The sequence below is a fragment of the Pelodiscus sinensis genome, chromosome 25, assembly GCF_052426305.1.
Source record: "Pelodiscus sinensis isolate ZL-2025 chromosome 25, ASM5242630v1, whole genome shotgun sequence".
Classification (NCBI taxonomy): domain Eukaryota; kingdom Metazoa; phylum Chordata; order Testudines; family Trionychidae; genus Pelodiscus; species Pelodiscus sinensis.
This window is the reverse complement of record NC_143076.1, coordinates 8,333,387-8,394,334: the sequence shown is the minus strand read 5'-3', so window position 1 is coordinate 8,394,334 and position 60,948 is coordinate 8,333,387. Positions and strand designations below refer to the sequence as shown.

At 55.0% G+C, this 60,948-nt stretch overlaps 1 protein-coding gene across 1 annotated transcript; it reads left to right on the top strand.

Moving 5' to 3' along the window:
- Nucleotides 1–3,034: 3,034 nt before the first annotated feature.
- Nucleotides 3,035–33,648, top strand: ADAMTS15 (ADAM metallopeptidase with thrombospondin type 1 motif 15). Its single transcript, XM_075909820.2, has 8 exons — nt 3,035–4,276; nt 16,916–17,048; nt 18,983–19,150; nt 21,172–21,455; nt 22,727–22,904; nt 26,973–27,154; nt 28,153–28,328; nt 29,239–33,648. Exons 1-8 carry the CDS (start codon nt 3,308–3,310, stop codon nt 30,017–30,019), a joined length of 2,871 nt encoding a protein of 956 aa, XP_075765935.1. The 5' UTR covers nt 3,035–3,307; the 3' UTR covers nt 30,020–33,648.
- Nucleotides 33,649–60,948: the final 27,300 nt, after the last annotated feature.

The following is a 60,948-nucleotide window of genomic DNA, read 5'->3' as shown; positions in this document are numbered from 1 at the left end:
AACCCCGGGAAAAAAGCGCGCATTATACACACGATTTTACGGTAAGTTTGGTGCTTAAACAAGGGCAGAGCTCTACTGAGAATTGCAGCCCTTACCCATCCGAGTAGATGTGCAAGGCAGGGCAGAGGTAGAGACTTCACCTGGCCCCTTCTTTCATTGGCTGGTGCACCTAAGAGAGGGACTGAGAGAGAGTATTAACTAACTGTGGGTGTAGTAGCAAATGATGAGCCCCTAGGAGACTGGTGGGGAGCAGAAGGGAATTGTGATGGGGGAAGGGTTTTCCTGTCCTGCAAGAACTTCTCAAATAAGAAAAAAAAAATCCCTTGTCTAGAATTGGGTCAAAAAATCATAATCTTGACATTTTTCATGAGCCAAAATTTTTTTAATTTTGGTTGGGGCCAATTGAACGAGGGGGGATTTCATAGCAAACTGACTCCTTAAAGGGGTTCCAAAGAGGATGGAAAGAGGCTGTTTGGACAGGTGACAGGACAAGGAGCAATGGCCTCAAGTTGCGGTGAGGGAGGTTTAGGTTGGAGATTAGGAAAAACTCTTTCCCTAGATGGGTGGGGAAGCCCTGGGATGGGTTCCCTAGGGAGGGGGTGGAATCTCCATCCCTGGAGGTGTTTAAGTCCCCCTTTGACACAGCCCTGGCTGGGATGGTTGAGTTGGGATTGGTCCTGCTTTGGGCAGGGGGCTGGACTCAGTGCCTCCTGAGGTCTCTGCCCGCCCTGAGATTCTGGGATTCTATTAAATGTTTCACTTGGATCATTTTGAAAGGTCTCATTTTGATTTTGCTCTTTTGCTTTTTCTTCCCTTTGTTTTCCATAAAAATGAAGTGCAACGTCCAAACAGACAAAGGTCGCTTCGGACCGTCAGCCCCTTTAGAAGAAGGCGAAATAGACCTTTGCGTCAATCTCAAAACTTTTGCCCCAACTTCGTCTCAAGTCAGGATTTTTCTCCAAACTAAACTGGGTGATGGGCAGAGCTATCCCGTCCATGGGATGCTTGTGGCAGCCACCCTGGGCCCCGTGCTTTGGGAACCCCTGAGGGGCCCAGGGCAGCCTGGGGGGCACCTGAGTGATGTGGTGGGAGCTGGGTTCATTGGGCTGGGGCCGGGTCACTCCACATCCCATGGCCGCAGTGAGTGTGGTGGTCTGAGCCCTGCCGCCGGGCCAGACCCCCTCCCGTAATGCCCTGGGCCATGTCGCTTGGGGGAAGGGGCTTGGAGGAAGAGCGGGGAACAGCAGTGAAAGAAGTGGGAAAAGGTGGCGGGAGGGGGCTTCAGAGAAGGCTCGGATTGGGGGCCCGGAAGAGGCGGGGGAGGGGTGGGACGTGACCCGAGCCCTGCAACCCCCCTCCCTGGGAGGTGCTGATGACAGAGGATAAATCACATGAGGATTCCCTGTTCTGTTCCCTCTCTCTGGGGCCCCTGGCATTGGCCACTGTGGGCAGACAGGACACTGGACAGGATGGGCCTTTGGCCTGACCCCGTCTGGTTCTATCACCACCAACAGGCCAGGATTTGACAAATTGGCATTTTTGATGGAAAAAAAACCCATTCTGTGGCAAAAACTGGAACAGGTTCCAATGGTGATTCTTCGAGCCACCGTTCCTCCCGGGGGTGACAGTTGTAGGCCGTGTCCTTGTGCAGAAAGCTAGCTCCCTGATTTACCTGGGACCACTGCCAGCCTAGCCAACAGCAGGGAAGCCAAAGCCCAGCTCCCTGGGGCAGAACTCGGTGTAGCCCTCATTTGAAAGCAAGTCGCCAAACTGCAAGGGAAATGGCAGAACGGGTTCTTGTTTTAAAGGGTCTCTTCATAGAATCATAGAATCATCAAATCCTGCTGTTGTGTTAATCTACATGGCTGTGTCTAGACTGCATCCCTTTTTTGTAAAAGGGATGCAAATTAGACACATCGCAATTGCAAATGAAGCGGGGATTTAAATCTCCCCCGCTTCATTAGCATAAAAATGGCTGCTGCTTTTTCTGGCTCGGAGCTTTGCCGGAAAAAAGCGCCAGTCTAGACGCAGCTCTTTCGGAAAATAAAGCCTTAAAATGAGGGATAAGGGATCTTTCGGAAAAGGCTTTATTATCCGAAAGAGCCTCGTCTAGACTGGCGCTTTTTTCCGGCAAACCTCCGAGCCAGAAAAAAGCGGCAGTCATTTTTATGCTAATGAAGCGGGGGAGATTTAAATCCCCACTTCATTTGCAATTGTGATGTGTCTAATTTGCATCCCTTTTATGAAAAAGGGATGCAGTCTAGACACAGCCCATATGTAAATACTAAAACTGGAAGCAACCTCACGAGCTCATTGAGTCCAGTCCCCTGCCCATATGGCAGGACCAAGCACTATCTAGACCATCCCTGACCGGTCTGTCCAACCTGCTCTTAAATATCTCCAGAGATGGAGATTCCACAACCTCCCTAGGCAGCTTATTCCAGTGTTTAACCACCCTGACAGGCAGGAAGTTTTTCCTGATGTCCAACCTAAACCTCCCTTGCTGCAGTTTAAGCCCATTGCTTCTTGTCCTATCCTCAGAGGCCAAGGAGAACAATTTCCCCCCCCCTCCTCCCTGTGACACCCTTTTAGATACCTGCAATCAGTGGTGGTCAGTGAAAATTAATAGCTTCTCAGCAAGATAAAGCCATCACTAGCTAGGAGAAGGGAGACACAATGCAGCCATATGCATCCTTTTTTGGACCATCCTGTGCCAGACCCAGGAAAGACAAGACTTTAATAAAAAACGCCTCCCCCGCCCCTCCAAAAAACAAACACCAAAAATCAAAGCTGCCAAAACAACCCCAGAGTGGCCCAAAGTGCAAACCAGCTTCAGGGGAGGAGAAAGGGAGCAAAGAGCAAGAACGACACGCCAGCAACTCGCTGCTTGTATCAAGTTGCTCTGGCTCTTTAAAAGCCTGCAGCCTTGCGCGGGGAGAATAGTATTTGGAGAGCTACAAGTGGCTGAAGGCAGGTCCAATAAGCGCCCTCAGCACCTCCCCCCCCGAACTCTGGTTACAAACCCTCGCTCGGTCGCACATGACAGAAATGTATATAAGCCCCCAGAAAGGCAGATGCCCCGGGAAAGACAGGTAGCGGGGGGCACGGGCTGGGCAGCCCCTCCACAGGCGCTGGAGCTGGCGAGGCTGCGGCTGCCAAGGGCGCGCTCCGGGGGGCCTGACAGCTGGATTACCGGTGGGAGCCGGGTTAGGTGCAAGCTCCCCCCTCCCCGCGGCTCAGGCCGGTGCGGCTGCTCGCTCTGAAAGGGACACTGTCCTCGCCACCCCTTCCAGCGGCGCCCGGGACCATGCGGCGGCTGCTGGGCACCGTTGCGCTGTGCCTCGCCGCCCTGCCAGCGCTCTGCTCCCCGCTGGAGAGCGAGGTGGTGACCCCGCTCCGCTTGGACCCGGACCTCAATGGGCGGCAGTATTTCCGGCGGGGCCCGGAGGAGCCCAGCAGGCCGCAGGGGGTGATTTTCCAGATCACCGCTTTCCAGGAGGATTTCTACTTGAACCTGACCCCGGACGCGCAGTTCATCGCGCCCGCCTTCTCCATGCACTACCTGGGCGCATCCCCCGGCGCGGCCCGGGAGCGCCCGGACCTCCGGCGCTGCTTCTACTCCGGCGACGTCAACTCCGACCGGGAATCTTTCGCAGCCCTCAGCCTCTGCGGCGGGCTCAAGGGGGCGTTTGGCTACCGCGGGGCTGAATATTTCATCCGCCCGCTCCGGAATGGCACGGGGGAGCGGGCGCTGCGCAACAGCCAGGGGGAGCACCTCTTGGAGCGCCGGAGCGCGCCCATCCACGCCGGGGACGCCACCTCCCGATGCGGCGTGGGCTCGGGCTTGAACCCGGCCATCCTGCACGCGCTGGAGAAGTACAAAGGCTCCCAGGGGCAGCGGAAGAAGCAGCTGAACGAGACCCGGCTGCCCAGGAAGAGTGGCCGCTCCAAGCGCTTCGTCTCCATCCCGCGCTACGTGGAGACGCTGGTGGTGGCGGACGAGTCCATGGTGAAGTTCCACGGCGAGGACTTGAAGCACTATCTGCTCACGCTCATGGCCACGGCGGCCCGGCTCTACAAGCACCCCAGCATCCTCAACCCCATCAACATCGTGGTGGTCAAGTTCCTGCTCATCGGCCAGGACGACAAGGGGCCCAAGGTGACGGGCAACGCGGCGCTGACGCTGCGCAACTTCTGCGCCTGGCAGAAGAAGTGGAACAAAGTGAGCGACAAGCACCCCGAGTACTGGGACACCGCCATCCTCTTCACCAAGCAGGTGGGGCCGGGGTTGCGCGCAAGGAGGGGAGGGGGCTGCACTGACAAGGGAGGGGGGCACGTGCCCGGCTCTGGCTCCACTGGCCAAGCACAGAACTGCTCCCTTTCTGCAAAGCTCTCCCATGCCCCAGTCTCCCAAACAATGTTCCCTCAACATTTTCCCATCCACGCGCAGAATAAATTTTGTTGTGTGCACCAAGGCATGTGCAGATGTGCACCATCCGTAGACACACATGCTGCCAGATGTGGGAGGCTGTGGGTGCTCTGCTAACCAGCTGGGCGGCATTTGAATCTCTAAGGAGCAGCCGCCCAAGCACTCAGCTTACAGAGAACACTGCTCCCAAAGCTTTGTCCCCCCCTCTCTCCACAGCTCGTGAGCAAAGCCCTGTTCCTGGGGCACCCTACAGTGAGCACTAGATTGTCCTAGTCAAGGCAGGCGGGTGGAGGCATGCGCTGAAGCGGAGCCTGGATTTTGCCAGGGCAGCTGCACAGGGTTGCTGTTCTGGATGCTCTTGCCAGTCATGTCCAGTCTCCCCAGGCCCCAGCTTCCCAGAAAGCCCGGAGTGATAGGACTCACTGGGGTGGATTTAGCGTGGAAGCGGCAGGGGTGCCTCACGGCCAGTAGGAGGCGCTCTAATGGTGACACGGCGGCGGCTCTGGCGAGTCCAGCTGAGCTGTGCCTGTGGAAGCAGGGGTGTTGGAACAAGATGTATAGTGCGGGGCGCTGGAATCTATTGAACCAAATGGTAAACCCTGGCTATGATGGAAGCCAAGGGGTGCAGCAGCACCTCCCCCAGCACCTCCACGTGGAACTGGGGCTTCAGCCTTCCAAAGGCGGGGGGAACAGCGAGTGCCTGCTGCACAGCCAGGGACAGATTTCCTCAAGTGCTGGTACTTGGGTGGTGGGCGGCGAGGAGCCCGGTGTGGGCAGAGTCTAATTAGCACCACAGGGCAGCCCAGGCCCTCGGCTGGATGCATGGCATGCCTGGGATGCCTTCTCCACAACAGCCAGAAAACCCACCACCACGGGCTGGGAGAGGCTGGGAAACCGTTCACGGTAAATCCGGTTTCTAGGGTGCATTTTCACCCAGAGACCCGGAGGTTCCGGTTTGCAAAGGAGCCCTCAGCCCCCAGCACTTGTTTCTATCCCAGCTGCTGGTTCCAGGATACAGGACAGCAGCTGCCCAGAGCTGTGGCCCACTGGGGCTCCCAACAGAGCACAGAAATTTGCTTCTCTTTGTGCCCTGTTTGAGTCCAACTGAGGCAGCCTCCAAAGCGGAGCGAGTCTCCGGCCCTGTTTTCCGCCTCAGCTGGGACGAGCTGGCGAGCGCACGTTGCACCTGCCAAAGGGAGAGCCTCTCCCTGCATCACACTTCCTCTGACTCATTCGCATGAGGAGCCCCAGGAGAACCCGGAACTCGCTCCCCTCCCTTCCCTGTGCTTTGGTACCGAGTGAAATTCCTGCTGGTGAAAGGTCCCAGGTCCCTGCAGGCTGGAGTCTGCTCTGTAGCCACAGAACCGGCATGTGGAAAGGGCTTCCCCACAGCCCCTGTTGCTGTGGGCCGGAGGGAGGCGCCCTGAGGCTCTGCCGAGATGGAAGCACTAGACTTGCTCCGTTTCCAGCTCTTTCCTGTTGCCTCTTTCAGTCCTGGGACTCGGCTCATGCTGCTATCCGTGGTGCCAGTCGGTGCTGTTTGGCCGTATAACTGGGCAAAGGGATTACGGTCGAGAGCGGCAGCTCCTTTCACGTGGGCCTCTAACCAGCCAACGGATGGGAACAAGTGACTCGGTCACCGCCCACTTGGACGGGATGCACACAGATGCACACCCTTGACATTTCCTTGTAGAAACTCTGCCACACTCAGCCAGCCTTTGGGCTCCTGCCGGCCCCGGATCCCCGGCAGGCATAGCACCTCTGCACACTTGCACAGCCAGCTGGATGTTTGCCCCTTAAATACCCAGAATACAGCATCCCGCCAGCACCGTGGGCTTTGCGTTCCCTTCTCCACCGCTGCGGCGTGCGGGTCCCATCGCGTGGCTGCTCGGGTGCTGGTGTGTGCGGTGAAGCTTTCTCCTTTCTGCCACAGTGATGAGAGCTATTGGCAGTCTTGAGTAATCACCTCCACTTGCTGCCAGTGGCTCCAGACTGTCCTTCCAGCTCCCCCTGTGCCGTCCCCGCAGCGCGTCTAAACCAAACTAGAGTCTGGTGCAGTGGGCCACATCCTCCCCCTCCGGAAAGCAACGGGAACTTCGCCACTGGCTTGGGTGGGCCCAGGATCCAGCTCAGCGACTGTGAAGCTGGGTGGCCACAGACACTAATGTGGTGAGATATTACTTGCTAAATTGGGAAATCACAGCTGGGAAGCGTCAGGCAGGAGAAAGAGGCTCAAAAGAGGGAGCCTCTACAGCGACCCGGGCAGCCAGGTAGGGTGGGTTGGATGATGGGAAAAGTGCATAGAAATATGAGGGTTATTCTTTAATTAGCTGTTCTCTATCTCCCCTCCCCCAAGAGATTAGCTCCCAGGGCAGGTCAGTGGCGGGGGGGGGGGGTATTCCTGCAACTTGGGTCCCTAGAAGGCCCTCATGGAAGGATACCGATCACTGCAAGACTTAATAGCATGATACGAGCCCCACAGCCTGCGATAACACCCGGTGACCTTTGCTCTACCCTGAACCGTGGCAACCGAACCAGCGACTATTCCAGCGATGGAAATTCAGACCCTCAGGCTACGTCCTTCAGCTGGACGTGACTCTCTTTAAATGGGCACCAGGACAGACAGCCTGATCCAAAGCCTGCTGGCATCAGGCGGGCTTTGCTTCCCACCCGGTCAGGTGGACGACTGTTGCAAGAACAGGCAGCATGTTGACACTGTCCCCTAATGGGCCGGATTCACTCCTGGCATAAAGCTATTGAGGTCAGTGGAGTTGCACAAGGGATGAGGTTGGCCTTAAACACGCTTGTGCTGCCACACTGCCTGCATTTTTCAGGCATGACAAAACCAGCCATTCCTGAAACCCCGATGCAAGAGCACATGATCAACGGAGACATCTGCCTTTCCTGAACTCGGCCATCTGTGATCGCCAGGGACCCTAGGGCGGAGCTCCCTGCCAAGAGGATGTTCCATAGACCCTTGACTCTCGTTCCGTTGAAAGGCCGATTGATAGGCAGGTTCCAGCTGTAGTCAGCAAGTTGCTGATCGATGGAGTTGTCCTTTCTCGCTCTGTGCTCTGTGCTGTCAGTTGCTCTGGAGGGCGGATGTGGCCAGGGTGAACTCCAGCTGTGCATCCGGCCCATTCCGGTTGGCCAAGCACGTGTGAGGAAGAGAGCTTGCGCTGAGCCAAGGACCCTGGGAGCAGACCGCGTTGAGTTGCGCTCTTCTGCATGACTGCACCAGCTGACCGCCGGAGAGTTCTGCAAGCTGCACCCAGTGACGTGGCTGCATTGACTCCCCCCTTGCAACTGGCGCTCGGCAGCTTTGTCCGGACTGACATCAGCCAGCCATGACCGAGGTGCGTGGAAGGTCGGGCTCGGCGGATACCAGGATGGCTTTGCCCAACAGCCGCTCTCGTTCCTGCCGTGCACCAGAGCTGGGAGAGGGGCTGGAACTCTGCCCTCTCCAGTGCGGGGAACTGGACGTGCAGCTGAGGCCAAGAGGCCCAGCCGCTTTGAGTCAGGCTGCCCAACTGTGTGTTTGTGGGGGGAGGAAATTCCACCCTCTGGGTTCCTGACCCAGCACGGCCGCTGCATGGCTCCGGGCAGCCAGCCTGCTGCGCAGCTCAGGAAAGACACTGCTTGGGAATCACTGGGAGAAGGCCAATGGTGCAGCCGTGCAGGGGCTGCATTTTCCTGGGGATAAGGAGAAGTCTGAGTATCACATGGAACCCACCAGAGACGGGCTCACAGTTGGCTTGGCTGGAAAGAGGCCTCGGTTCAGGCCTCCCATGGAAATGACATTTTTGTGAGCCTGCCACGCTACGGCAACGACAGCTCGTGCCGGCTGTTCTCGGACACTGGCCCAGTGGAGGGGCACGAAAGGGGGTGGGCTGGGAAGAGAGGGAGGAGAAATTCCCCTTCTTGGAAGGCAAAGGCCCTCAGGTGCAGAGCTGCCCGTCTTAGAAAGGAGGGAGAGCGGGAATTCCCGTTCCATGCTCTGTCAGCTCAGGCGCATGGCCGCTGCCCGCTCCATCATCTCGCGGCGGTGGGCCAATCAGAAGGAAGCCGCGAGGCTCCCTGGCAGCCCTGGGTGACGTTTCGGAGAGGAGCGCGGTGGACCCGGCGCTGGCTGCGTCTGGTCCGTTTCCCACCGGGACAGCTCAGCGGGGTCCGAGAGCGGTCTGGATGTCCCGGCTGGGAAGGGTGGGCTCTGCTGCTGTGCTCGGCCACCAGCTCGGCTCCTCGCTTCGCTATTTGGGAAGCAGCTGGAAGAGAGACAGAGCAGGGGGGGGGGGGGGGGAGGGGGCTGCAGGCGAGGTCCTCGGAGGAGAGGAGAGGGCGACGTAGCAAAGCATGGTCACCGTGTGGGCAGAGCCAGATTGGCAGAGCTTTGTCTGGAGCAGACAGGGAGCCTGGATGGGGGGCGGGGCTTTCCTTTACTGCAAACTCCCCTCCCTGGTACCAGTATCATGCTCAGCATCGCCAAGACACGGTGAAGTGATGAGCACGTCTTTCCTGGGAACATTCTGCGAATCCCACGGGGCACAGCCGCTGTCACGGGGCTGCGTCCATCGTCCCCCCTTCCTCCCAGAGCCAGATCTGCGGGGATTTGAAAGGGGTGACCCTTGCGCAGCAGGCAGCATCTTCCCGGCTCTCAGCGCGATGGGAAAACGCTAACCTCAGCTTTCAGCCCCTCTCCAGTTCGGGTGGAATCACGTTACATGGCTTGATGCGAGAATTTCTGATTGGCTGGCCTGGACTATGAAGAAGAGCAGATCAGCTGAGAATTGGGGCAGGGAAGGAGACTTGTGGGGAAGGAATAAGCTTTGGGTTCTTCCTGCTACCTCTTTCCAATAGCTAGTCTGCCTGTGGGGGGGGGGGGTCTATAACTCGCCATCACCGTGGTACATAGAATCATAGGTACATCGCGCCTGCATCTTCCCCCTAGTGCCCATAACAATCTGCCCCCCTGCAGCTAGTGCAAAATCTTCCTGCGCTCGGGAATACGCTTTGCCCGGCTGCACTTTTCGGGCCTGAACTTCTCCCGTCTTGCGCAGGTGCAAGGTGGGTGCCTGGGAGCAGGCTCTTTGCGTTGCAGTCACGCTCCTTCTGGTTTGGTCTTCCCATATACTCCCCCTATTTCCTCTGCCTCCCTTCTCGTCTCCCCCTTCCACCCCCTGCCCGCCGTCGGCAGTCGCTCCCCGCCGCCCCTGCAGAGGAGTCCTCTGGGGCTACCCAGACCCGCCCCAGTTCCCGGCATGGGAATCTCTTGCTCTGCTGGCGTCTCTTTGCAGCTCCCCTCCCTTTCTGAGCCAGATGTGGGTGGAGGCTGGCCCCTGGCGTGGCCGGGGAGGGCTTCTCGGCACGTGGGGGTGGTGCTGCCTTCTGGCGCTTCCAGGGGGATGGCGCGAGGAGGCTGAGGCTCAGATGGGAGGTGAAAGGAGGCCGGCGACGCGCTGCCTGTGCCTCTGTCCCTGCCACGAGCGGGCAGGGCTCACAGCAGCAAGCGAGTCACTGTGTCAGTGCAGGTGTTGGGCAGGGAGCCAAGAGCGCTCCCAGCCAGCAAGGAAACAGGAACTTTTAAAAGAGCAAGGAAACTCCGACGGCCAGGCTCTGCCCCCACCGCGCTCTCCCTGCCGGTTCACCAGGGCCGTTCGCCTCGGGGCTCCAGCCCTGGCAGCTCCTCTGGGTTCAAGCAGATGGACCTAGACTGTGGCCCGGAGCAGCGGGGCCGGGACGGTTTTCGTAGCGGGGGTGCTGGGAGCTAGTGAACCGAAGGGCAAGCCGTGGGTCTGACGGGAGGGGCCCAGCCTTTGACACGCCCGCCCTGCCGTGTACGGACGCGTCCCAGAGCGAGAGTCCCAGGCACTTTGCAAAGAGGAGATTAAGCTGCCGAGAGGGGAAGTGAATTGAAAAGGGTCACTCCGCACATCTGTGTCTCCTGCCTCCCACTCTTGCCCTCAGCGATTGGATGCTGCTGCGTCAGCCTTCACTACACGCATACTGCCCCTGTATTTATCTGACCCTGGTTGCCTAATACCTGAGCACCTCATAACCTCTAACGCGTTTATCCTCAGGACACTCCTAGGAGGTAGGCAAGGGCTTTTATCCCCATTTTACAGGTGGGGAAACCAAGGCACAGAACAGTTAAGTGACTTGCAAGGGGCCACACAAGAAATCGGAGGCAGAGCAGGGACTTGCATCCAGGTCTCCAGCTAGTGTCCTAACTGGAGGGAGGGTTGGAAGCAACTCAAGAGGGTCAGTCTGCAACTTTAAAACCAACGAGTAGGCCTGTGGCACCTTAGAGACTAACCAATATACAGAGAATCCAGAGCTTTCGTGGGCAACACCCACTTCCTCAGATGTTGCGGAGAGGCACCAGCGATGCGCAGGTTCACACCTGCATCAGTCTGGCCACAGCCAGGGCCGCGGCCTTCAGTCTCCCAGGAAATGACAGCAGGGCTTCCCCCGCCAGGTCCCCACGCTCTGGAATTTGAAGGCCTGGTTCTCCCCTTCCAGCGGGTTACTCCTGGTTTGCGTCGGCGTGAGCGGCAGCAGGCAGGCGCCGGGACGCACGGGGCTCACCTTCCTTTGGGCAAGATTTTATTGTTTTTAAAAGAGCAAAACCAGAAGGAGTGAGAGGGCAAGTTAAAGGGCCCAAAACAGGAGCAAAACCGCAGCGATCCAGCTTGCTCAGCGACACTCAGTCCTGCTTTATCGACACCAGATTAGATTAGACTCAGTCCCCTCCCTTCCGCCCTGCCAAGCCAGGCCCGCAGCAGTGCTGTCTAGCAGGTAGCAGAGCAGGCCAGGGCTCCCGCTCCGCTGGAGATGAGCCAGTCACCTGCCCAGGCGAGTTACCTGAATCTGGCAGGGGCCGGGCTAGGACTCCAGGGTCCTATTTGGAGCTGTCCCTTCCCCTTGCTGGGCGCCACGGGAAAGTGGGATAATCACACCAGCTGGGGTTCTTCTGTGCTTGCAGAGCATGGGCTGTGAACGTCCACAGCCCTGCAGGTTGGGAAGTGCCCGGGTGCACCCAGGCAGCGCTGCGATGCCCACATGGCACGGGGCGAGTCACAGCGCTGATCTGCCGGAGCCAGGGACACCCATAGGGCAGCAGAGAGCCAGTCGGCCTAAGGAGCTGAGATCGGTGTCCATCCCTAGCAGGCAGGGACAGGGCCGGCCATCCTTCCATGGCATGGGCATGACTCCCTCTGAACTCATGCCCTGGAGATGCTGCTCGGGGCAGAGGGGCTGTTGGCCTCAGGTTTATGGACTCCAGCAAGGCCCCGTTGCCAAGGGCTGACTCCTCACAGTGCTGCCGGCCACTGTGACAAGCGGGGAGGGTGCTACTGGGTTTCCTCACGTCTCGCTGCACGTAGGCCCCCAGAACTCCTTGGAGAATGACAAGCTAAGCCAGCTCCCCCGAATTCCTCAGCAGCCAACAGGGCTACCTCGGGGATGGACTTGCTGAGGGCTCTCTTGCAACCTGCCTGTCAGGGAAAGAGCGAGATAGAGATTTCCCTCAGGACGCCTGAACTCCAGCCCTCGGCCGTTGAGGGGACGAGAGCGGTAGGAGCCTGCTGCCTGGGCCAGGCCCTGGAGATAAGCCACCAGTTTGCTCCCTCCCACTTGCGGCTTTAAGCTTCAAAGCTCAAATAAACCAGACCAGGCTTCCTTTCTCTCAGCTCCGCCGCTGCCTTTTAAGGTTCAAGCCCTTCTGCCCCCCTATTCCTGGGGCTCCCACTCAGCTCTGCCAATGCCCCTCAACCCTGCTCCTCGGCAACCCCTGCTACGCCTGCCCTGGGCTCCCGGCGGCTCTGAGAGCGGAGTTGTGGCCCTCTCCTCCCCACCGGTGGTGTCTGCGTGCGCGGTGGCGTCCACGCGAGGGGCCGAGGCGAGCCCCTCACATTCATCTCACACGCACAGAAGTCCAAGTTGGTCCCTCCAGCTCTTCAACCCCGAGGGGCCACGACAGGCACCCACGCTGCCAGCTGGACGAGGGGCCTTCTGCTGTGGAACGGACACTCCCACTGGCTCATGACTGTCTCTTTGACACTTTCCAAATCATTGACTCCACCGACGAGGGTGGGGGCATGTTGGCTGGCTGCAGAGACGCTGTTTGCAGAAAGGACTCTCCTCTTCAACCGTGGCCAATAATAGAAAGGATTCCCTGGATTAACCCATGCTGGCTGGAGACAGGTGGAGAGACGTCATCCCTATTCCACACAATGGCTACGTCTAGACTGGCATGATTCTCCACAAATGCTTTTAACGGAAAAGTTTTCCGTTAAAAGCATTTTCGGAACAGAGCGTCTAGATTGGCAGGATGCTTTTCCGCAAAAGCACTTTTTGCAGAAAAGCGTCCGTGGCCAATCTAGACGCACTTTTCCGCAAAAAAGCCCCGATCGCCATTTTCGCGATTGGGGCTTTTTTGCGCAAAACAAATCTCAGCTGTCTACACTGGCCCTTTTGCACAAAAGTTTTGTGCTAAAGGGACTTTTGCCTGAACAGGAGCAGCATAATATTTCCTCAAAAAGCACTGATTTCTTACAGTAGGAAGTCAGTGCTTTTGTGGAAATTCAAGCGGCCAGTGTAGACAGCTGGCAAGTTTTTCTGGAAAAGTGGCTGATTTTCTGGAAAAACTGGCCAGTCTAGAGTGTAAGCGTGAAGCAGAGTCAGTGGCCAGGCCAGAGAACTAGACCTCCAGGAACCCCGATTCCCCAGTCTCCTGCTCACACCAGCGGGTGACTCTCCATCCCGCATCCTTCGTGCACCACCTGGTTTTCCCAGGCTGTTCTCAGTCTGGTCTTTCTCCTGCATGGATCCTGTTCAGATCTGGATGGCAAATTCCTTAGCACTTCCCCAACACAAGCTGTGCTGCCCTGGTGCGTGTTTCTTTAGTACGCAAAGGCCAGCCCGTGCCCAGTAGATTACTACCCTCATGTTTTCAAAGTAACTCAAGTTCTCAACCACTATTAAAGCCAGCGGGGCCTGGGCAGAGCCTTCTGGAGCTGCTGACATTGGTATTTATCCATAGATGAGCCTTGGATGAGCCCACGGTTTGGATTCCTGTATTGGAACTTCAGTTTGGAGTCCAGCTCAGCCTATCGAGTGCGATTTCACAGCAGAAGAACGGCCGTGCTAGACCAACAGGCCATCTAGCCCAGGATCCTATTTTCTGACAGTGGCCAATGCCAGATGCTTCAGAGGGAAGGAAGAGATCAGGAAACCACGGAGTGATCCGTCCTCTGGCATCCAGCCCAGCATCTGGCCCTCTGGTGCAGGGACGCACAGAGCTCAGGGTTACTCTCTGCTCCATCTTCCCTGAGCGTATCTAGTTCTTCTTTGCTATTGGCTGGGCAGAGGCACAGTGTGAATCACTCTTATTCTCCTAAAGCGGCAAGGAGTCCTGTGGCACCATATAGACTAACTGATGTATTGGAGCAGAAGCTTTCATGGGCAAAGACCCATTTCATCAGATGCAGTCTAGATTCAGACTAACACCGCTACCCCTCTGCTTCTTATTCTCCTAGGGTGCGTCTACACGTCAGCGTTATTCTGGAATAACTAGGCGAGTGTCTACACAGCTAGCCCGTTATTTCAAAATAATTTCGAAATAATGGGTGGTGTATTTCGGCGCTTGTAAACCTTGTTCCCCGAGGAATAACGCCTCTTCCGAAATGGCGATTTCTGAGTAGCGGCAGTGTGGACGCGCCACTGTTGCTATTTCAGAATTGCGCCTCCCCCGGCCATTCCAAGTAATGACTTCCCGCTCTAAATCGATGTAGCATGTCCACATTAGGGGAGGCTGCCTCGGATTAATTTCCAGGCTTTCCTGCAGTGTAGACGGGCTATTTCAAAACAAGCTATTTCAGAATATTTCTTCCAAAATAGCGTATTCTGAAATAATCGTGCAGGGTAGATGTAACCCTAAATCCCCAGTTATTGTAGCCTGATTCTATTCCTATTTAAGGTGGGAGAGATTCCTTCTCCCATCGCCCCCGCAGCCTGTCCTATGAGTACACCCTCTCCTGGATTCCTGCGGCTCCCTGCTGGCTCTCCGACGATGAAAACAGAGTAAAATGGCGCTCATGTCTTCACAAGCAAATGAGAGATGTCAGCATGTAAATTCCAGGGAGCTACTTCTCTTCCCAGTCTCTCCCTCATGGGGACACTTCAAAGGAGATGTCTGCACAGCCAGCCACAAATCCAGTGCTGCATAGAAGGGAAAAACTTGGAGGAAATGTCAGATGGAATCTGATCCGAGAGTCCTGGAGCGAGGCCAGCACTGGGGATGGGTGGCCCTCGATAAGTCTCCTTAACCCCACCTGCCACTCGAGCGCTGGAGAAAGAGAAGAGTCCGGAGTTGACCTTGGATCTTGCGTGGAAGAAATGTGATGGCCCACGCACCGTACAGCCATTCCGGGCCCAGGCCTGCCACCTTTGCAGACCACAGCAAAACTCCCACAGACTTCATTCTCATTATGCCGAGGGCGGCTGTGGAATCTCCATCACTAGAGATAGGAACAAGCAGGTCGGACAGACCCCTGCCAGGGATGAGCTGGACAGTGCTGGGTCGTGCCGAGAGAGCAGGGGACTGGATTCGATGACCTCGTGAGGTCTCGCCCAGTTCTAGTGTTCTGTGATTCTGTGCACTCCATACTAGGTGTGTAAAGGTCACCACGTGCCTTTCACAGATGGGGAAACTGAGGCACTGGGTGGTTAAAGACCTGGACCTGCAAACTGGGGTACCAAAGTCCATAGTTTGGCATTCCGATCACCGGCATCCCCCTTAGCAGTCCCCCCCAGCAGGATCTGGGCTGAGCATGTCTCCTGAGAAATGTCACGCATGCGCCTGAGCCCAGCTCCCCGGCTTGGATTGTGGTTCTCTCGGGCTTCGCCCCCGCGGCGGTGCATTCCCCACGTCTCTGTTGTGCGGCAGACTACAGCATGCCTGCATGTGGTCTGGTTTCAGGGAATTCCATTCCAGGCCCCCGAGGGCTCACCCTGGCGGCCTTAGCCAGCCTGGCTCCGTTCGCCTGTGGGCCGCAGAGGAAGGAAGCAATTTGTATCTGGCAAGGGCACTGCCCCGCTGGATCGCAGCCCCCAGCCCCACAATCTACCCGTCATGGTCAGTCTTGATCCCAACAACCGCCGCAGAGCAAATCTCTTTTGGCACAGACGTGGCAGCCCCCAGGGTATGTCTACACTACCCTAGTTCGAACTAGGGTGGTAATGTAGGCAACTGGAGTTGCAAATGAAGGCCGGGATTGGAATTTCCCAGGCTTCATTTGCATAAAGCCGGGCGCCGCCATTTTTAAATGTCCGCACGAGGAGTAACGGTAGTTCGGACTAGGCTTCCCGGCCTTCATTTGCAACTCCGGTTGCCTATATTACCACCTAGTTCGAACTAGGGTGGTAGTGTAGACAGACCCCCAGTGTGGGGCTCCCACCCCCGTGGCTGTCACTGTTGTCTTCTTCTGCCGTGTCCGTGTGGGGACGCTGGGGAAAGAGGATCCTTCGATTTCACAGTTCTTCAGAACTCAGACAGCCTGGAGCCGCTAGGGCACTGGCAGGGCAGGGGGAAGGGGCGGATTTTTTGTAAAGTCCTTAAAAGGTCACGGTCAGTTTGAATTGCCGCCAGTTCTTGTTTAACTCTTGTTTAGGCTGGACATCAGGAAAAAGTTCCTACCTGTCAGGGTGGTCAGACACTGGAATAAATTGCCTAGGGAGGTTGTGGAATCCCCATCTCTGGAGATATTTAAGAGCAGGTTAGATAAATGTCTATCAGGGATGGTCTAGACAGTGCTGGGTCCTGCCATGGGGGCAGGGGACTGGACTCGATGATCTCTCGAGGTCGCTTCCCGTCCTAGTATTCTATGATTCTATGATTCACATGGCCTGCCAGCTCCCGGGGCCTGATCCAAATGGGAGCCATTCCGCAGCTTTGGATCAGGCCCATCCACCTCTCAAAGCCAAGCAGAGGGGAGAAACTGACCAGTCTCCTTTCTTTGGGGCTGAGTCAATGCCAGGGGCTTTCCCATGGGGGCTTTGGCTCGGGCCTCTGGTCCTTCCAAAGCAGAAAGAAGACAGGCAGCCATCCCTGGTGCTTAGCTTGGGCCCCTCCCAGCTACGGGGGCCGTGGAAGTCAGGGGCTCCGTGCCATGAAGAGGCAGGAAGATGGTTCCAAACGTGTCGTCTCACTGCACAGCCAGCCCCCGGCTGTGCGGACCTTAGGCCTGGCTCTAGCCAGCGAGCCCCAAAGATTTCCTGGCTCCTTGTCAGTGTAATCAGGGATGCGCGGTTCCTGCCCCATTGTCTCCTCTTGGGCTTGTTTGCTGAGGTGAGTTAGTGCAACAGCAAAAGCCCCGTGCTGGCCTCTCGGAGGGATTCTCTGGCTGCGTCTCGGGGGTGGCAGCATCTGTGCTGGTCTCTCCCTGCGGCTAGCGGGTCTCATTTGTCCTCTTCCCACGTTTTCTGCAGGATTTGTGTGGCGCCACCACCTGCGACACCCTGGGGATGGCCGACGTTGGCACCATGTGCGACCCCAAGCGCAGCTGCTCGGTCATCGAGGACGACGGGCTGCCATCTGCCTTCACCACGGCTCACGAGCTGGGTAAGGGGCCGAGGCGGGGGGAGGGGGACAGCGCGGGCCTGTCCCCATCCGGGGCGGATCCCTCGTTTGTTTCCAGTGCGGCTTTTAGCTGACGAGAATTTGGGTTTCCGGGTGCTCAGCCACACAGCTGTGCCTCGACTTCACCATTCTCAAAGCACGAGGCACCCAGAGGGAATCCAAGGAGAAATGTGACGTGCCCAAGGTCTCATAGGAAAGCAGTGGCAGAGGCAGGATAGAGCTCAGGAGACTAGCCCATGTGCTGCCCCCCTGATAATAGCACAGCTGTGTTTCCTTGTCCAGTTTGCTGACTCTTTGCTCCTCTACAATGCTGATGTCATAGGAACATAAGAACATAAGAGCGGCCAGACGGGATCAGACCAAAGGTCCATCCAACTCAGTGTCCTGTCTGCCGACAGTGGCCAATGCCCGGTGCCCCAGACTAGGGTAGGGCTCCCATGAACAAGCGTCCCGGGCAAGCGATTCATTCCCTGTGCTCTCATGCCTCCGCTTCCCGGCTTTACTAGCAAGCGCCTCCTGCCATCATTCCGTGGCTTAGGCAGCCGCCACTAAAACCAAACCCACCACAGAGACTGGAGCCCAGAGCTGTGGTTGCCGCTTGGCGGGGGGGAGAAACCGTCTCCCGAACCCGCTAATATTTATGGCTCCGTAATTAGGAGGGGAGGGAGCGAGAAGAAAGCCTGATGTTGAAAATAACCCTGTTATCCAGCCTCAGGAAGTGGAGACAATAGCCAAGTGTCCGGAACAGTTTCTGGGGAAACTCCACCTCGGGGTGAGAAAGTGAGACGCACCGGCTTTCTTCCCAGCGCGGCTGGGAGGTGAGAGATGGGCGGGTGGGAAACAGCTGCTGGGAAAGCCACAGGGGCCAGATCGGGCGGATCAGCCATTGCAGCTTTAGTTTGTTGTTATTGCTACTTTAGAGCGGTTTCCAGGATTCGGGAGTCCTGAAATAACGCATCCCGGCCGGAGGCACACACCTAACTCCAGACTTGCAGTCTCTGGGGGGGAGGCGCAGTGAGATCTCTCTCTGTCTCTCTCTCTCTCTCTCTGTCTCCCTCTCTCTGTGTCTCTCTCTTTGTCTCTCTCCGTCTGTCTCTGTCTCTCTGTGTGTCTCTCTCTCTCCAGTTTTCTTTCCTTCTTTCTTTTCCTCTCTGAGGAATCCAGCGTCCACACATGAGCAGATGGTGCGAGGCTTGGCCCCACTGGCAGGCTGACTTCCCATGTGTTAGAACGTGTCCATCTTAAGGACGATCTGATGGAACCATGAAGAATGGAGCTCGCTGAGCCCAGTGTGTGGGTGGGAGGTAGCCGGTGGGGTGCAGGGTGCGGGACAGACCCCAGGACAACTGAGCCTTAAGCACCAGGCTGCGAGAATTTCAGAGCCACCCGTCCCACCGCAGGAAGGGTTTCTTCTGGCTTGGTGATAATGGCCAAGGTCTGGGGGGACGTGACTCAGTAGCACCTGGAAGCCCCCTGGGGCAGAGGGGAGAGATGCCAGCGCTAGGTAGTGGTGGTTTGGCTGCCACCACAGGGCTCATCTGGGGCGATGGTTCAAAGCGGAGGCCAGCTCCGTGGCTTTCCCCACAGCAGGGTCCGTCCCAGCGGCCTCTGGTGCAGCTTGTCCGGGCCCCGGGGACCAGCCAGGTGTCTGTAACCTGAGAGGGGTCAGCTCGCCGCCGTCAGGGAGTCTTGGTCGGATCTGGCCTCCTGCCATAGAACAGCAGTTGCCTTGTGATGGGAGGGGGGACTGGTGGTTCAGGCACGGTCCCCCCGGCTTCTCCTCCTGCTCTGCCCGGGGCTTCCTAGACAAGTCTCGGTGCCGCCGGCTCCCCGGCTGGGAACTGGGGTTCAGGGGCTCACCCTGGCGACCTGCTCCGAGGTTGACAGACGCCGGACGCCCCCTCTCGCTCCTGCAGGGCACGTGTTCAACATGCCCCACGACAACGTGAAGGTCTGCGAGGAAGTCTTCGGCAGGCTGAGGACCAACCACATGATGTCCCCCACCCTCATCCAGATCGACCGCGCCAACCCCTGGTCAGCCTGCAGCGCCACCATCATCACCGACTTCCTGGACAGCGGGCACGGTGAGCCGGGCCTGCCGGGAAGGGGGCCGGGCGGCAGGTGCCGAGGGCGACTCGTTGCTCTGGGTTTGCGGCACCGAATAAAACAGACAAGGGGGGGCAAGATCCCTGCCGGGGGGGGGGCTCCCGCTGCAGCTGGGGCACGGACCCAAAGATGCCGTGGGGAGGAGAAGGGGGGATGACCCCAGAGGACTGAGCCAAGCGTGGGGAGGTCGGACGCAGCTTGAGAGCGGGGAAGAGGCAAAAGGCACTGGGCTTGCTTTGCCCCAAATAGGCCCATGCGTGAGGGTCACAGGGGGCGGCTCCGAGGGGCCCGGCAATTCAAAAGGGCCCAGGGCTCCCGGCCTTTCAAACTGCCGCTGGCTCCGTGGGGCGCGCTCCGGGAGGTGCCAAGGTTGGCGGCGGATGGGGGGTGCATGGCACAGGCTGGGCAGCGCTCAGGCCTGGCTGCCCCGCCCCTGCCACCGGAGGCCCTGCCACATCCACGAGCACAGAGCTGGCCCCGCCCCCCGCTCTACCCAGGGACCCGGTAGTTCTGTGGGCTCCCCCGTCCCAGATTTCCCACTGCCACTCCCACACTGAGCAGCGCCCCAGGCGGTCTAGCGGACAGCCCGGGCGCCACGCGCCACCGCCCCGTTACTCCCATCCCCGGGCTGCGGGACAGGGCGCTGCTGCCAAGGGGCGAGCCGAGGGGCGAGCCGAGGCCAAGCCCGGTGGTTCACGTGGGGCGGCTCCGAGCGCTGGCCGGGCCCTGCGGGGTACTCTGCCCCAGGACGCGGGTGCCCTGCTGAAGAGCGGATTTCTCCTCGGGCGAGGAGACCCGAGGCCCGTGGCCTAGGCCAGGGCACGAGAAGAGGCCGTGGGATCGACTGCGGGAGGGGCTGTGGCAGGATGCCGCGGGGCTGGAGCCAGCATCACCCCGATGTGAGTTTGGAGGGTGGGCGCTGGGGCCAGTGGCTGCCTCCTGCCACGCCGAGACCCGCACTCGCGCCGGGATCAGATCCGCTCCATCCTAGCGTCGTGCTCAGTGCTGCCGGGGCTTCCCTGCCTTCTCCCAGTGGCGGGTCCCGGCTTCGCTTTGCCTGCTGGGACCTGGCTCCCAACGGGCCCCGCCACGCAGGAACTGTCAGCGCCTCGCTCCCCAGGAGCGCGGGGGCAGAAGCCTCTGGGCTCCTCCCAACAGATGGCGGCAGCTGGAGGCCCTCACTCAGCTTAGCTGGAACGCCCCGCAGCTCCGGCACGGTTCTCCCTCTTTGAGCAGCTTACTCCTGACAAGCCCTAAGTCCCAGACGCTGTGTCCAGGCCAGTCAGCTTGGGCCCGGGGGACTCAGACTCGGCGCTTTCTTGGCTTCAGCCTGGCCAGACTAAAGGGTCTGCCCCCCTCGGCCCACCTATCCCCCTCCCCCGCACGGGCCGTCTCGCCCCTGCTCATGGCTGTGGAGTCTGCGTGACACACGAGCGAGCTGCCCAACGTGCTTGTGTCTTGGCCCAGAGGGGCTGGGAGAGATTTGCCAGGACATTCAGCTTTAATGGGAGAGATGTGCCTAAATCCCCTAGGCTGCTCTCAGTCTTCTAAGTATGAGGGGAGGCTGGCCATTGGCCAGTCTGATGAAGCTACTAGGCAGTGCCATTTGCACTGGCAGGTTTTGCTTAGCGGACACCTGGCCCCATAGAGACAGAGTGGAAACCACTGAAATGGTGGGAGCAACAGTGGGAAACCTAGGACCAGAAGAGCCAACAGAAATGCCTGGGTAAAGAGGGGGAGAGGCTGGCTCTGCACTCCTGGAAGGGGTGGAGCCTCCGGTGGAAGGGGCGAGGCTCAAGCAGCCAGCACTGGCTTTACTTGCTGGGCTCCTGCTGCAGTGAGTTCCGCAAGTGATATAGAGCCAAGTAGTTGGTGGGCACGGACCAGCTTTGATCTGCTTAGCATGCGCTCCAGGGGCTGGGTGCAGCAGTTCTGTGCACTGACTGTCAGGCCAGTCGAAGAGTATCTCCCATTTAATATTTCTTCCACTGCCCTGCAGGAGACTGCCTGCTGGATCCGCCCATCAAGCCCATCTCGCTGCCGGAGGACCTCCCAGGGGCCAGCTACAACCTCAACCAGCAGTGCGAGCTGGCCTTCGGCCTGGGCTCCAAACCCTGCCCCTACATGCAGTACTGCACCAAGCTCTGGTGCACGGGGAAAGCCCGGGGGCAGATCGTTTGCCAGACACGCCACTTCCCCTGGGCCGACGGCACCAGCTGCGGGGAGGGGAGGTTCTGTCTGAAGGGCGCATGCGTGGAGAGGCATAACATCAGTAAATATAAGGTGAGTACCTCCGTGGCGCGGGGGGGAGGAGAGGTTCCTTGTAAGCGGAACTCTTGGGCAGTCGCCCAGGAGAGATTCAGGTGCTGCCCAGCTGATTAGCAGAGTGCCCACAGCTTCCCACAGCTGGCAGTGTGTGTTTCTACGGGTTGTGCACATCTGCACATGCCTCAGTGCACACAACAAAACTTATTCCACACACGGATGGAAAAAGTTAGAGGGAACACTGCTAAGGGGTGCCAGTAAGGTGAAGGCAGACAGGGTGTGTCTAGACTACAGGGTTTTGTCGATAAAGGTGGACTTTTGATGACAAAGCTATACCTGTGTCTACACTACCGCTGCGTGCTGTCGCCAGTAAGTCGACAGAACGCGGCAGTTTGTCGATGGCGGTAAGCCTCGTTTTATGAGGAATAACGCCTTTTTTTGACAGAGTTCTGTCGAAAAAAGGCACTATTGCATCCACACTGTGCTTTTTCAAAAGAGAGCGTCTACTCTCTTTGGAAAAAGCCGCTTGCTGTTTCGCCAGAACTGGTTGTAGTCTAGACGCTCTTTTTCGACAGAGGCTTTGTCGACAGTATGCAGTCTAGTCGTACCCAAGGTGCCAGAAGTTGAAGGGGTCTGTCCATCCTCCAGGAGGCATTTGCCCATTCATCGTCATCCTGTAACCCAGTGATGGTGACCCCCGTGTCTCCAGGGCACTGGGCCTGGCTCTGTTTACTGGAGAACCGCGAGCAGTAGGCGGGCGCAGGGCGGGTGTGTCTCCACGGTCACTCCCCCAGACGCTGGCTGGGTCGGTGTGCGTTGCTTGGACACCTGGCCCTTAATAGGCAAACTCCGACTTGCTGCACCCTGGCCACCGGACTGCCGGCCACGTGCAGTGGTAGCGTGCTAGTTGGGAAAGCCTCCGCTTCCCAGCTGCAACCCGCGGGTCTGTCCCCTGCGGGGGTCTAAAAAGCAAATGGGATGGAGAAGAGGAAACAAGGGGTCCTGTTTGCTGGGGCCGAGGTTCCCTCCACTTGGCTGCTGCCTGAGGACAGAGCTGTGCCCCAGAACGTGGCTCCAAAGCTGCTCTGCTCGCATCTTGGTGCCGGCTGTCCCCTGGTGCCCGTTGTGAAGGCTTCTACCGGGGGCGGCCATCGCGGGGAGAGTCCCTCTCGCCTGGTGCCCCTTTCTGAGCTGAGGCCCTGCCCAGGGGCCCCAGGTATCGCACACCGGGCTGCTTTTGGAAAGACGGGGCTGCGGGACGTGCCTCTGAGCAGCCTGTCTCCTGGCAGGTGGACGGCAGCTGGGGGAAGTGGGCGCCGTACGGCCAGTGCTCCCGGACCTGCGGCGGAGGAGTCCAGCTAGCCAAGCGGGAGTGCAACAGCCCCGCGCCGGGCAATGGAGGGAAGTACTGCGAAGGGGTGCGCGTCAAGTACCGCTCCTGCAGCCTGGACCTTTGCGCCGAGTCAGGTGAGGCTTCCCCAGGGTTGTGGCCAGCGTGGGCGGAGGGGGAGCTAAGCCCTGCAGCCGCACTCGTCTTTGGTTGTTTGGAACCAATTGGGTCTCGGAAGGGACCGGCTGTGTCCTTTCAAAGAGCGGCCCATGCGGAAGCAAACCCCAATCCCAGGCAGCCACCCGCTGTGCTGTCGATTCTCCATGTGCTGGAGGCCACTGAAATTAGCGGCAGGGGAGGGTTTTGGAGGCACGAGCCTCAAAAGCTGTGGAGGTTTGGGTCAGGTGACCCCAAAGGTTTGTCAGCACTTTCGCAGGCTTTGCCGATCTCTCTAGCCTGCAGCTCAAGCTGGACGTCTGCACAGGTGCCAGACATGGATGTCACCTGGTACTTCCGGGGCAGACAGTCCTGGGACAGTCGGTTTGGGATGTAGGTGCACGTTTAATGGGAGCCTGTGTCTTGTGGTAGAGCGCGGGTGGCTCATCTCTGTTGAAGGTGGGTGCTCCCAGTCGTCTCTGCTCTGTTTCTACTCACCCCTACTGACCTGGCAGTACCGTAAAATCCTCGGTTCTCCTAGTATTTCTGCCCCGTCCACACCCAAAGGCCCCCCACGCTGCTTGATGGGGCACAAAGGGAAAGGGCGCCAGACCTGAGAAGGCTTTTAGTTTGCCCACGTCGATTGGAAGCGGTACCTTCGGCACGAGCACTGGGAACGGGCCCTAGCTCCACCTGGCGCGCCAAACACAAAACATCCTTTGCAAATGAAACTTGGATGGAGGCCCTGCCACTGCTGTCCCGTCTGTGCACAGCAGCGCTGCAGTTAGAGGGTGTGGAAAATGCGCAAAGCCTGGCGGGGGGGGGGAAGGGAGGGGGCAAATTAACTTCTCCAATCCGTTTTCGGGAACATTTTGAGCACTTGAAGCTGGTAAAAAACATAAGCAAGATTGCGTTCTTTTGCAAGACACGTCAGCCTTTCCCCATGCGCTGCCGCCGTAGCAACCGCTGCCACGTTAGCAGCCGTAGGGACAATTTCACGACGGACAAAGGGGCCCAGTTCTCCCTGGCCTGGCAGCTGCGTGCAGCCCTGTACAGCAGTGCAAAGTGGGGATAAGCCATGGGCCCTATTCCATCGAAGCCAATGGCCTGGCCGTGGCCATGCAGTAAACTAGAACATGCCCAGTACAGGCAGGAGGTGAGCAGGGAATATAGTGTGAGTGCACGTGTGTGCGCGCAAGAGAGATTCCACCCCCCAGGTACGATTCTATGAATGACCGTGCTGTGCTCTTCTGGCACAAGGCAGACCATGAAGCCTGAGACAAAGCAGGTGGAGCTGGACGCAGAGCATAGCCAGCTGTAGGGCTCTGGCTTTGTCCAGGGGACAGCAGGTGAATCCAGAGTTTGAGAATCATTAGAAAACGCTGCCCAATTTTCCTGTAAGTGACCCTGACAACACAACCCCTGTTTTCCATTTCCAACCCCCTACCATCCCCTGCAGATTGTTGATCCCCATAAGGGAGAGGTGCTGAAGACCCCAAGAAATCCTCTTCGAACTTGGCTTCTGTTCTGGATTATATGTGGGAGCTGCCCAGACACCATGGGGATGGGCAGCAGTCTACACCCCTGTAGATAGCTCTCTAACAATCCCTAAGCCCCCTGTGCAGCACAAGAATAAGACCCTGCAGCCTTTCTGAGTGAAGCCAGCTCTCAAAAGGTCTGGCTGCTGCAGGGGAGGGACCCAAAGGACTGATTTGTGCAGCGCAGGTGTGACTCGTTTGGAAAGGCCTGGTCAGTTAGCTTTTCCACCTCCTTCCCACCAGCTGGACTCCGCTCCAATGCCTGTTACTCCAGCTTTCTCCCAGCACATGCCTCCTCTAATGTGCTGGGGGGAATTGCCTAATTCACCACAGCTGGGCTCAGCCATAGACATGGATGGAAGCCACAATCTCTGCACTCACAGGCTGCAGCTGTGTAGTTTCCTCTGCTCAGGAGAGAGTGTTAACTCTTCCCTTGCCATCTCCTGGGGAGGGTCACTGTGTCCCTCCGAATACAGCTGTCAGGTGTCTTAGGGTACATCTACACTTCCGGGAAGATTGGTGCTCCAGAGGTTGATCGTCTGGCATTTGATTTAGTGGGTCTGGTAAGGACCTGCTAAATCAAATGCCGAAGGCATCCCCATTGACTCCAGAACGCCTCGCAGTTGTGAGGACTACAGGAAGTCAACGGGAGAGTTTCTATGGTCGACCTCCTGCTGTGGGGCTGCCCCAGAAAATTGATGCCAGGTACATTGATTCCAGCTATGCAGTTCACCGTGGTGGAGCTGTGTATCTTGCATTGATTTTCTCTGCCACTGTAGGCCTGGCCTTATTCAGGCTTTACTGCGTGCTGCTCAGACGCTTGGCAAGGAGCATGTAATACACAGATGAAATAAAACAAACACAGTCTGGAACATCCAAGGTGTGCCCACATGCTGAATGCTGCTTGCAGTTCTGCTGGCCCCACTCAAAAATATATATTTATTAGAATGGGAAAAGTTGTGGAAAACTTCCCAGGAAGGGCAAGCAAATGATCAGTAAAATAGAACAGCTTCCATATGAGGAGAGATTAAAAAGATTGGGATTGCTCATTTTAGAAGAGAGACAATTGAGCGGGAGGAATAGGACAGAGGTCTATAAAATCATGACTCGTGCAGAGGAAGGGCTACTCACCCCTTCACATAACATAACTAGCAAGGGTCACCCACTGAAATGAATAGGCAGTGGGTTTAAAAGAAATATAAAGGCGTAGATCATCGCACAACACACAATTAACCTGTGGAACTCATTGCCAGGGGATGTTATGAAAGCCAAAAATATAATTGGGCTCAGTGAAGAATTGGATAAATTCAGGGAGGACAGGTCCATCAATTAGCCAAGATAGTCAGGGATCCAGTCCCATGCGCTGGTGTCCCTAAACCTCGGAGTGCCAGACGCTAGGAATGGGCAACAGGGGATGGTCCAGTCAAGAATTGCCCTGTTCTGGCCGTTCCCTTTGAAGCACCTGGCATTGGTTACTGTCAGCAAACAGGATGCTGGGCTAAATGGTCCTTTGCTGTGACCTAGTGTGGCCGTTCTTCTGTTCTTAATGAGCTGCTTTGAGCTAGGCACTGCCCAGTTCTGGACCTCGCCAGTCCCCATCTATACAATGGGAATAATGCTGTTTACTCTCCTTGGAGGCCCTTGGGGGAGAAGAGCTTTACTATTGTTTATTGCTCCCCCTTGTTCCCCTTTCTGCCAGACTGCAATAACAGCGGGTGGCCACGCCCACCTTGCAAAACAACGGTTGTGGGGTGTTCCAGACAATGGTCGTGAGGTGCCACCCCCCGGAGGTGACATTGCCTTTTTTGGGAGTGTAGCCTGAAGTGGCTCTCTGTACCCGCCACGGCTGCTGATCCTGCTCCACTGATACGCTACCTGCACCGGGGCAAGGTGGGAGGGGGCGTGGCTCCACTGTCCTGGAAGGGGCAGGGCCTCAGGCAGGAGGGGCGGGGCCTGGGCAGTGTGCCCTCCCTCCAGCCCTCAGAGCTGCCTGGAGCGCACCTCGCCGTGCTCCGGTGGCGATTTAAAGGGCCCAGGCCTCCGGGTGCCATCGCTGCCTCAGCAGCAGCTGAATTGCTGGGCCCCAGGGTAGTGACCCTCTGGGTAACTAGGTACCTGGTTAGGGTTAGGGTGGGCCTGCTGTACCCCCACAAACCACTCTCCCGTGGGCCCGTCTGTTCCTTAGAAGGGGCCCTGGCTATCCAAAGAGTCAGGCGTTTCCCAGGACGTAACGTGTCTCCTGAATCGCAACATGGAAGGTTCCGTCCATTGGCTGTGGCAAACCCAGAGCGCCAGAGAGTCCGGCAGACACCGGCAGCTCTTAAGAGTCCCACTGGGGACCAAGTGCGCTTGCCAGGCGTTTGGAACCGCGCTAGTGTAAATCAGGAGTCACTCCACTTCCGCCCGTGGAACAGAACTGGAGTAAGGCCAGGTCCCGGGAGAGAAGACTGTGGCCCCCGCTGCTCCCGGATTCCGAGCCGAAAGGCCCACCGCTGCTTTGTTTCCTTCCAGGCCTAGGGAAGAGTTTCCGCGAGGAGCAGTGCGAGGCTTTCAACGGCCACAACCACAGCACCAACCGGCTCACCGCCACCGTCTCCTGGGTCCCCAAGTACTCGGGGGTCTCGCCGCGGGACAAATGCAAGCTCATCTGCAGAGCCAATGGCACCGGTTACTTCTACGTGCTGGCTCCTAAGGTGAGCGGAGAGCAGGGGCACGGGGGAAGAGGGGGCTGTAAACGAAGTGGGGGGAGGAGCGAGAGGGGAACCCAAGGGGTGGACGGGAGGGTGGTTCTGACTCAGCGCTGGACACATTTCGAATTCCCGGCCCCGGAGGCGCAGGGCCCCCCCTCCCCGGGAGACTGGAATTCAAGAGAAAGGAGCCAGTTCCGGGGCGACTGGTGCTGTCGTGAGACATGAAGGGGATTAACGGAGAAGCCACGTGCCAGATCAGCTGGTGTAAATCAATGGAGCCTTGCTAATTTGCACCAGCTGTTGCTCTGGCCCCATGCCTGGACCTGTGTGTGTAAAGCATCCCACACTGCATGCCTATGGCACCAGAGCAGGAACAAAGGGTAACGGCTAGACACTTCCCTCCGGGGATTTTGGCTCACACGCACAGGGCGGGGCCGACGGCCAGATCTGGGACTGGGGACGGGGGGGTGCATGAGATGCTACCAAGGGTTAACTGGCTCTCAGAAGCTGCTAGCTTGCAGGGGGCTGCCCTGGGGATTGCAGAGCAAAGCCGTGTGAGCAGAGGAGAGATGTGCGTATGGACGGGGCAGTCGGCTGTTAGGGGACACTCCTCTGCTGAGCGCCTCTTGAAGGCACAGCCTGGAACCAGTTCTCTCTCCCACTTCTCAGGAGAGTTTCAAATGCCACCCAGTGCCCACCACACGGTTTTATGTTTCTATGGGTGGTGCACACTCGCACACACAGCTGCCCGTAACATTTATTTTGCACCTGGATGGCAAAGATGAGAGGGAACATTGCCCAGAACGGAAGCAAAGGGGCTTTGTGTCCTCCAGACTCACCCCTCTTCCGGACTGGGCTGCTCTGTCAGTTTCGGTTAGAGCAGCCGCACTTCGGGCGAGTAGTCCTGAACGGCCCCCAAAAGTTCCCTCCTGGAATGGGGGTGAAATCTCGTTCCCTGACCCGATGGCTGTGCTTCCCCTCGGCCCACGGGCCGACCCCAGGTTGTAGACGGCACCCCCTGTGCGCCCGACTCCACCTCGGTCTGCGTCCAGGGCAAGTGCATCAAAGCGGGGTGCGACGGCAAGCTGGGCTCCAAGAAGAAGTTCGACAAGTGCAGCGTGTGCGGCGGCGACAACAAGAGCTGCAAGAGAGTCTCCGGCTTGTTCACCAAACCCATGTGAGTGCCGGCGGAGCCCGCTGCTTTGCCCACGCGCCCTGAGCACGGGGGCCAGGAACCGTCAGGCTGGTGGGGGGAGGGTGAATGGCTGTGCTGCTAGGGAGGGGCACTCTGCCGGGGGTGTTATCCGCATGGTCTGGCTTTTCCGAGCACCTGGCGTTCGGTCCGCGGCTCGGGGGGAGCTGAGTCCAGCTGGCTCTCACGTGGATCTGCCAGAAGGCTCCGTGGTGATCCTGGACCAGGGAGCCGGTCAGCTGGAGGCTTCTGAACCAAACCCGCCCCAGACGGGGGATTTCCTGGGGCTTCCTAGCGACATTAGTGATCGCAGCGGGGCCAAGAGACTGGCTGGATCCCTGTGGCTCCGTGCCCCGGAAGGACCCTTCCCCAGGCATCGGTCAGTGCCACGCTGGGCTCCGGCGGAGATTTAAAGGGCCACCACTGCCGCAGTTTCGGGGGTGGCAGCGGGGGACTCCTGGTCCTTTTGAACTGCCAGGCCCAGGGGCAAGTGCCCGCTCCCCCCTTCCCTCCCCTTCGGCGGAGCTGCACGGCACCATCACGAGAGCTGAGCCCTGCAGGGGGAAGGCCTGTTGGGGGGACGGGGTGGGGGGAGAGCCCACCCTGAAGCAGTGTGTCCAGCTCCTCTGGTGGGGATTGTTCCGGGCTGGGAAGGTCTCCGGGACAGAGCTGCTGTCGGGCGGGGGCGCGCTGGCAGGGCTGCGGTGGGGCTGCGCGGATCAGGGACAGGCACATTGGCCGAGCTGTGGGTCCCTCCGTTGGCCTAGCAGCGGGGGAAGGCCCCGGCAGAACTGGGAGGGGGAAGTGGGGGAAGCAGCAGCCCCAGGCAGGACAAGTCTCACTTGTCCCAGCGCCCAAACGTGTCCCAGGCCACTGACACCCCCTTCTCCCCCAGGCACGGCTACAACTTCGTGGTGGTCATCCCGGCAGGCGCCTCCAGCATCGACGTCAGGCAGCGGGGCTACAAGGGCCTGATCAGCGACGACAACTACCTGGCGCTGAAGAACAGCCAGGGCAGGTACCTGCTGAACGGGCACTTCATCGTCTCGGCGGTGGAGCGGGACCTGATGGTGAAGGGCAGCGTGCTGCGGTACAGCGGCACCGGCACGGCGGTGGAGAGCCTCCAGGCCTTCAAGCCCATCCAGGAGCCGCTGACTGTGGAGGTGCTGTCGGTGGGGAAGATGACCCCCCCCCGGGTGCGCTACTCCTTCTACCTGCCCAAGGAGAGCAAAGAGGACAAGTCCTCTCACCGGAAAGACGGGAAGAGCCCGCCCGTGCTCAACAACAGCGTCCTGAGCCTGTCTAACCGCTTGGACCCGGGCAGGCCCAGTTACAAGCGCGTGTCCTACAAGTGGGCGGCCGGGGGCTGGGAGGCCTGTTCCGTCTCCTGCGGCAGCGGGCTGCAGAAGCGGGCCGTGCAGTGCCGCGACTCCTACGGCCAGCTGGCCTCCGCCTGCGATGCCGCCCAGCGGCCCGTCGACGTCCGGATGTGCGGCGAGCCCTGCCCCGCGTGGGAGGCGAGCCCCTGGTCCCCCTGCTCCAAAACCTGCGGCCGGGGCTTCAAGAGGCGCATGCTGAAGTGCACGGCGCGGGCCGGCCGGCTCTTGCCTCGGGATCGCTGCAACCTCAGGAAGAAGCCTCAGGAGCTGGACTTCTGCACCTTGAGGCCGTGCTGACCCCGCCGGCGCTGCTTCTGAAGAAGGCCTGGTGTGTCTCTGGCTGGAGATCTGGAGCTGAGGGCTGAACAGTGGCGGGGGGAGGGCGAGGGGAGTGGTCTGAGGCGAGGGGTCTCTTACCTAAGGCACAGCAGTGGGGAGAGAGCGCGCAAACCCTCAGGGGGGCCCAGGGCGGTGTTGTCCAACAGGTTGCTCAGAGACGGAGTCGAAATAGACATCTACCTCGAAGCTGCCCAGCGGCCCTGGCTCCCTCCCCGCCCAGAGGATGCTACGGGCGCGAGCGGGAAGGACAGGAGGGAGGGCAAGGTCGGTTTCTGGGGATTGCTCTCCGGGACCGAACAAAACCCCCAGGACAACAGGAGTGTGATTCTGTCTCGCCATGGCCAGCCTCCCTCTGGCCTTCCAAAGGGTCGTCCCCGCCCCTGAAACACTAGTGCTAGACGGGACCAAGAGGAATTAGCATTGCAAGGACGACCGGTGCAATAAAGTACTGGGGTCTAACACGGACGGACGCCTTCGGGGCTTGCCAGCAAGGACTCAGGAGACCTTGCTGCAGCAACGTTGTCATGCAGGGCTGCAAACTAGTCATTGACCGGCAGCTTTGGTTTTCCACGTGTTTGGACCGAACGATGTAGATTCCTATGGTGCTTAAACTCCGAATTTTTATTCCCCTTCCTCGTGGTTGACGCAACCCCTGCGTTCCTGGGGTAATTTTGTCATTTCCATTGGATCCTCTTAGAAGACGATGCCTTTTTATATGGTGCTTTGGGAAGGGTGCGTGGAGGGGAGTGTATCTCTAAGACGACGTGGGTCTATTTTAACGGAAGCTCTTTGGGCCGGATGCCTTTATGCTGGGAGCACAGCAAAAAGGGGCCGAGAGTAAGTGGTATCCGCAACCAGGTGCAAATTGTATTCCCATAACCCCTGTACGTGGCCGAGCTGAGAGGGATGGCAGTGTGAGGGTAATTCTAGGGGTCCTGCCCCTCCTGCCCCGGCATGGTGCTTTCTGAAGAGTGAGAAGCGCTGCCAAGCGCGCTCTACATGCGCCAGCCCCTGGTGGCAAAGCCGGAGCCTTCTCTCCGAAACGGTGCTCTGGGCACGTCACTTTGCCTGGTCCCCAACTCTCCTCCACCCGCGTCTCCTTCCACCTTTGCTCAGGGTTAATTCTCAAAGGCGCAGAGATCCTGGGTGCTGACGTAGAAAAGAAAGGCGGGCTGGGCCAGGGGAATAGGGAGGTTGGGGGGCTGACTGGCTCCAGTCCATCCCTATGGGCATGGGCCTGTAACGGGGGAGTGGGGTACAGCTTGTGCAGACGTAGCTGAGCTTGGATCTAGCCGGCGCGTGTCCCGGGGCAGCGGCGCTACAGAGACGTGCGGTCCAGCCCAGGCGCGCTCCACCAGGGTGCAGGGACGCACGCCCAGAGCGCAAACCCGGCCTTGCACTTCTCCAGGACCCAGGCTAGCTAGATCGACGGCGCCTCAGGCACATGAGCGCACGCTCCAGTCACGTCCCGCCATTGCCGGGTAGACAGCCCCACGTCGGCAACGGTTGCCACCTGCATCCGGGGGCAATACACAGGCTGAAGGCGAAGCACGTGCCTGGGGCCCCGTTGCCCCACGTGTTCAGTGGGGAGCTGGCTCGGTTTCTGCAAAGCTCCGTGGGACCCTGGCGTGGAAGGCACCGGAGCAGGGGCACGTAGTTATTTTATGATTGGCCCTTGGCTGCGAGGTAGCTCAGGCACCGAGCCCTAGATCATCGGCCTCCTGCTGCCAGAGATTGGCAGCCAGCTGTAGGACCTCCCCCCTCCAAAGTGCATGAGCAACTTGTATTGAAAGTCTGCCTGGTCAATCGCCGCCCCTCTAGTACACGCCCCATGGCTCTGTCCTGGCCCCTCCTACCCACCTGGCCCCCCAGCCAGCCCACAGACACCAGAACTGGACAGGACCGCGCGAGGGCGTCAAGCCCTCACGGCAGGGCCGGGCAGCGTCCACATTCGGACAGGACACGGTTCTAGGGCGAGCTTGCCCCTAGCAGCCCACCCCAGGGCGTCCACGCGTGGGCTCACCAGAGCATCCAGCGCTCTCGCCGGAGCACGCTGAAGGGCACACAGCCCGTCGGGGCGGCCGCGTTCTGCCCTGCGCCTCCGCATGCAGGATTTGGCTGCTCGGTCCACGTGTTGCCCAGGGGATGTTCTCCAGCCCCCAAACGCGCTGGTATCCATTGGTTCCCTCTGGTGGGGGGATGCCAGCAGCTAGACTCTCGGGAGGCCCCCCTGCGTGCTAGGGGCAAGAAGATGCTTCCTTGTCCCACGGAAGAAAGTGGGAATTGTGGCCTAGGCGAGCGTGGGACAGGCCCGGGCCCCAAGGCCACTGGGCTTCAAAATAACCCCAGAGAGAAATTCAAGAGAACCCTGGTTTATTATTTTCAATTACACTGGGCATTAACCTCGCCTGATGCTGCGTTTCCGAGCATCTCCAGGAACGGTAGCACTGGGGTCACCGGCAGTTCTGCAGGGGCAACCCCCCCGCGGGTGGATAGATTTAGGGGTTCTGGGGCGGAGCCTCCTCCGGTGTAAACCAGCACGGCTCTGTTGACTCAGTCCATTGACTTGGATGGAGTGACACCAACTGGCCTTTGAACGGTGCCGGCGCTGTCCCTCGCACGCCAAGCAGAATGGGGATGGGGCTTGCTGCTGCCTAATCCCAGGAGTGATTCCACGCTCCTCCTCCGGGAGAGCCAGGGTTCCCCTCATCCGGCCTTCCCGCAAAACGCCCCCTGCTGGCACGTTCATTTCACTTTTCCTCCCAGTGCACTGGGAGTCCGTGGCCTTGATAGGACAGTGCCAGGTCTCACGTTCCCATGCTCTCGTGCTGCAAAACCAGCCTCCGCGCAGGGGCGAGAGAACTTGGACTGGCTGGTTACTGGCTACAGAATGGAGATGTGGGCGGGGGGGAGCGGGAGAAAGGAAACCAAATCCTGGGGGGGGGGGGGGGTGTTGGTCCAGAGTTCTGCACTAGACCAGGCCCTCCACTATACAGTGCCTGTACCAACAACAAAGTGTCCAGTGGCCCCTTAAAGACTAATAGATATATTGGGGCATCAGCTTTCGCGGGTAAAACCACATAGTCAGATGCAGTCTCCATGCCTCTGACAAAGTGTTTTTTGTCCACGAAAGCTGATGCCCAAATAAATTTGCCACCGGACTCCTTGTAGGTTTTGCAGATACAAGCTGACGGCTCCCCTCTGAGACAGTATCTCTGTGCAGCCCTTTGAGTTTTCCTCTTTCCCTGTCTCTGATTCCCCACCATATGGAATATTCCTACATTTATTGGTGGGTTTGCGGTGCTGAATGCCTGGTGCTTTGTGTTGAGTAGCTGGACCCGAGGGGCTGCCCGTTACATCTTTCCATAAAAACCCAAATTGGTCCCCCGCACCATCAGCTGTCACAATTGTGCAGGAGGCGGAGTGGGGCTTGGTTTGGTTCTTTTGTGTTCTTTTGCAAAATGTATGGCAGAAGGACAGAAATGCCTATTGTACTGGCTGCTTTGTGTATACCATGTATACTGTACATCAGTCTCTGCTGTTTGTGCATTGAAAGCAAACCTGAAATAAAGTGGTATTTAAAATTCCATCTGGTTCTTGGGGTACAGGTCTGTGTATTCTAGAGACTTGGGAGCAGAATCAGACTGTGCTCTGAACTCAGCCCTACTAGAGTTGAAGGCTGGATTCTTCACACATGTTAACTGGTCAAGGTACATCCCAAAGAGCCCAAAGTTTACAGAGAGGAGGTAGTGTGTGGCCAACAATTTGCTTGGCTTGCTTACATGGAGGCTGGCCGAATGATATTTTTTAAAAATATATAATTTCAGATTTATTGATTAAATTTAAAAAAAAATAGTTGTAAAGAATCAGTGTACATGTCCCCAGCTGTGCAACATAAGGGCTGTGTCTAGACTGGCAAGTTTTTCCGCAAAATCACATGATTTTGCGGAAAAACTTGCCAGCTGTCTACACTGGCCGCTTGAATTTCCGGAAAAGCACTGACGATCTCATGTAAACTCATCAGTGCTTTTCCGGAAATACTATGCTGCTCCCATTCGGGCAAAAGTCTTTTTCCAAAAGACTTTTGCGCAAAAGGGCCAATGTAGACAGCACAGTACTGTTTTCTGCAAAAAAGCCCCGATCGCAAAAATGGCGATTGGGGCTTTTATTGCGGAAAAGTGCATCTAGATTGGCCACGGACACTATTCCGCAAAAAGTGATTTTGCAGAAAAGCATCCTGCCAATTTAGACGTGCTTTTCCAAAAATGCTTTTAACGGAAAACTTTCCGTTAAAAGCATTTTCGGAAAATCATGCCAGTGTAGACGTAGCCAATGGGTTCTAGGCTGGCTTTTAAAAAACCATTTTTACTTTTTAAAAATTATCCAGTGTGAAGAGAATTAAGGGTGGGGGTGGAGGGCTGATGCTATCGACATTTGTATGCTCCGGGACCTGCCAAAAAGCTGTGGAAAAGGTTGTCAAGTTGCTCACTATGCCAGAAACCCTTCCTGATGCCACAAACAATGAAAGACGCTTGCCCTGGATAGACTGCCAACGATTGGGCCCTACGGTCCAGTGGAATGACTTGTTTCAATGGTCAGGTCAGTGGTTTGGGGGCAAAGGCAGCCATCAGCTGACCCGAAGGTTCTCTTCCCGCTAGCAGGCGGTGGAGCCATTCTGTATTAGTTTCAGTAAATGCATCGATGCCTATTCTAATGCAGGCTTGCCACTCCCTTCTTCAGTGGCTCCACCGGGGCTAATGGAACTCTGTATTTTGGTAGTCTCATTGGCTGTACATGGTTTCCTCCCGTCCCTACCTGCAGCTTGGTTTCTAGGTGTCCACCTCCTTGGAGTAGATCCTTATATTCTAGCCCCATGGTTTTCAGAAGAGACGAGCGAGGGAGGATTTGAGAGCAGCCTTCAACTACCTGAAGGGGGGTTCCAAACAGGATGGAGAGAGGCTGTTCTCAGTGGGGGCAGATGGCAGAACAAGGAGCAATGGGCTCAAGTCACAATGGGGCAGGTCTAAGTTTGAGATTAGGAAAACTATTCCCCTAGGAGGGTGGGGAAGCACTGGGATGGGTTCCCTAAGGAGGGGCTGGAATCTCCATCCCTAGAGGTTTGTAAGTCTCGGCTTGATAAAGCCCTGGCTGGGTTGATTTAGTCGGGGTTGGTCCTGCTTTGGGCAGGGGGCTGGACTCGATGACTCCGGAGGTCTCTTTCAGCCCTACGATTCTATCGTTCTATGACTGTTTCCCCTTTTTCCCATTGAGACTTGTCTGGATTTGCACTGGATTCGCACTGTGGGGTAGCTGTGGCATTGGGATATAAAATGGCTCCTGTTCCCCACACTCCTTGCACCATTGTCGAGAGGGTAGGTATTTGAACCTCGGCCTTGTGTGCTGTTTGCCATTGTGCATACACTGGACCCTGAGGTCTGCAGTCTTAGCCCGTCTGCCTCCTTCCTGCTTCTTTTAGCGTCCCTCTGCATTCTTGTTCTGCTGTCGTCTTGACCTTTCTCTGGACAGTTCAGATGCCTTGAAACTGACAAGGGTTAGAACGTTTTCTCCTTCTTGTACACTTGAATCCTGTGTCCTACGCCCCCTGCCGCCATCTTTAAAGAGTCAATGTCTCCAGGATTACTTGTGGGTGCCAGAGTTCTCAGTTCTGTAAATACTGGTATCAGTCCCTCTCTCGCTTCTTGGTTTCCAGTAAACCAAACCAAATCACCCAGGGTCACAATACTCTGCCTAGGGTAGTGGTCACCAACCAGTAGATCGGGATCTACCTGTAGATCTTGGAGCCTTTGACGGGTGATCCTGAGAGGTTTGGCTGGGAGGCTGTCAAGTGCAGGCACTTCATGTGCCCCTTTAAAGCACTGTTGTGCAGCTTCTACCCTCTGCCTTAGAGTTGCTCCCCACCCATGGGAGCCTCCTGCTTGCTATGCGGGGCATGGGAAGAAAAGGAAGAGGGGGAGGGGTGAGCCTGCCTTAGCCCCTTGCCCCACAACCACCCAGAAGCCACCTGTGGTAAGCAGTGCCCAGCTGGAGCCTGCATTCCAAACCCTGGCCCCAGTCCTGAACCTCTCCTGCACCCAAAACTCCTGGGTGGAGCCCCCAGCCTGATAAAAGTGAGTGAGGATGGGGGAGGGAGGATGGAGTAAGGAGGGTGGGGCCTCGGGGAAGGGGCAGGAAGGAGGTGGGGCAAGGGTGTTTGTGTTTGAGGTAGATCCTGGATTACACTTAAATTCAAAAAGTGATCTCATGCTTAAAAAGGTTGGAGACCCCTGGCCTAGGGTCACAGTACTCACACCTATCAGTTGCTTGCGTTTTGGGTGTTATTTCTGGCAATAACGTGTCTCTTTCAATTCTTGTCCTTTTTCCTTGCGTGTTTGTTTTCTCATCTTTAACTTTATGGCCAGCTTCCTCTAAAGACCCAGTTCTTGCTTCCATGCTGGTGCACAATTTTGGGGATAGGAATCTAGCGTTGCCTGTGGTCTCAGTCCACCCATGCTGCCTGCCTGCTCTGTTTGCTTCATTTTTGCTCGTTCTGTGTTTCCCACACTGCGCGTTGGCTAGTAACACAGTAGGACTTCCACTAAACTGGCTCATCACTAAAGTAGCTATTTCTAGAGGTGCTGCGGCCCCAGCTAACATCCCAGCTGTGTGCCCACAGGCTTCACAATGCAAAAAGTTGCAAAAAGCTAAATCATATTACACCCATTACTCCTTCTCCGCCCACAGCGTTACCTATTCATGCACACTGGTATGTTCCCACAGACATCCTGGGACCTATTCCCCCTGCGGTAAGGTAGCTGTGAATCTGGTGCACTGACCATAACTGGATCCAATCTGGAGCAATGGTCATGCTGGAGGGCTAGAAGATGGCTGCTTTTGTTGCTGGAAAGGCGGTGTCCATTAGAGCAGCCTGCACAAAACTACACATCACCCTTTTTATACCTCGTTGAGGCTCTCTCAGACCATCGCATTGACCAATGCTGGAAGGAGTCCTGGGACTCAAGGGGATGCTAAGTTTCACCACTTCACACATCATCTCTGAGTTCCCCAGGAACACAACTGCAGATTTACAATGGGTGCCCAAAAGAGCAGAGTTTGGCTCATTAACAATGTTGCTAGGTGCTCAGAAAACATTAGCTACGCCTTCCCTTGCTTGCAGAGCAATTCCCAGCACTCCCTGGATGAGTCAGTTTCCCCTCCTTAAGTCATATCACACCAACATGAGATAAGGCCCAATTCCTTCCTCGGAGCAGGCCATGTCTGTCCAGGGATGATAAATGCCACATCCATCTCCCAGCAGGGACAGCTTGTCCTTTTCTTTATTTTATCCCAAACAAAGAAAAGGACAGCTCCACTGGCATATTGCAAGTGCTTGGCAAACTGAGGGCATCCCAAAAATGTTCGAGGTGAACTTCTTTTGCACAAGCAAAGAAAATTGCTATCACATGATCTATTGAACATGACGGATGGTTTGTTTCTCTTTCCACACACACACACACACATTCTGTTCAAATATGTCATGCTATTGCAAAGAATCCAATCACAAACAGCTTGATTAAGAATCATATAAGATTGGGGTTGGAAGAGATCTTAGGAGGCCGTCTAGTCTAACTGCCTGCCCAAATCATCCCAGACAAGGCTTCGTCAAGCCAGGACTTTTAAACCTCTAGGGATGGAGATTCCACCCCCTCCCTAGGGAACCCATCCCAGTGCTTCCCCACTCTCCTAGGGAAATAGTTTTTCCTAATATCCAACCTAGACCTCTTCCACTGAACTTGACACCATTGCTCCTCGTTCTGTCACCAGTGAGAAAAGCCTCTCTTTTTCCTCTTTGAAACTTTCCCGTTTCGAAGGGCTGCTGTCTCTCATTCTTCTCTTCTGCAGACAGAATGAACCCTGTTCCCTCAGCCTATCCTCATACGTTATGTGCCTTGGCCCCCTAATTGTATTTGTTGTCCTCCGTGTGATTCTCCAATGCATCCACATCCTTTCTGTAGCGGGGGGCCCGGATCTGGACACAATACTCCAGGACTATGTCTGCACTGGTGCGATCTTGCACTAGAGCTATGCAAATGAATATAAGCGTGGACTATCGCCGAGCCTCATGTGCATATCTAATGAGCAGCCATTTTTGCGGAAGAGGCTCTTACACAAGAAGGAGTGTCTACACTGCCCCTTTTTGCGCAAGAAAAACCCTCTTGCGCAATGCTGTTATGTCTGAAAATAATCAGTGTAACAGCATTGCGCAAGAGGGTTTTTCTTGCACAAGAAGGGGCAGTGTAGACAGCTCCTTCTTGCACAAGAGCCTCTTCTGCAAAAATGGCAGCTCATTAGATATGCAAATGAGGCTCGGCGATATTCCACGCTTAGCCTCATTTGCATAGCTCGGGCGCAAGATTGCACCAGTGTAGACATAGCCCAGGTGTGGCCTCGCCAGTGCTAAATAAAGGGGAATAATCACTTCTCTAGATCTGCTGGCAATGCTCCTCCTCACGCACCCTAATATGCCATTAACCTTCTTCGCTACAAGGACACACTTTTGACTCATATCCAGCTTCTTAGCCACTGAAATGACAGGATGTCCACATCATTTCTATAGCAGGAGGCCCAAACTGGATGCAACACTCCAGACGTGGCCTCACCGGTGCCGAATAGAGGGGAATAAACATTTCCTCAATCTGCTGGCAGTGCTTCTACTAATGCAGTCCATGTGACTCACATCCAACTTCTCATCCACTGGAATCCCCAGGTCCCTTTCTGCAGAACTGTGCTTAGCCAGTTGGTCCCCAGCCTGTAACAATGCTTGGGATTCTTCCATCCTAAGTACAGGATTCTGCACTTGTCTTTGTTGAACCTCATCAGATTTCTTTTGGCCCAATCCTCCAATTTGTCTAGGTCACTCTGGACCCTATCCCTGCCCTCCAGTGTATCTACCTCTCCCCCTAGCTTAGTGTCATCTGCAAACTTGCTGAGGGTGCAATCCATCCCCTCAGCCAAGTCATTAATGAAGATATTGAACGAAACTGGCCGCAGGACCAACCCCTGGAACACTCTGCTTGATACTGACTGCCAACCAGATATCAAGCCATTGATCGCTTCCCATTGGACCCATCAATCTAGCCAGCTTTCTATACACCTTGGCTGCATCTAGACTGGCAAGTTTTTCAGCAAAAGCAGCTGCTTTTGCGGAAAAACTTGCCAGCTGTCTACACTGGCCACTTGAATTTCCGCAAGAACACTGACGATCTTACATGAGATCGTCAGTGTTCTTGCGGAAATACTGTGCTGCTCCCGTTCGGGCAAAAGCCTTCTTGCGCAAATGCTTTTGCGCAAGAGAGCCAGTGTAGACAACGCGGCATTGTTTTGAGCAAAAAAGCCCAGATCACGAAAATGGTGATCGGGGCTTTTTTGCGCAAAACCACGTCTAGATTGACACGGATGCTTTTCTTCAAAAAGTGCTTTTGTGGAAAAGCGTCTGTGCCAATCTAGACGCTCTTTTCCGCAAATGCTTTTAACGGAAAAACTTTTCCGTTAAAAGCATTTGCGGAAAATCATGCCTGTCTAGATGTAGCCCTTCAGTCCATTCATCCAGGCCATACTTCACTTGCTGGCAAGAATCCTGTGGAGACCGTATCAAAAGCTTTGCTACAGTGAAGGTATGTCACAACCACTGCTTTCCCCCATACCTACAGAGCCAGTCACCTCCTCACGGAAGGCAGGTAGGTTCATCAGGCGTGACCTGCCCTTGGTGAATCTATGCTGACTGTTCCTGATCATCTTCCGCTCATCCAAGTGTCTCAGCATGGATTCCTTGAGGACCCTCTCCATGATTTTTCCGGGGACTGAAATGAGGCTGACTGGTCTGTAGCTCCTCGGATTCTCCTTCTTCCCTCCTGCACAATTAAAGTCTCACTTTAGAGCAAAATATTTGCACTGCTCACATCTCACAGACAATGGGCTTTCGGCTGGCCCTCTGTGCCTGGACGTGGCTGTTATCCCATGCCTCTTCCCCTGAATGCCCATGCGAAGGGTGGTGGGGACTGAGTTAAGGTTAACTCCATGTCCACCAGGGACTAGCTAGCATGCCTGCATCTCATCAAACGCACAGAGGAGAGGGAGAGGAAATCTATCTTCAGGAGAAGGCAAGAGGAAACCACCAGCACAGTCTGAACCCTCCGCTCAAATAAAAGTGATAGTGGTCTGTGTTTGGTCAGCTCAAAGTTTGTTTACTCAGTGCCCGACTGGGTATATCGCCTAGGGAAAGCTGCACAATTGATTAATTCACCTGAGAAATATACTAAGAAAGGGCAGGACATGAGTGACGTGTGAGATATGGAACAGCCATACCAAACAAACTCTCCTGGAGCAGGAGATTAATGCAGAACAAACAACATGAAAAAGTGGCATGGAACAAAGTCCAAACAACAAGCAAAGTCTCAGCCAAGAGCTTTCTCTCAATCTCAGACGATGGGGTTGGAAAGCAAAGCACCTGACGTTCCAGCAAAGGGTTGTGGAATCAGTTTTGTGACGGGGCCGTGAGCTGGTGCATCCACCATCAATGCCTGTTGGTCCTGCTGGCAGGGCAGAGGACTGGACGTGATGAGCTCTCGAGGCCCCTCCCAGTTCTAATGTTCTATGATTCGTCTATGGTCAGAGATGCAACCATATGTTCTGGGTGTCCCTAAACCTCTGACTGCCAGATGTAGGCTGGATGACAGGCCTGGACAATCACTTGCCTAGTGGCCTGTTCTGTTCATTCCCTCTGGAGCATCTGGCAGCATCTGGAATACAGCATATTTGGCTCGCCCTTGTGACACCCTTTTAGGTACCTGACAGCTGCTTTCATGCCCCCTCTCCATCTTCTCTTTTCCAGTTTAAACAAACCCCGTTTTTTCAATCTCATCTCATAGCTCATGTTCTCTAGATCTTTAATCATGTTTGTTGCTCTTCTCTGGACCCTCTCCAATTTCTTCACATCTCTCCTGAAATGTGCCATCCAGAACTGGACACAACATTGCAGTTGAGGCCTGATCAGTGGAGCAGAAGAAGTAATCTCGTGTCTTGCTTACAACACTCCTGCTAATGCAGCCCAGAATGATGTTTGCTTTTTTTGCAGCAAATTACACTGTTGACTCAGATTTAACTTGCGGTCCACTGACCTTTCCTCAGTACTTCTTCCTTGCCAGTCATCTTCCGTTTTGAATGTGTGCACCTGCCTGTTCCTCCTTTGCATTTGTCCTTATTGAATATCACCCGGTTTCCTGCAGACTATTTCTCTACTTTGCCCAGATCATTCTGAATTTTAATCCCATCCTCCAAAGCATGTGCAACCCCTCCCAGCTTGGTACCATCCATGCACTGTAAGTGTGCTCTTCATGCCAGTCTCTCAACCACTGATGAAGATACTGAACAGAAGTGGCCCCAGAAATGACCCCAAAGGGACCCCACTTATTACGCCCTCCAAGCATGACTGCAGACCACTGATAATTCTCTGGGAACCACATATGAACCCACCTTATAGCAGCTCCCATCCCTGTTAGGTGCATTTTACCTAATCTCAGTCTCCGTCCCCCTTACCACAGCACCCTGCGTTGTTCTTAGCCGCAGCTCTGTGTAGCTGCCTGGAGGAGCACAGAGCACGTGACGCCCAGCGAACTAGCAATCCTGGTGACTAACCGTTCCTTGCGAAAGGCGTTGGACTGATTCTATCTCCTTATCAAAAAGGAACTGGAGCCCCCGTTGCGCCTTACCGAGGTCACCTTGTGGCTCTGCTCAGACTGGAACCTGGCCAGGAGGTTCTTAGAAACGCTTCCCTGCTGCACACAGGCCATGTAAATGTTTCTGGGTTTGAATTCCCCGTTGCACGCGGTTCTGTTAGTACCGCTACACATGCCAGCGGCTGGGCACGGCCTGCCAGCACCAGGCTGCTTTCAAACACTTGGCATTAATAAAAGCACGCTGGCACCTTAGAAATCCCACTGGGTTACTTCACCCAAGGCTCATTCACCTCGGTGAAGGCACCAAAGAGGAATTATTGCTGCCCTAATAATAAACCTTCTCCTCCAAAACCTTCCAAAGGACTTTGGGGCTGGGCTGAGGGCAACATTTTAGAGCATCCTAATGGCCTGGCGAAGGATTTGGAGTCCCTTTCACAACCGCAGCCTAGACAGTCATCCCCTGGAGTTTTCCCAGCTGGTAGGGATCCCTTGTGAAGCGTGCGCTGGTGGCAGACAGGGAGACAGGCTAGCGTGAGGGGTGAGTCAGGCAGGAGGAGCAATATGGAGGTGTAGCCATAAGTGCTTTTGGGTAGGCTGGAGAGGACCTAATAGACGGTTTAGTCGAAGCAGCCGAAGCATCAAGCAGACCCAGGACTGTTGTCTGTTAAACATTATTCTAGGAGAATCATCTCAGCGAATCCCGGAGGTTTCTGGAGCAGTGCGCTTCCCCTTCCCCTCGGGACAGCTCTCAATGTGCCCTAAAGGAACAAGCTCCCCTAAAACCCTGGACGCGTCTATTCATGGCGGTCAGCTCTCCATGCTGGCACTCCAGTGGGCAATTTCTCCTCTCGCTCTGCGGCACACTGGCGGGGCTCCTCCTGTCCTCCTCCTGCACACCCACAGAAGGCCCTTCGTGTCTACACAGTCCAAGGCAGCTCTGAAGCTTACACCCTTCCCCTGGCGCTGGCCCGAGCCACAACGTCTGCACAGATACCTGTAGCCCAGCCCCTCAAGTCGCGCGAGCCCTAGTCTGTTGGCCCAGGGTCAGGCACTGGCCGCTGTGGGCTGCGTAACCATACCTCAGCCCCACCCCGGCCTCCTCATGCATTTTCAATACACTGGAGACACCTCATTCTTGGCCTGTCTCGTCCGTCACTGCCACGGAAGGAGGGCCGGAGCTGCCTTTGGAAGAGACGGGCGGCAGGGGTCATCGAGAAAGCTCTAGAGACATTTGGGACCCGTCTGCCGTTCTGTCACGGCCATGCCCCAAGGAGCTGCAGCATCCCTCGGCTAAAACCGGGGCAGGAGCAGCCCGCGGGCACAGCCTCTGAGGAGCTAGCTGCCTGACTGGCCCAGCTCACCGCCTCAGAGTGCCCCATCCCGACAGGGTCTGGCAATATGCCCCTCTGCCTCCCCGGCGGGCCCCCCACGGCCTGCTGTTCTGCCCTCAAGAGCTGGGCTGCTTTCTCTCAGCCCTGAGCCAGCCCTGTGGAGCACCACGCCAGAGCTCGCTGCACAGAGCTGACCGGCACAGGTCTGCTGGGCCTTAAAGGAGTGGCCTACCCGGCTGCAGCCGGCGATGATGTTCCGGGGACAGCGCAGATCCTGGGGGTTCATTCTTGGCTGTTCGCATTTGTGGCAGGGTCATTTCATCCGGGTGCGTCGTGTGGTGCCGAGGGCCCTGCTGGGAGGTTATTGCTCTTGTCAGTAACCGTTAGGGCACCTAGAATCAGAGACCAGGCCTCTTTAATGGCATTTCAAGCAAAACAAACCCCCATATTCATCAACTAAAACAGTGGTCCAGAGAGATCAGAACTGAGCTACGGGGCTTTTTGAGGCCACAATACACACTGAGATACCCTAGTTAGTTCCCTTGGCCATGACACAAACCCCCCACAACTGTTAATACATTTATTCTCACCACCCTGCTTTAATGCAAGGCGGGGTTGTGACAGACCGAGCCGTGTCTGGGCACCGCTGCGGGCATCCGCTCAGGGCGAATTGCTCAAATCCGGGGCTCCTTACAGCCCCCAGACTGGTGACCTCTCCAAACAGGCCACAAACCAGTCCCACCGAGCGCTTCAGCTGCCTGCCTGAAGCCTCACAAGCAAAAACCTTCCGATACCCCAGCAATATCCGTGCCCCAGATGGCCCCGGGCCTCATACACAGGTGGGAGGTCCTAGCACCCAATCCCACCTACCCCCAACAAGTTCTGTCCGGTTCCAAGAAACCAGCCACAGATCCCTGGTCAATTTACCCTCTGGACTGTACCCACAAATCACGCTGGGCCAATCCTTTAGCATCTAACATCTAAAGGTTTATTATTATAATAAAGAAAAGCATGAGAGTAAGGTTGTTAAAGAATAGTACATTACATGCATCGAATCTCCCAGTCCTCGATGCACGCTCTAGCAGAGATGTCACAGCTGCTGGTTTAAAAGTCCTTGTTGCACACCCTAGAATCAGGATGGGTTCACAGGTCTTTCCGGCTCTTCGATCCCTGCAATGCTGCCTCTGGGATGAAGTGCTGAGCTGAGAACAAGATGGCATCAACCACATGGCCTATTTATCCCTCCTTCCTGGTCCCTTCTTGGCTGTAGCAGGTCACCTGGCCAGAGGCCAATCTCTGTGTTCCCTGCTGGCAGCTCTCAAGTGACAGCCCCCATTCTTTAGGTGTATCCTTGGCCCATTGAGAGCCATTGTCCCACAGGGCCTCGCTAATTAGCACGTCCACAGGCCCGGCCCTGCCCAATGCTCAACCACATGCAGGGAAATCTTCAGTATCCACACAAGTACATGCTAATAATTGCACACACAGACATTATACAAACACATGAACAGCGTACATAGGATTATCAGACAGTAAGCTTTTATTCAATACCTCACATGGCCCTCTTCTATACCATTTTTGGGGCCAACACCCCCACCTATGGGTTCATCAGCGATCTGGCTTCTCCCCTCAAGATCCAGTAACGTGACAAGGGTACAGTCCCCTTTTCACAGAAGGGAAACAGGCACAGAGTGAGTAAGTGACATACCCAAGTCACACAGGGAGTCAGTGGCAAAGCAAGTAATTGGTCCCCTCCCCCCCCCCGAGTTCTATCCAAGTGCTCTCATCAGTGGACCATCCTTCCCCTGCTGGCCTTACAACACATGTTGCACAGAAGAGCGGCCTCATGTGGTCTGGGTGGGGTTTTGACACAAGTCCAACCCTGTAGGCATCTTTGAAAGAAGCATTAAAAAGCCATCAGTGTGCGTGCCGGCATCCCACTTAGCACTGGTATCCCGCCCCGGTCAGGGGTCGAGGAAAGGTTTCTGCGAAGGGAGCCCCCGGGGGACCGCTCTCTGCTTCGACTCGAAATACCAGCCTCCCAGGGCTGCCGACCCCGAACTCGCCTCTCCGGAGCAGCAAGAGGCAGGGTTGTTGTGTGCTATCTGGCAAACAGATCTGGGCTTTGGGGCTGTCCGTGTAAATGCAAATCATGAGCAATAACTGTGCTAAGTGATTTAATATGCAGTCCGGGATAGTGCCAGGGAGGAAGTCATACATTGCTTTCTGTCCAGATCAACTAATTTTTCACTCCCAATGCATTCCTTATGCAGCTCCATTTAAGTCGATGGCTTGATGTGTGCATACTAATTAGATTCTAATCCAAATCTGATTCTGATCCTGGGTCTGAATGTGATTTTGTTTGTCTTCCTTTGTTTTAAATGGAAATAAAAGGAATAGAGGGTGGAGCGGGGAAGGGAAGAGAACAGCTTTACATGTGTGTTAACGGAGAGAAACCTTTGCAAGCAATGTTAAAAGTCCTCCTGGTATTTCTTTCTGGTCAGAGGATTTAGTTCCGATTGAGATGTGGCTTCGGATCAACTTGCTGAGCCTGGATTCCTCTCGTCTTGTTTTGTTTTGGGGCCAGGAGGCAAAAACAAACAGACAAAGATTGAATTAATAGACCTAATTCATAACATGTGGAGCGGAGTGCTGCTCCCATGTGTAACCAAGCTGTGCAGTTCGACTTTGATGCTCTAAGCGAGGCCTGTCTAGCATCAGACACATGAAATATAGGCAGACATGTGGGGTCGGCAAAGCCAAACAAGGCTGGCAGCATGCAACAGAGCCTGATACCAAGAGCAAGACACAGGGACATGGTAAACTGATTTCCCGCTCTGATGAGTGAAGTCAGCTGATTGGCTGGATGCCCCTGCGTATATACTGCTGTAATCACTCTGTTGATTGCATGACTTCTGCCAGCTGACCATTGAATTAATTTGCTGGCTTCATCAACCGGATTGTTATACAAACTATTTTTGTATTGGAGCCACGGCTGGAGACAGCTCCTCAGAAGGCATGAGCAAACTGATGACAATTCTTTCTGCTTAGTAAGGAGGGTGTGCCTTTAAGGGAGGTGGAGCCCACTAGGAGAGGCTAGGCATTGTTTCCTCTAATTTTTCCCCATTCAATTGCAAAATAAATTTTGTTACATGCACCAAAGCATGTGCAGAGATGCACCACCAATAGAAACCCATGCTGCTGGTTGTGGGCACCACGGGCATGCTGCTGATTACGGGCGGCCAGCCAGGAGAGACTGAACAGCTGCCCACAAGTGCTCGGCTTGCAGAGAACACTAGCGCTAGGTCCTCGGTACCCCAGCTGGTGGGGAAGGGGGGTTGCACGATATCTGAGTGGGCAAGAGGTGTGAGTCCCTTGAAGGGTCTTGAGTACATGCAGCTTCAACCGGGGAGCTGGTTTGAGGATGTTCCTGGTGCCGCTGGAGGGAAGCCAAGCTGAAAATTCCATACAGGATGGGCCGGCAGGAGGCCGGTGGGCAGACCTTTCTGGGGGGCCCGCAAAGATTCAGTGGACCAGCATCAAATTTCATCCACCCACAATGCAGAGTGGATTTGATGCCTAGGAAACCATCTAGCAACATCTGCAACAGAATCCCTAGCAGGTCAGAGGAAGAGCAAGGAATAGAACCAGGGACCATTCCAGCGTACTGTGCTCTGAGCCACCTCCCACACGCATGGAGGACAAACTAGGATCAAAATCCCCAAGTCCTTCCTCAGTCAACACTCCCACTGATGTCCAAGCAGCTTTGCAGTGGCAGCGTTGTGGCCATGGCGAGTGGTTTTAAAACTGAACTTGTCAAGACAGCACAGAGACTGGTGAGGCCCAATCCCAAAGTGTTTCCTTTGGCTGACCGCCCTGGATGTGTGCCTGACAAGCATCAGGTCTACAGTCAAGAAATGAAGAACCCAGAGAAATGTTTTCCAGGACCAGGAGGTGGGCGGGGACTAGCTTGAATAGCCTCTAAGTGCTGCTGATTTGCATAAGTGTTTGAGGGAGAGATATTGTTCTGTTATGGGGTGATGGCCACAGGGCTTCCTAAGAAGCTGAGCTGAGAGGTTTCTGGGGGCACCGCTGAGAGGGCCAAATCAGGGTGAATTGCTTAGGGACAAGGCTACTTACAGCCCAAGGCTGGGAAGGCACCAAGCCAGTCCCACAGAGCACTTCTGTTCACCACGCTGGCTAGCAAGAAGTCATACAAGCAGTCCCCTGAGACGCTCCAGTTCTGTGTCACCACCGCGCCCCATACAGATGAGAGGTTAGGAAAACCAGTCTCATCAAATCCAAGCAGGGTCTTCCCATCCCAAAGGGCCAACCCCATTCCCAGGTCAATCTGTCCCTCAGCTCTTACCCAAAAGAGCCCACGGAGCCAACCCTAAAATCTAAAGGGTTGTTAATAAAAAGAAAGAACGGCTGGAGAGCAAAATGGTGAAAGGCATCAAATTACATTCAGCAATGCAAAGTTCTTGGTGCAGAGGTGGAATAAACTGCTGTCGTCAAACAAGTTCCTGGAGTAGATCCTCGGCTAGGATCCTCATCAGTCCTTTGAGGCCTCAGTTCATAGCACAGCTCCTTCAGGGTTGCTTAGCCAGAATGAAACCAGGACTGAAGACAAAGATGGAGGAACCCCCAGGGCCTTTTTTATACCCATGGGGTGGAAATTCCGTTCTCCTTGTGTGAAAGATGGAGTCGGTCACATGAGCAAGTCACCTGACCTTGCACGACTCGGCCCTTTTAGGCAGCTGCCACGACTGGAATGCTGGTCTGAACATTCCCAGCAAAGTGCAGAAGATGTGGATTGCCCCAACCCCACTCCGAGGAGCACGGTCAGGGCAGTGCTGCTGTTCACTTGGCTGCCCCCCCTTCCACTCTATTGGTTGGCTGCACCTGATGTCTTCTAGGAGCAAACGTTTGAAACACTGGCCCAGAGCCACTACTGACACCTTCCAACACAAAACCGATGCCTGCACGTGAACAGCATACACAGAATCAGCGACTCGTCCGCTCTGTGGAGACGCCTTGCCTGGCCCACTTGGAGCAAGACGTGGTGCAGATCTAGAACAGTGGTGCAACAATGATTTGTACGTCCATCTCAGAATCCAATAGTGTTACAAGAGCAACCCAATTATACGACATGAGGACAGTGAGATTTGTCCACCAATTCTGACCGGGAGAGCTGGCCTGATCGGATTTGTCGCAAATAGGCTTTCAGCTCCTTGCGGACGGCATCTACTGTGCGAGTGCTGTGTGCTGGGAAGGACTGGAGCTATCCATTCCAGGCTTTGCCTGCATAAAAAGACAATCCTCAAAGAAGCAGTAGCAGCAGGGGGACGATTATACTCCTCTTCTGAGATCCTTGTCAACATCTTTAATGGAGGGTAGAAAAATGAGCTGAGAAAGTCAGGCACTGTCTATCAGAGTCCCACAAAAGACACTGCTTTTGGATTTGGCGTAATTAATATCAGGTGCAGCTGGGACATCAGCCCAGTCTAATGCGATCATGGAGGGTAATTTAATTTCACTTCGTTATTTTCTGTCTTTTTCTTGTAAATGAATTTAGAAAGGTGAAAGGGGCCAGTTCGACTGCTCTGGAAACAGAAGGTCTCTTGGGTGAAGTGTTTGGGAGTCATCCACAATGTAAGACTCTCATCACAACAATAACTGCCCGTAGTCACTGGCTATTCGATGCCACAGCCCTTTCCTGCCCCTTAGAGAACGGATACTGACTAGTGACTTCCAAGATGAGCATGAAGCATTTTCCAAACTCCTGAGACATGATGGGTGTGTCTAGGCTGGAAAGATGTTACGCAAAAACTTGCCAGCTGTCTACAGTGGCCGCTTGAATTTGCACAAGAGCACTGATATTCTAATGTAAGGGATAAGCCCTCTTGTGCAAAAATACTTGTGCAAGAGGGCCAATGTAGACAGGCACCTTCATTTTTTGCGCAAGAAAGCCCGATGGCTAAAATGGCCATCGGAGCTTTCTTGCGCAAAAGCGCGTCTATACTGGGCACGGAGGCTTTTGCGCAAAAGCATCCGTGCCAATCTAGACGCTCTTTTGCGGAAATACTTTTCACGGAAAAACTTTTCCGTGAAAAGTATTTCCGCAAAATCATGCCAGTCTAGACGCAGCCGATAAGTAAAGCCCCAGGTTGCACTGTTTCCAAGTGGATTAAGACCCATACAATCTAAACTCTAATCCCACCCTGCCACAAGCCTCCTATTTGATTTTCTCTTGATCTTTCTCCGCCTCCGTTCCCTGCACTGCAGAGGGCCAAATCAGCATCTAGAGAGCTTCAGTGTCCCCCGGACTGGATGGCAGGAGAACCCAGCCCCACCCTCCCACAAAGCACCGCTGTGGCCTGGCTCTGACAATCCCGTTCTGGTTCCCTGGGCTGCTTCCTACATTTTCAGGGATCTGCCCCAGAGCTGCAATCTCCAGTCCTTTCTCCCGGGAGTTTCCACTCTCCACACAGTTCCTCCTGGCTCTTTGCTGAGACCCTGACTGGGTAGTTTCTAGCCACTCCCTCCTCTGCCTCCGATTGTCTCAGATGGGGCGAATCAGCTGCAGTGGAAGAAGTAACTGACCCAGCCATTCACTCTCCCTGGCTGTCCCAGTGTGGTGGGCATTCTGGCCCTTGTCAAAACAGTGGGGCCCATTTGCCCTACAGACTGGCCCATTTCCCTGGGCTCCCAGTGGGTACAAAACACCGACCGGGTGGCATTGCGCGCTACGGAGCAAATGGCAACACCGTCAATCGGTGTCAAGGCCAGCCCAGCGGGGCTAAGTGGGGCTCGGCATGAGCGAGAAGAGCAGAACTAGGCTCATAACAGTCTAACAGTAACCCCCGCACTCCACCGGACAATGCTGCACCCAAACAGGCGCTGCCAGCTGCTGGTTTCTGCACACTCCCGCGACTTGCCTTGCTGATCAGCCTAGGGGCACCGGTTCATATTCTGAGTTCCCCTGTGGCCAACACATTGTGGCTTTTGCAGGGCAGTGACGTTGACAGGCACCCCGCCTCTGGGCGAGGGCGGCTGGGGGGATGCATGGCACCTTGGGAAAGCCCAGAACAAGGAAGAGGTGGCAACGGGAGAAGCCACTTTGTCACCTTCCCTGCAATGCAGATGGAGCCGGCGGAGGGGGAGGGGGTGTCCGTGGCCTTTCGAGCTCTCATGCTGGCTGCACAGACTCACATACGCAGTGGAGTTTGTGGGAGCAACACAGGCCTGGGCGCGTACGAAACCACAGCAAGCGTGGGCTCCCAGGAGAGCAGATCCCCCTTCCCGAAACCCCCTCAGCTCTGATGCGTCTCGTATTTCAGATTTCCCAGGAAATTCCCCCGCTGGTGGTCGGCTTTCCCTAAGCTCAGCCGTCGGCTAAGGGTGCCAGGGAAGGTTCCCTGCGATGCCCAGAGGAGGAGAGGGAAACCAGTTAGCTACCACCCCTTGGGCCCCGTGGCGTTCGCCTTTGCAGAGGGACTGCTGTGGAGGTAAAGACACAGCGGATCTGGAGGGGTCGAGGGCCCCCGCAGGAGGGGAGGCAGCTCTGATTGGACGGTCAAACTTCCCATGATGGCCACGTCTCCCCTCCAGAAATACCTGCCTGCAAAACCACTGGCTTAGAGACGTTTCTCAACGAGGATGGGCGCTAGGCCCTGTGCAGCCTGGGCGTGGGCCGCGAGGGGGGCTCTGGAAGCAGGGAAGGCTCAGGGAGGGACCAGGCTCAGTTGCTGGCAGGGCCACGGCTGCACCGTGCGATACGTGGGGCATCGCTTGGGCCAGGGTTTGCCACGCTGGATGCCAACGGCTCGGCATCTGGGACAAGGTTCTCCAAAGGGACCCTTGATTTTGGGAGCCCGGCTTGGGACGCCTTAAAGGGGCCTGCTTTCCAGAGGGCAGGAAACCAGGCTGCTGTAAGGGCCAGCTCCCTGGGGATCTGAGTGAGAGAGAGGCCCGAAGGAGCCCCAGCGGAGGTCAGGTCTTGGGCTCTCCTGGGGCTCCCCTCCTGGCTGCCGGCCCAGCCACTGCCCGGCCCCTGGCCTGCTGAGGGGGCTCCACTCTGAGCCACAGCCTCACTCTGTCCAGCAGTCACCTGGGCGCCTTACCCCGGATGCTGCCGGCTCTGCACTCCCAGGCACTGGGGCTCCCTGCCCCCTGGCCACTGCCTCTGTGGGCTGCCTGCTGCCAAATGGGCTGAGCTCTGTGGCTGGGGCTCTCTGGTCCAGCCACCTCCATGGTCCTGCCAGACACAGATGTTGCCGGACCAGGGAAACCCGGACCACAGAGATTCAACGGTGTCTCAAATGGGCCTCCCAAGAAAGGGAAGAAACCCAATGAAGTCACCTCTGAAAACCTTGGCAGTGGGATGTCTTGCACCCAGCTGGGCCGGCAGAGCTCCCAAGGGCCCCCCCCCAGCACAGTCAGGGAAGAGGGCGCGTGAGCGGCGCTTTTCTGAAATTCCAGCCACCCTTTTTAAAGATGCTTCACGGGCGTCTGGGAACATGCCTGAGTTCCCAAGGCCAGCAGAGGGTTGATCAAGCTCTGGGTGAAGGCTGGGATGCGAGAGGCAGAGATGGAGGGGCGGAAGAGACTGCGGGCTGCGGAGAGGCGTCTGACTTCTCTGCGCTGCCGGGCCCAATTCCCAATGGAGTGGCTGAGCAGCAGACTCTGCCAGGGATAACGACGCCGAGGGATTGAAAGGCTGCAAATGATTCCACAATTCTGACCCCAGCTAGAAGAGACACCGGGCAGCCCCAGGGTCGGAGCCGAAGCCCCGTCTTCTGCCTCAGGGCCGTCTCCAGAGAAGTATCTGACGAGCATCAGTGTGTCCGACCCGCCTGGGCACAGGCTGCTGTTTATCCTTCCGCCGATGACGGCAGAACTGCGGCCAGGGGCAAGCTCCCTCTTTGCCACTGCAAGGCGATGGCAAGAGTGCACAATACCCCTTGGCCACGGAGCAGGGGCTGGGCAGAATTCTGAGCTGCTGACACAGACTTTCATTGGAAACATTCAGCCCAACCCCTCATGCTCCAGAGGCCTTTGCAGGCCCCTGCTGGGCTAGCCAGTGGGGTACATGAAAAGCTCTTAGCTACATATGCCGAATCCAGGGGTCCTAACTCCTATTCTGGTCCCTATCCAACCACATAGCCCCAAGCATTTCAGCAGGGTGTGTGTCTGAGGGCAGCAAGCCAGGAATACAAAGGCACCTGCTTCTGATTCACATTTCTCTCTCATTTTCCTTTCTGAATATTCAACCTAGAGCCCAAACTCTCCTCTGTTTCCATGCCGGTCCAGGCAGGCTAGGGTTAAGTATTTCACCAACCTTTCCCCGCATTGATCCAGTCTCCACAGAAAAAAAACAGAGAAGCATCCCGCCCTCAGACTCTTTCCCTTGGCTCAGTCCAGAGAACACACAAATAATAATAATTTGTTCTTTGCTTTTTTCCCCTCAGTGCCATGTTGCAGCAGCCTCGGGGTTTTAATAAATTAAACAATAAAATGGACAAGTAAAGCAATAAACTCAGATAAACAAGTAAGGGATAACTCCAGAGCGGAAGGGAGATAAAAACCCGACGGCGTTCCCCTCATGGTGTGAGGCGTGAAAGTGGCTGTAAACCAAACAGCGGGATAGAGAGACAAACAAAGGGGCTGCAGGGCTTCCTTGATGGATGCCAGAAATGTGCTACAATGGACAGCGAGGACGGGAGAGCTGTAAACATTCGCACTGCCTTAGACCAGGTCCTGAATCCACCCCTGCCCTGCCAGCCTGATTCTTCTTCCATGCTGGTGTAAATGTAGAATGGACACTGCAGTTCCTCCATCTTGCATGAGGAGACACACTCCCTTATCAGTGTGCAACTCTGGGATGGAGAGACAGCCTGACACATTTCAACAATGCTAGCTTGCATCTATCCACCTGTTTGCACCCTGGGGGGCAGAGCCTGGCCTATGCTTCACAGGCTGCTGACCGGGGGTGTATTGAGGTCACCCTGCAGAATAACACAGGCTGGAGAGAACCAGAAGGTAACTCATGTGCGGCTGGCGGGCCGCAGCTATACCCTGACACTCTGGGTGGGGCTTGCACGCTGGGATCCTATTTGTGAGGCCACCAGAAATTGCAGGGCAGGGGTGACACGGCGGCTCATTAGTCTGGATTGTCCCCTGGTTCAGCACACCCTTGTAAGGAAGGGAGACATTATCCACAATCTGAAGACGAGCAGCCTAGAAGCATGGAGGGCAACACCAGGGATCAGCCCAGCTCTCCAGAGCCCAGGTTACTACCACAGCAACACAACCCTTCTCTGCAGCCCTTACACGTATGAGTGGGCCCATGGATGCCAGAGGGCCTGAGCCTGGTGGAAGGGAAGGCTTTCTGCCCCAGCTGTTTTACAGGAGGGGGTTATTAGTCTTTCCTCTGAACAAGTGAGGCACATTCTGGTGATCTGGGGCAGGTAATCACAAATGCACCAATGGGGATAGGGGAACGTCTCTTCTCCCCATTGTACATGCTGGTCTGACAGAGAATACGACCCAGCTGATGGGAGCTTTTTCCCTTCCTATAATTTGAAGGAAGAGGAGAATTCCTGGTGTTGGCCTGTGCGTGTGGCCGGTTGCAAACCGCGATCAATTTGGCTTGTGAAGCCACTGATGTTTCAGTTGCTCTGTGCCTGTTTGCCACACACCCCCCACCCATCTCTGGGGATTCCTTTCTGCTGCTCTTCCAGGCGCCCTCTGAACAACAACCCGCAGACAGCGCTCATCAGAAACTGGCATTTCCCAACACAGTCAGGAGCAGAACTAAGCCCAACCCACTCCCAGGAAGACGCCCTCTGTGATGCTAGAGGGTTGTCCTTTGCTGGATAATAGAGACAGCAGGGGTCAGATTCCGAACTCAGCCAGAGACTGGGCGTGTGTCAACTGACTTCAAAAGGGTTTGGATCAGTGCTGAGAGAGATAACATAAAAATGGCCTTTAGTGGCTCAGACTAATGTCTTGTCTTCTGACAGTGATTAGTGGGGAATGAACAAACCAGGGCAATTTCGAGTGATCCATCCCTCATCATCCCCTCCCAGCTTCTGGCAGTTGGAGGTTTAGCAACCCCCAGGCCCGGGCTGGGACCCCCTGACCATCTTGGCGAATAGCCATGGATGGACCTGTCCTCCATGAACTAGCTAATTCTTTTCTGAACTCAGTTATACTTTTGGTCGTCACAACTTCTTCTTAGCAAGGAGTTCCACAGATTGTACTGTGTTGTATGAAGAAGGGCTTTCTTTCATTTGATTTTAAACCTGCTGCTTATTACTAAGTCACCCTTCTGAGCAATGTAAGTTACACTGACCTAAGTACCTACATATCTATTATAATCAAACAATAGAAAAAATAACCTAACAACAAACAACCCTCTTCCCGCCCCACAATACTCACTTGTCCTACTCTCTAAGCAACCACATGGCCCCATGTTATGTCTCTGTACCTTTCCTTCACTCTCTTATTTTGTTTCTCATATCCCTTCTTGTGCCATGTCTCATGTCAACTGTAAGCTCCATGTAAGCACAGGTCTTTCATATGCTGTGTAAAACAGTCTGGGTTGCTCAAAAAAATTCCATTGAAATCAGACTTCCTGGCCAGCCTACATCTTCCAGGCTATGTCTACACTGCAGGGTTTTTTTTTCAGAAAAAGATACGAAATTTGAATATCTTTTTCCAATTCTTTTTTCGGAAGAGGCTTTTCCAACATTTGGCTTGTCTATACTGGGCCAAATGTTGGACAAAACCCTTTTTCAGAACATCCTTTCTTCCTCGTAAAATGAGGTTTACAGGGATGCTGAAAAAACACGTCTGCTTTTCTGAATTTTTTTTCGGAAAAGCAGACACATTTCTTGGATGCGGCAGAGTTTTTACAATGCCACAGACCTTCCACTCACCAAGGTAGGGTAAAGCAGTGTATCATGGGAGATATAGGCTGGCGAGACTGTCTGATTCACAAGGGAGAACGGGGATATCTGAACAACAACTCCCACGAGGCTCTGTGGTTCCATTTTGATTAGAAACATTTTGGTTTCCAGTGGAAATATTTTTCCAAAAAGTAAAAAAAGTCTTGAGAAAAATCCCTTATTTTCTGGTCAACACTAAGTAGCACAGATTAGGTGTGAAACCACTACTGATAAGTACTCCTAATCTTTACCTGGATAATGGGAATGGATCACACACCAATGGGAAAGTGGCAGTCACACCTGGCTGTAGTTAATTTCACGACTGGTGCAAATAACATTTTCAATGCATTTTCGCATCTTTCAGAGCAAAGATTAAATATTTTTCTTTCATGAGGAAATAGACTTGCACATCTTTTCCATTAACCTCTCTTCTCTGAACTCCTGGAGTCTGATAATGGAAAATTTCCTGCTGCTCCAGGACTCCTGCTTTTCTAGATTTAGAAATGCTCTGTGAGGAATCCAACTTCAATAACAACACACATTTCTAACATAATGTTGTTTCATAGGGGATCTAGTCTCTTTTGCTTCATGCTCAGCAGATTGACATAAAGGAAACACATACACAAGCACCATCCACATGTCGATTTTTCCCATCTGTATGCAGAATAAATTTTATTATATGCACCAATTCATATGTGAATGTGCAAACTCTTAACTTCCAGACACGCGGACTTTTCTGTTGTGGTTAATCACCCCCTGGAGGAGTGAACCCTACCCGCAGTCATCCACCCACTTGGCACCCCTATGTAGGGGATGGATAAATGCATTGTATTAAATAGACAACACACAGATTCAAAGATGGAACAGCAAGGAAAAGCAAACCCTCGTCTGTCACACAGAAAATAAATAAGTGATGCCACTGCAGGCTTCACATTTCTACATGAACTAAATTCCTTTTTCTAAGGCCAAGTCAACACTAAAAGGAAACATCAGACCAAGATACGCAACTCCAGCTACGTTAATTACTTATCCGGAGCTGATGTACCTTGTTTTGCATTTCCCCGCCATCCCCACAACAGGAGGCAGATGGTAGCAAATGCTCCCGTTAGCTTCCCTTGCTCCTTGCAGGAGCAGGAGTACCAGCTGCCAGCCAGAGTGCCCTCTGAGTTTGATTTAGTGAGTCTTAACTAGACCCGCTAAATCAAACTCCGGAAGATTGATCATGGCAGCGTTGATCTTCCATTTAGTGATGACATGGCCTCATACAAGTTACAGCATCCTGGCATGTGCTCCGTCCTTGGGGAGACAGCACCCCACTTAGATCCTGGCCCTTTGTCTCTGAACAGCCTTCGCCACAAACCCCTCCCTTTCACGAGGGCTTGGAATTTTGTTCTCTCTCTCCAGCTATGGTAGCTCATGGTACACAGACCCGGGGATATTCCCTCCTTCCTTAGTGTTTCAGGACTGGGGTTTCCTTTTCAGTTTCCAACGGGCTTTCCAGGCATCTTAATGGTCCACCACTGTCTCTCCCAGGGTTGTACTGCACTTGAAATTAGTTCCAAGTGCCCCTCCCTGGCCCACTGCTCCCTCCCACCGCTGCCGGAAGGTGATATTCAATGTCCAATGTTCTACACACACACGCAAGCCTTAGACTCGTAGCCACAGCTTGTACTCAGATCTCCTCGGGCCCAGCAAGTGCAGCGCATTACCTGCTTTCATACATGAGACCCTACTTGACACACCATACCCGGGTGTACTGCCAGTTGATTCAATGGCCTGTTCTTTGGGGCTCGTTCACTGTTCCCGTCGTGGGGTGTCTGCCCTGCCTCCCACACTGCCTCTCCAGGCCAGCCAGAGATTTTGTTTCCATAGGCTGTGGCCTGGTTCTTCAAACCTCTTCCAAACAGCAGCACTCAACAACCCTCCAAACCAGCAGAGATGCTTTTCCTCTGCTACTTTTTGTCAGAGCTACTTCTGCTGTCCTCAGCCCTCTTCGACCCTCCTGCACGGGGTCCCTTTGTGAGCGGGGGACCTCCACGAGGTATCTCCTCCAAGGCCCATGTTTGTCATCCAGCTCTCCTCTTGCACTTGCACTTCTATCTTTCCTGCCAAAGTTGGAAGTCCTCAACACTCTTGGAGGGAGATGGAAGGCACGGATCTTCTGGATAGTACCTGGGTTCTCTTCTCAGGAAGTTTGGGTGAGAAGGTGTTCCCAGGTGAGGAGGGCTTGCTTTTCACCTTGTACAGGGTCATTTCAAAAGCACAGAGGCATCTCCATAAGGGATGGGTGATTCTGATGGGGGTAACGCTGCAACCCAAAGCCAAGATAAATCTCCCTTCTTTTCTGCTTCTTCAGCTGCAATGTTCCCTCCAGAAACAGAAACTCCAAAAATAGCATGAGAAAGAAGCTGTTCTGGGAGTGTTTTGGTTCCATCTGGGAGCTAGAGAGGCTGGGAATCCAAACAGCCCTCAGAAGGTTTCCAGGCAAGTCTGCAAACCTAAGAGATCCAGGTAGCTTGGAAAAACCACCCCCGGTTGTGCCTTCATCTGAAACTCTGGATACTCACCCAGCTTTGGTCTTGGGAGAGCCTGGCAACTAAACCCCCTCCCCAGGCCGGTGGCCTTAAATCTTCCCCTTGTAATTCTGGCAAGGGACAGGAGGAAGTTTGGCAATAACAGACCACGTCTCGTGATAATGCTGCTGTCAGCAGACACTAGCAGGCCGCCCAGACAACACCAGGCTGGGAGAGAGCTGCTTTCACTCAAGAGGCCAGCTGTTTCCACCCCAGAGAAGTCCCTGAACCCCCTGGGTCTTAAAGGGACCCTGCTGCATTAATGTGAGTTTTCCAAGATGTCATAGTTTATCTCGAAAACAAGAGTGGCCCATTGCACCCTAGCGACTAACACAAATATATGTACAGAACCATGAGCTTTTGTGGGCAAAACCCATTTCCTGAGATGCGCAGAGTGGACCTTATTAAGGACTTTCTCCATTTCCCCCCCTTCAAAGGCAGCTTTCTCCAACTACTACTTCCGGTTTCCTGCTTCCTTAGGCGACGCTGACGTCCTCCGCCAGTCAACGTGGAAGCTACCGATGGCAGAGCCAGCGGGCTGCAGCCTCCTTGAGGGAGGCAGACAGGAGGAGGAGGTAAATCGGGATGGCAGCCCTGAGACGTGCCATGCAGATGCTTCGGGAAGAGGAAGACTTCGTGTAGGTTCTGATCATCAGAGCTAGAGGCCTGGCTCATGACTGTGGTGGGATGGGGTGTGACAGAGGTGAGTGGCACTGTAACAAAAGTGACGGTAAATGTTGGCATTGAGGGAAGGAGTTTGGTTACGTAGTTAGAGAAAGGGTCTAGAGCCTCTTCCAAGGTTGGGTGAAGTCAATGCAAATGCCCCCGCGACAGACTTTGGAGCAGATCCCAGGAGTGAGAACTCCTGGGTTCCTATTGATACACTTGCTGTGTGACCTTGTGGACAAGCGACTTATCTTCTCCGTGGTTCACTTCACCCCCTACTTCCTTGGTATCTAGAACAGAACAGGGAAACATGAGAGCTGGTTATCGTTTTCTGAGCATCAGTGTTTTGATCAAAACCAGACAGAGGAGACTTTTTTGACAGTTTTTCTGAAACACTCTTTCCGTTTTCTGATCAGCGCCAGGAAACATATTCTTTTCTCTTTGAGGTTCTCCTCCTCCGAGGAAGTTCTGGCTGTCACCCTACTCCCCTTGTGCTAGTGCAGGAACCGAGGCAGAAGGAAGTAGAGTGATCATTCTGAAGCCACACACTGAATCGACGGCAGAGCTGGCTAAGATAGAATCCTAGAACCCTAAGGCTGGAAGAGACCTCAGGGGTCATCGAGTCCAGGCCCTTGCCTAAAGCAGGACCAACCCATCTAAACCATCCCAGCCAAGTTTGTAAGTCAAGCTGGGACTGACAAACCTCTAGGGATGGAGATTCCACCCCTTCCCTAGGGAACCCAGCCCAGTGCTTCCCCACCCGCTTAGGGAAATAATTTGTCTTAATATCCAACCTCAGTCTCCCCCACCGCAACTTGAGCCCATTGCTCCTTGTTCTGCCACCTGCCCCCACTGAGAACAGCCTCTCTCCATCCTCTTTGGAACCCCCTTCAGGTAGCTGAAAGCTGTTATCAAATCCCCCCTCACTCTTCTCTTCTGCAGACTAAATAAGCCCCAAATCCCTCAGCCTCTCTGCGTAGGTCATGTGATCCAGCCCACTGATAATTTTGGTTGCCCTCCACTGGACCCTCTCCCATGGGTTCACATCCTTTCTGTAATGGGGGCTCAGAATTGGACACAATACTCCAGGTGTGGCCTCACCAGAGCCGAATAAAGGGGAATAATCACTTCTCTCGATCTGCTGGCAATGCTCCTCCTAATGCAACCTAATATGCCTTTAGCTTGGCTACAAGGGCGCCCTGTTGACTCCTGTCCAGCGTCTCATCCACTGTCATCCCCAGGCCCTTTTCTGCAGAACCCAGGACGGCGAACATACTTGGATCACGTTGCATCGTTCAATTAGACAGTTAAGTGGATTCCGAAGGAGCCAGGGTTTTGCCAACATTGGGCCTATTTTCATATGCAATTTATTTACCTTTCTTAAAGTCAAATCAAATCTCTCACCCGAGCTGTTGCCTGATATGCCTGTGCTGGAGAGCCAGGGCTGGCTCAGTAGCAGTTTCCCCCAATAGCCGCCACACTCCCTAGATGCTAATGTCGTCCAAAAATGCAAAATCTCAATGCTCCAGTGATTCCCGAGGGCAGCTGGGGAGCCAGGAACAAGCCACATGAATGCAAATGGGAAAACCACTTGAAGGGCGCTTTGAAAGCGGGCCTGACCCGTCGGTTGCATACGACTGGCACAGGAACAGCTCCAGGCCTGGGAGGCATCACATCAGTCGTTTCAACCATTCATTTCCCCGCGACGGGGACCTGAACGAGTGAGACAAAATCAAAGGGCTCTCAGCTAGCAGAACGAGGCCCTGTGCTAGGATGTAGCCCTACGGCCCAGTCTATGGCCTGCTACAGTCTTCAGCAGCACTTCCACGCCAGGCAAACCTATCTCTGCCATGGGGCAGGTAGAGATTTTTGACAGTGACACTGGTTTCCCCCTCTTGCTCTGTTGATCTTAGTTCCCTGCCATTGGATCCAGAGCTGTGAGGAAACAGAGGCTTAGTACATCTCTTGAATCTGTCCATCAGTCCATCCATCAGTCTTCACATACAGCCATCAATGCCCACGCACCAACTCTAACTCTCTGATCTAGGATTTTACAAGGCTGCCTAGTATCTAAGCACTCATAAGAGGAATATAGGAACAGGGCAGAGAAAGTTGGATATTACATCTACTATATATTTTAGAGAGTTTGTTTCTTTGACCAAGAACTCCTCCTACATGACAAGAGCTAGGACCACCAAATTTGCGATGCAGATTCCTCTGAGCATAACTTAAAGCAACATAATGGCTTGGTTGTGCCAGAAAAACAGGATGTGCCCGGAATGGGATTGCTTCTCAGAAAACCAAACAGAAAAAGACAAAGTCACCAAATCAAGGGCAGTCTGCAAAACTGACATAGCTGGAGGAATGTTGAGAATGAACCAAGATGAATCAGAAAAACAGGATGTGCCTGGAATGGGATTGCTTCTCAACAAATCTTACAGAAAAGAGACAAAATGTAGAAATGTGGAGCAGTGCTCTGTGTTGGCTCAGCCAAATCAATGCTTAAGAGTTGAAAACTAGAAGACAATGTTATTAGAAAACAAATTGACTACAGCCCCCCTTTTTAAAACATCGTGAATGATAAAGACTTTAAACGGATGAATTACAAAAATCACTTGATGGAATTCCCAT

What these genes read in the sequence shown, in the direction of transcription:
- ADAMTS15 (XM_075909820.2), top strand. Translation starts at nt 3,308, where the DNA reads ATGCGGCGGCTGCTGGGCACCGTTGCGCTGTGCCTCGCCGCCCTGCCA. An exon ending in CACCACGGCTCACGAGCTGG is followed by an intron (nt 17,049 to 18,982) that starts GTAAGGGGCCGA and finishes TCGCTCCTGCAG; the next exon opens with GGCACGTGTTCAACATGCCC. An exon ending in GGCTTGTTCACCAAACCCAT is followed by an intron (nt 28,329 to 29,238) that starts GTGAGTGCCGGC and finishes CTTCTCCCCCAG; the next exon opens with GCACGGCTACAACTTCGTGG.